At 51.1% G+C, this 72089-nt stretch overlaps 1 protein-coding gene across 1 annotated transcript; it reads right to left on the bottom strand.

The window, feature by feature from the left end:
• Window positions 1-40540: 40540 nt before the first annotated feature.
• Window positions 40541-48089, bottom strand: LOC143187689 (uncharacterized). Its single transcript, XM_076391926.1, has 4 exons — window positions 43188-48089; window positions 42843-42995; window positions 41937-42793; window positions 40541-40575 (listed from the first exon to the last, which is right to left on the bottom strand). Exons 1-4 carry the CDS (start codon window positions 48087-48089, stop codon window positions 40560-40562), a joined length of 5928 nt encoding a protein of 1975 aa, XP_076248041.1. The 3' UTR covers window positions 40541-40559.
• Between the last annotated feature and the right edge of the window lie 24000 nt (window positions 48090-72089).

Below are 72089 nucleotides of genomic sequence, written 5' to 3'. Positions count from 1 at the left end.
ATGCCATAGCAGACTTAGCCATAGCCATAGCATCCATAGCCATATCCATGGGAGCCGTAGCCATAGCCATAGCATTAGCAGCCATAGCCATAGCTATAGCAGCCATTGCTATAGCAGCCATAGGCATAGCCATAGCAGCCATAGCCATAGCCACACGAGCCATAGCCAATGCCATAGCCGCAGCAGCCATAGCCATAGCCACAGCCATATCAGCCATAGCCATAGCCACAGCCATAGCCATAGGAGCCATAGCTACACCCATAGCAGCAATTGCCACAGCCATAGCAGCCGTAGGCATAGCCATAGGGGCCATAGCCATAGCAATAGCACGCATAGCGATTGCCATAGCAGCCTAGCCATAGCCATAGCAGCCATAGCCATAGCCATATCAGCCATAGCCGTAACCATAGTCATAGCAGCCATAGCCATAGCCATAGCAGCCATAGCAGCCATAGCCATAGCCATAGCAGCCATAGCCATAGCAATAGCACGCATAGCATTAGCCATAGCAGCCATAGCCATAGCAATAGCACGCATAGCGATAGCCATAGCAGCCGCAGCCATATCCATAGCAGCCATAGCCATAGCCATAGCAGCCATAGCCATAGCCATAGCAGCCATAGCCATAGCCATAGCAGCCATAGCCGTAGCCATCGCAGCCATAGCCATAGCCATAGCCATAGCCATAGCAGCAACAGCCATAGCCATAGCAGCCATAGCAGCCATAGCCATAGCCATAGCATCCATAGCCATAGCCATAGCAGCCATAGCCATAGCCATAGCAGCTATCGCCATATCCATAGCCATAGCAGCCATAGCCATAGCCATATCAGTCATAGCAATAGCTATAGCAGCCATAGCCATAGCAGCCATAGTCATAGACATAGCAGCCATAGCCATATCCATGGGAGCCGTAGCCATAGCCATAGCATTAGCAGCCATAGCCATAGCAGTCGTAACCATAGCCATAGCAGACATAGCCATAGCCATAGCAGACATAGCCATAGCCATAGCAGCCGTAGCCGTAGCCATCGCAGCCATACCCATAGCCATAGCCATAGACATAGCCATAGCCATAGCCATAGCAGCCATAGCCATAACCATAGCAGCCATAGCCATATCCATAGGAGCCATTGCCATAGCCATAGCATTAGCAGCCATAGCCATAGCTATAGCAGCCATTGCCATAGCAGCCATAGGCATAGCCATAGCAGCCATAGCCATAGCCATACGAGCCATAGCCAATGCCATAGCAGACTTAGCCATAGCCATAGCATCCATAGCCATATCCATGGGAGCCATAGCCATAGCCATAGCATTAGCAGCCATAGCCATAGCTATAGCAGCCATTGCTATAGCAGCCATAGGCATAGCCATAGCAGCCTAGCCATAGCCATACCAGCCATAGCCATAGCCATATCAGCCATAGCCATAGCCATAGCCATAGCCATAACAGCCATAGCCATGGACATAGCAGCCATTGCCATAGCCATAGCCATAGCAGCCATAGCCATAGCAATAGCACGCATTGGATTAGCCATAGCAGCCGCAGCCATAGCCATAGCAGCCGTAGACATAGCCATAGCAGCCATACCCATAGCCATAGCAGCCATAGCCATAGCCATTGCACCCATACCCATAGCCATATCAGCCATAGCCACAGCCAAAGCATCCATAGCCATTGCCATAGCATCCATAGCCATAGCCATAGCAGCTATAGCCATAGCCATATCAACAATAGCCATAGCTATAGCTGCCATAGCCATAGCAGCCATAGCCATAGCTATTGCAGCCATTGCCATAGCCATAGCAGCCATAGCCATAGCATTAGCAGCCATAGCCATAGCAGTCGTAGCCATAGCCATAGCAGTCATAACCATAGCCATAGCAGACATAGCCATAGCCATAGCAGCCGTAGCCGTAGCCATCGCAGCCATAGCCATAGCCATAGCCATTGCCATAGCCATAGCAGCCATAGCCATAACCATAGCAGCCATAGCCATATCCATGGGAGCCGTAGCCATAGCCATAGCATTAGCAGCCATAGCCATAGCAGTCGTAGCCATAGCCATAGCAGTCATAGCCATGGCCATAGCAGCCATAGGCATAGCCATAGGAGCCATAGCCATAGCAATAGCACGCATAGCGGTTGCCATAGCAGCCTAGCCATAGCCATAGCAGCCATAGCCATAGCCATATCAGCCATAGCCGTAACCATAGTCATAGCAGCCATAGCCATGGCCATAGCAGACATAGCAGCCATAGCCATAGCCATAGCAGCCATAGCCATAGCAATAGCACGCATAGCATTAGCCATAGCCGCCATAGCCATAGCAATAGCACGCATAGCGATAGCCATAGCAGCCGCAGCCATATCCATAGCAGCCATAGCCATAGCCATAGCAGCCATAGCCATAGCCATACGAGCCATAGCCAATGCCATAGCAGCCATAGCCATAGCCATAGCATCCATAGCCATATCCATGGGAGCCATAGCCATAGCCATAGCATTAGCAGCCATAGCCATAGCTATAGCAGCCATTGCTATAGCAGCCATAGGCATAACCATAGCAGCCTAGCCATAGCCATACCAGCCATAGCCATAGCCATATCAGCCATAGCCATAGCCATAGCCATAACAGCCATAGCCATGGACATAGCAGCCATTGCCATAGCCATAGCCATAGCAGCCATAGCCATAGCCATAGCATCCATAGCCTTATCCATGGGAGCCATAGCCATAGCCATAGCATTAGCAGCCATAGCCATATCTATAGCAGCCATTGCTATAGCAGCCATAGGCATAGCCATAGCAGCCATAGCCATATGTATAGGAGCCATAGCCAATTGTATAGGAGCCATAGCCATAGCAGCCATAGCCATAGCAATGGCACGCATAGCATTAGCCATAGCAGCCGCAGCCATATCCATAGCAGCCGTAGCCATAGCCATAGCAGCCATAGCCATAGCCATAGCAGACATAGCCATAGCCATAGCAGCCGTAGCCGTAGCCATCGCAGCCATAGCCAGAGCCATACCCATAGCCATAGCAATAGCCATAGCCATAGCCATAGCCATAGCCATAGCCATAGCCATAGCCATAGCCATAGGACGCATAGCGACAGCCATAGCAGCCGTAGCCATAGCTATAGCAGCCATTGCCATAGCAGCCATAGGCATAGCCATAGCAGCCATAGCCATAGCCATAGGAGCCATAGCCGATGCCATAGCAGACTTAGCCATAGCCATAGCATCCATAGCCATATCCATGGGAGCCATAGCCATAGCCATAGCATTAGCAGCCATAGCCATAGCTATAGCAGCCATTGCTATAGCAGCAATAGGCATAGCCATAGCAGCCTAGCCATAGCCATACCAGCCATAGCCATAGCCATATCAGCCATAGCCATAGCCATAGCCATAACAGTCATAGCCATGGACATAGCAGCCATTGCCATAGCCATAGCCATAGCAGCCATAGCCATAGCAATAGCACGCATTGGATTAGCCATAGCAGCCGCAGCCATAGCCATAGCAGCCGTAGACATAGCCATAGCAGCCATACCCATAGCCATAGCAGCCATAGCCATAGCCATTGCACCCATAGCCATAGCCATATCAGCCATAGCCACAGCCAAAGCATCCATAGCCATTGCCATAGCATCCATAGCCATAGCCATAGCAGCTATAGCCATAGCTATATCAGCAATAGCCATAGCTATAGCTGCCATAGCCATAGCAGCCATAGCCATAGCTATAGCAGCCATTGCCATAGCCATAGCAGCCATAGCCATAGCCACAGCAGCCATAGCCATAACCATAGCATCCCTAGCCATATCCATGGGAGCCATAGCCATAGCCATAGCAATAGCACGCATTGGATTAGCCATAGCAGCCGCAGCCATAGCCATAGCAGCCGTAGACATAGCCATAGCAGCCATAGCCATAGCCATAGCAGCCATAGCCATATCCATAGGAGCCATTGCCATAGCCATAGCAGCCACAGCCATAGCCATTGCACCCATAGCCATAGCCATATCAGCAATAGCCATAGCTATAGCTGCCATAGCCATAGCAGCCATAGCCATAGCTATAGCAGCCATTGCCATAGCCATAGCAGCCATAGCCATAGCCATAGCAGCCATAGCCATAACCATAGCATCCCTAGCCATATCCATGGGAGCCATAGCCATAGCCATAGCATTAGCAGCCATAGCCATAGGTATAGCAGCCATTGCTATAGCAGACATAGGCATAGCCATAGCAGCCATAGCCATAGCCATACGAGCCATAGCCAATGCCATAGCAGCCATAGAAATAGCCATAGCATCCATAGCCATATCGATGGGAGCCATAGCCATAGCCATAGCATTAGCAGCCATAGCCATAGCTATAGCAGCCGTAGCCATAGCTATAGCAGCCATTGCCATAGCAGCCATAGCCATAGCCATAACAGCCATAGCCATGGACATAGCAGCCATTGCCATAGCCATAGCCATAGCAGCCATAGCCATAGCAATAGCACGCATAGCATTAGCCATAGCAGACGCAGCCATAGCCATAGCAGCCGCAGACATAGCCATAGCAGCCATAGCCATAGCCATAGCAGCCATAGCCATAGCCATAGCACATACAGCCATAGCCATATCAGCCATAGCCACAGCCAAAGCATCAATAGCCATTGCCATAGCATCCATAGCCATAGCCATAGCATTAGCAGCCATAGCCATATCTATAGCAGCCATTGCTATAGCAGCCATAGGCATAGCCATAGCAGCCTAGCCATAGCCATACCAGCCATAGCCATAGCCATATCAGCCATAGCCATAGCCATAGCCATAACAGCCATAGCCATGGACATAGCAGCCATTGCCATGGCCATAGCAGCCATAGCCATATGTATAGGAGCCATAGCCATATGTATAGGAGCCATAGCCATAGCAGCCATAGCCATAGCAATGGCACGCATAGCATTAGCCATAGCAGCCGCAGCCATATCCATAGCAGACGTAGCCATAGTCATAGCAGCCATAGCCATAGCCATAGCAGACATAGCCATAGCCATAGCAGCCGTAGCCGTAGCCATCGCAGCCATAGCCATAGCCATACCCATAGCCATAGCAATAGCCATAGCCATAGCCATAGCCATAGCCATAGCCATAGCCATAGCACACATAGCGACAGCCATAGCAGCCGTAGCCATAGCTATAGCAGGCATAGCCATAGCCATATCAGCCATAGCCATAGCCATAGCCATAGCCATAGCCATAGCAGCAACAGCTATAGCCATACCAACCATAGCAGCCATAGCCATAGCCATAGCAGCCATAGCCATAGCAGTAGCACGCATAGCAATAGCCATAACAGCCATAGCCATAGCAACAGCACGCATAGCGGCAGCCATAGCAGCCGCAGCCATAGCCATAGCAGCCATAGCCATAGCCATAGCAGCCGCAGCCATAGGCATAGCAGCCATAGCCATAGCCATAGCAGCCATAGCCGTAGCCATCGCAGCCATAGCCGTAGCCATCGCAGCCATAGCCATAGCCATAGCCATAGCCATAGCAGCAACAGCCATAGCCATAGCAGCCATAGCAGCCATATCCATATCCATAGCAGCCATAGCCATAGCCATAGCACGCATAGCGACAGCCATAGCAGCCGTAGCCATAGCTATAGCAGCCATAGCCTTAGCATTAGCAGCCATAGCCATAGCTATAGCTGTCATTGCTATAGCAGCCATAGGCATAGCCATAGCAGCCTAGCCATAGCCATATCAGCCATAGCCATAGCCATAGCAGCAATAGCCATAGCCATAGCAGCCATAGCAGCCATAGCCATAGCCATAGCACGCATAGCGACAGCCATAGCAGCCGTAGCCATAGCTATAGCAGCCGTAGCCATAGCCATAGCATTAGCAGCCATAGCCATAGCAGTCGTAGCCATAGCCATAGCAGACATAACCATAGCCATAGCAGACATAGCCATAGCCATAGCAACCGTAGCCGTAGCCATCGCAGCCATAGCCATAGCCATAGCCATAGCCATAGCCATAGCAGCCATAGCCATAACCATAGCAGCCATAGCCATATCCATGGGAGCCGTAGTCATAGCCATAGCATTAGCAGCCATAGCCATAGCAGTCGTAGCCATAGCCATAGCAGTCATAGCCATGGCCATAGCAGCCATAGGCATAGCCATAGGAGCCATAGCCATAGCAATAGCACGCATAGCGGTTGCCATAGCATCCTAGCCATAGCCATAGCAGCCATAGCCATAGCCATATCAGCCATAGCCGTAACCATAGTCATAGCAGCCATAGCCATAGCCATAGCAGACATAGCAGCCATAGCCATAGCCATAGCAGCCATAGCCATAGCAATAGCACGCATAGCATTAGCCATAGCCGCCATAGCCATAGCAATAGCACGCATAGCATTAGCCATAGCCGCCATAGCCATAGCAATAGCACGCATAGCGATAGCCATAGCAGCCGCAGCCATATCCATAGCAGCCATAGCCATAGCCATAGCAGCCATAGCCATAGCCATAGCTGCCATAGCCATAGCCATAGCAGCCATAGCCGTAGCCATCGCAGCCATAGCCATAGCCATAGCCATAGCCATAGCAGCAACAGGCATAGCCATAGCAGCCGTAGCAGCCATACACATAGCCATAGCAGCCATAGCCATAGCCATAGCAGCCATAGCCATATCCATAGGAGCCATTGCCATAGCCATAGCAGCCACAGCCATAGCCATTGCACACATAGCCATAGCCATATCAGCCATAGCCACAGCCAAAGCATCCATAGCCATTGCCATAGCATCCATAGCCATAGCCATAGCAGCTATAGCCATAGCCATATCAGCAATAGCCATAGCTATAGCTGCCATAGCCATAGCAGCCATAGCCATAGCTATAGCAGCCATTGCCATAGCCATAGCAGCCATAGCCATAGCCATAGCAGCCATAGCCATAACCATAGCATCCCTAGCCATATCCATGGGAGCCATAGCCATAGCCATAGCATTAGCAGCCATAGCCATAGGTATAGCAGCCATTGCTATAGCAGACATAGGCATAGCCATAGCAGCCATAGCCATAGCCATACGAGCCATAGCCATGGTCATAGCAGCAATAGCCATAGCCATAGCAGCCATAGCCATAGCAGTAGCACGAATAGCAATAGCCATAACAGCCATAGCCACAGCAATAGCACGCATAGCGGCAGCCATAGCAGCCGCAGCCATAGCCATAGCAGCCATAGCCATAGCCATAGCAGCCGCAGCCATAGGCATAGCAGCCATAGCCATAGCCATAGCAGCCATAGCCGTAGCCATCGCAGCCATAGCCGTAGCCATCGCAGCCATAGCCATAGCCATAGCCATAGCCATAGCAGCAACAGCCATAGCCATAGCAGCCATAGCAGCCATATCCATATCCATAGCAGCCATAGCCATAGCCATAGCACGCATAGGGACAGCCATAGCAGCCGTAGCCATAGCTATAGCAGCCATAGCCATAGCATTAGCAGCCATAGCCATAGCTATAGCTGTCATTGCTATAGCAGCCATAGGCATAGCCATAGCAGCCTAGCCATAGCCATACCAGCCATAGCCATAGCCATATCAGCCATAGCCATGGTCATAGCAGCAATAGCCATAGCCATAGCAGCCATACCAGCCATAGCCAAGCCATAGCACGCATAGCGACAGCCATAGCAGCCGTAGCCATAGCTATAGCAGCCATAGCCATAGCCATATCAGCCATAGCCATAGCCATAGCCATAGCAGCCACAGCCATAGCCATAGCAGTCATAGCCATAGCCATAGCAGCCATAGCCATCGCCATATCAGCCATAGCCATAGCCAAAGCATCCATAGCCATTGCCACAGCATCCATAGCCATAGCCACAGCAGCCATAGCCACAACCATAGCAGCCATATCCATAGCCATAGCCATAGCAGCCATAGATATATCCATAGCGGCCATAGCCATAGCCATAGCCATAGCAGCCATAGACATAGCCATAGCCATAGCAGCCATAGCCATAGCCATAGCAGCCATAGCCATAACCATAGCATCCATAGCCATATCCATGGGAGCCATAGCCATAGCCATGGCATTAGCAGCCATAGCCATAGCTATAGCAGCCATTGCTATAGCAGCCATAGGCATAGCCATAGCAGCCTAGCCATAGCCATACCAGCCATAGTTATAGCCATATCAGCCATAGCCATAGCCATAGCCATAACAGCCATAGCCATGGACATAGCAGCCATTGCCATGGCCATAGCAGCCATAGCCATATCCATAGGAGCCATAGCCATAGCCATAGCCTTAGCAGCCATAGCCATAGCCATAGCAGCCATAGCCATAGCTATACAGCCATGGCCATAGCAGCCGTAGCCATAGCTATAGCAGCAATAGCCATAGCAATAGCAGCCATAGCCATAGCCAAAGCAGCCATAGCCATAGCCATAGCAGCCATAGCCATCGCCATATCAGCCATAGCCATAGCCAAAGCATCCATAGCCATTGCCACAGCATCCATAGCCATAGCCACAGCAGCCATAGCCACAACCATAGCAGCCATATCCATAGCCATAGCCATAGCAGCCATAGATATATCCATAGCGGCCATAGCCATAGCCATAGCCATAGCAGCCATAGACATAGCCATAGCCATAGCAGCCAATGCCATAGCCACAGCAGTTATAGCCATAGCCGTAGCAGTCATAGGCGTAGCTATGCCAGCCATAGACATAGCAGACATAGCCATAGCCATAGCTGCCATAGTCATAGCCATAGCCATAGCAGTAGCCATAGCAGCAATAGCCATAGCCATAGCAGCCACAGCAGCCATAGCCATAGCCTTAGCAGCCATAGCCATTGCCATAGCATCCATAGCCATAGCCATAGCAGCCATAGCCATAGCCATAGCAGTCATCGCCATAGCCATAGCCATAGGAGTCATAGCCATAGCCATATCAGCCATAGCAATAGCTATAGCAGCCATAGCCATAGCAACCATAGCCATAGCCATAGCAGACATAGCCACAGCCATAGCAGTCATAGCCATAGCCATAGCAGCCGTAGCCATAACCATAGCAGCCATAGCCATATCCATAGGAGCCATTGCCATAGCCATTGCATTAGCAGCCATAGCCATAGCTATAGCAGCCTTTGCCATAGCAGCCATAGGCATAGCCATAGCAGCCATAGCTATAGCCATACGAGCCATAGCCAATGCCATAGCAGACTTAGCCATAGCCATAGCATCCATAGCCATATCCATGGGAGCCGTAGCCATAGCCATAGCATTAGCAGCCATAGCCATAGCTATAGCAGCCATTGCTATAGCAGCCATAGGCATAGCCATAGCAGCCATAGCCATAGCCACACGAGCCATAGCCAATGCCATAGCCGCAGCAGCCATAGCCATAGCCACAGCCATATCAGCCATAGCCATAGCCACAGCCATAGCCATAGGAGCCATAGCTACACCCATAGCAGCAATTGCCACAGCCATAGCAGCCGTAGGCATAGCCATAGGGGCCATAGCCATAGCAATAGCACGCATAGCGATTGCCATAGCAGCCTAGCCATAGCCATAGCAGCCATAGCCATAGCCATATCAGCCATAGCCGTAACCATAGTCATAGCAGCCATAGCCATAGCCATAGCAGCCATAGCAGCCATAGCCATAGCCATAGCAGCCATAGCCATAGCAATAGCACGCATAGCATTAGCCATAGCAGCCATAGCCATAGCAATAGCACGCATAGCGATAGCCATAGCAGCCGCAGCCATATCCATAGCAGCCATAGCCATAGCCATAGCAGCCATAGCCATAGCCATAGCAGCCATAGCCATAGCAGCCATAGGCATAGCCATAGCAGCCATAGCCATAGCCATACGAGCCATAGCCAATGCCATAGCAGACTTAGCCATAGCCATAGCATCCATAGCCATATCCATGGGAGCCATAGCCATAGCCATAGCATTAGCAGCCATAGCCATAGCTATAGCAGCCATTGCTATAGCAGCCATAGGCATAGCCATACGAGCCATAGCCAATGCCATAGCAGACTTAGCCATAGCCATAGCATCCATAGCCATATCCATGGGAGCCATAGCCATAGCCATAGCATTAGCAGCCATAGCCATAGCTATAGCAGCCATTGCTATAGCAGCCATAGGCATAGCCATAGCAGCCTAGCCATAGCCATACCAGCCATAGCCATAGCCATATCAGCCATAGCCATAGCCATAGCCATAGCCATAACAGCCATAGCCATGGACATAGCAGCCATTGCCATAGCCATAGCCATAGCAGCCATAGCCATAGCAATAGCACGCATTGGATTAGCCATAGCAGCCGCAGCCATAGCCATAGCAGCCGTAGACATAGCCATAGCAGCCATACCCATAGCCATAGCAGCCATAGCCATAGCCATTGCACCCATACCCATAGCCATATCAGCCATAGCCACAGCCAAAGCATCCATAGCCATTGCCATAGCATCCATAGCCATAGCCATAGCAGCTATAGCCATAGCCATATCAACAATAGCCATAGCTATAGCTGCCATAGCCATAGCAGCCATAGCCATAGCTATTGCAGCCATTGCCATAGCCATAGCAGCCATAGCCATAGCATTAGCAGCCATAGCCATAGCAGTCGTAGCCATAGCCATAGCAGTCATAACCATAGCCATAGCAGACATAGCCATAGCCATAGCAGCCGTAGCCGTAGCCATCGCAGCCATAGCCATAGCCATAGCCATAGCCATAGCCATAGCAGCCATAGCCATAACCATAGCAGCCATAGCCATATCCATGGGAGCCGTAGCCATAGCCATAGCATTAGCAGCCATAGCCATAGCAGTCGTAGCCATAGCCATAGCAGTCATAGCCATGGCCATAGCAGCCATAGGCATAGCCATAGGAGCCATAGCCATAGCAATAGCACGCATAGCGGTTGCCATAGCAGCCTAGCCATAGCCATAGCAGCCATAGCCATAGCCATATCAGCCATAGCCGTAACCATAGTCATAGCAGCCATAGCCATGGCCATAGCAGACATAGCAGCCATAGCCATAGCCATAGCAGCCATAGCCATAGCAATAGCACGCATAGCATTAGCCATAGCCGCCATAGCCATAGCAATAGCACGCATAGCGATAGCCATAGCAGCCGCAGCCATATCCATAGCAGCCATAGCCATAGCCATAGCAGCCATAGCCATAGCCATACGAGCCATAGCCAATGCCATAGCAGCCATAGCCATAGCCATAGCATCCATAGCCATATCCATGGGAGCCATAGCCATAGCCATAGCATTAGCAGCCATAGCCATAGCTATAGCAGCCATTGCTATAGCAGCCATAGGCATAACCATAGCAGCCTAGCCATAGCCATACCAGCCATAGCCATAGCCATATCAGCCATAGCCATAGCCATAGCCATAACAGCCATAGCCATGGACATAGCAGCCATTGCCATAGCCATAGCCATAGCAGCCATAGCCATAGCCATAGCATCCATAGCCTTATCCATGGGAGCCATAGCCATAGCCATAGCATTAGCAGCCATAGCCATATCTATAGCAGCCATTGCTATAGCAGCCATAGGCATAGCCATAGCAGCCATAGCCATATGTATAGGAGCCATAGCCAATTGTATAGGAGCCATAGCCATAGCAGCCATAGCCATAGCAATGGCACGCATAGCATTAGCCATAGCAGCCGCAGCCATATCCATAGCAGCCGTAGCCATAGCCATAGCAGCCATAGCCATAGCCATAGCAGACATAGCCATAGCCATAGCAGCCGTAGCCGTAGCCATCGCAGCCATAGCCAGAGCCATACCCATAGCCATAGCAATAGCCATAGCCATAGCCATAGCCATAGCCATAGCCATAGCCATAGCCATAGCCATAGGACGCATAGCGACAGCCATAGCAGCCGTAGCCATAGCTATAGCAGCCATTGCCATAGCAGCCATAGGCATAGCCATAGCAGCCATAGCCATAGCCATAGGAGCCATAGCCGATGCCATAGCAGACTTAGCCATAGCCATAGCATCCATAGCCATATCCATGGGAGCCATAGCCATAGCCATAGCATTAGCAGCCATAGCCATAGCTATAGCAGCCATTGCTATAGCAGCAATAGGCATAGCCATAGCAGCCTAGCCATAGCCATACCAGCCATAGCCATAGCCATATCAGCCATAGCCATAGCCATAGCCATAACAGCCATAGCCATGGACATAGCAGCCATTGCCATAGCCATAGCCATAGCAGCCATAGCCATAGCAATAGCACGCATTGGATTAGCCATAGCAGCCGCAGCCATAGCCATAGCAGCCGTAGACATAGCCATAGCAGCCATACCCATAGCCATAGCAGCCATAGCCATAGCCATTGCACCCATAGCCATAGCCATATCAGCCATAGCCACAGCCAAAGCATCCATAGCCATTGCCATAGCATCCATAGCCATAGCCATAGCAGCTATAGCCATAGCTATATCAGCAATAGCCATAGCTATAGCTGCCATAGCCATAGCAGCCATAGCCATAGCTATAGCAGCCATTGCCATAGCCATAGCAGCCATAGCCATAGCCACAGCAGCCATAGCCATAACCATAGCATCCCTAGCCATATCCATGGGAGCCATAGCCATAGCCATAGCAATAGCACGCATTGGATTAGCCATAGCAGCCGCAGCCATAGCCATAGCAGCCGTAGACATAGCCATAGCAGCCATAGCCATAGCCATAGCAGCCATAGCCATATCCATAGGAGCCATTGCCATAGCCATAGCAGCCACAGCCATAGCCATTGCACCCATAGCCATAGCCATATCAGCCATAGCCACAGCCAAAGCATCCATAGCCATTGCCATAGCATCCATAGCCATAGCCATAGCAGCTATAGCCATAGCCATATCAGCAATAGCCATAGCTATAGCTGCCATAGCCATAGCAGCCATAGCCATAGCTATAGCAGCCATTGCCATAGCCATAGCAGCCATAGCCATAGCCATAGCAGCCATAGCCATAACCATAGCATCCCTAGCCATATCCATGGGAGCCATAGCCATAGCCATAGCATTAGCAGCCATAGCCATAGGTATAGCAGCCATTGCTATAGCAGACATAGGCATAGCCATAGCAGCCATAGCCATAGCCATACGAGCCATAGCCAATGCCATAGCAGCCATAGAAATAGCCATAGCATCCATAGCCATATCGATGGGAGCCATAGCCATAGCCATAGCATTAGCAGCCATAGCCATAGCTATAGCAGCCGTAGCCATAGCTATAGCAGCCATTGCCATAGCAGCCATAGCCATAGCCATAACAGCCATAGCCATGGACATAGCAGCCATTGCCATAGCCATAGCCATAGCAGCCATAGCCATAGCAATAGCACGCATAGCATTAGCCATAGCAGACGCAGCCATAGCCATAGCAGCCGCAGACATAGCCATAGCAGCCATAGCCATAGCCATAGCAGCCATAGCCATAGCCATAGCACATACAGCCATAGCCATATCAGCCATAGCCACAGCCAAAGCATCAATAGCCATTGCCATAGCATCCATAGCCATAGCCATAGCATTAGCAGCCATAGCCATATCTATAGCAGCCATTGCTATAGCAGCCATAGGCATAGCCATAGCAGCCTAGCCATAGCCATACCAGCCATAGCCATAGCCATATCAGCCATAGCCATAGCCATAGCCATAACAGCCATAGCCATGGACATAGCAGCCATTGCCATGGCCATAGCAGCCATAGCCATATGTATAGGAGCCATAGCCATATGTATAGGAGCCATAGCCATAGCAGCCATAGCCATAGCAATGGCACGCATAGCATTAGCCATAGCAGCCGCAGCCATATCCATAGCAGACGTAGCCATAGTCATAGCAGCCATAGCCATAGCCATAGCAGACATAGCCATAGCCATAGCAGCCGTAGCCGTAGCCATCGCAGCCATAGCCATAGCCATACCCATAGCCATAGCAATAGCCATAGCCATAGCCATAGCCATAGCCATAGCCATAGCCATAGCACACATAGCGACAGCCATAGCAGCCGTAGCCATAGCTATAGCAGGCATAGCCATAGCCATATCAGCCATAGCCATAGCCATAGCCATAGCCATAGCCATAGCAGCAACAGCTATAGCCATACCAACCATAGCAGCCATAGCCATAGCCATAGCAGCCATAGCCATAGCAGTAGCACGCATAGCAATAGCCATAACAGCCATAGCCATAGCAACAGCACGCATAGCGGCAGCCATAGCAGCCGCAGCCATAGCCATAGCAGCCATAGCCATAGCCATAGCAGCCGCAGCCATAGGCATAGCAGCCATAGCCATAGCCATAGCAGCCATAGCCGTAGCCATCGCAGCCATAGCCGTAGCCATCGCAGCCATAGCCATAGCCATAGCCATAGCCATAGCAGCAACAGCCATAGCCATAGCAGCCATAGCAGCCATATCCATATCCATAGCAGCCATAGCCATAGCCATAGCACGCATAGCGACAGCCATAGCAGCCGTAGCCATAGCTATAGCAGCCATAGCCTTAGCATTAGCAGCCATAGCCATAGCTATAGCTGTCATTGCTATAGCAGCCATAGGCATAGCCATAGCAGCCTAGCCATAGCCATATCAGCCATAGCCATAGCCATAGCAGCAATAGCCATAGCCATAGCAGCCATAGCAGCCATAGCCATAGCCATAGCACGCATAGCGACAGCCATAGCAGCCGTAGCCATAGCTATAGCAGCCGTAGCCATAGCCATAGCATTAGCAGCCATAGCCATAGCAGTCGTAGCCATAGCCATAGCAGACATAACCATAGCCATAGCAGACATAGCCATAGCCATAGCAACCGTAGCCGTAGCCATCGCAGCCATAGCCATAGCCATAGCCATAGCCATAGCCATAGCAGCCATAGCCATAACCATAGCAGCCAAAGCCATATCCATGGGAGCCGTAGTCATAGCCATAGCATTAGCAGCCATAGCCATAGCAGTCGTAGCCATAGCCATAGCAGTCATAGCCATGGCCATAGCAGCCATAGGCATAGCCATAGGAGCCATAGCCATAGCAATAGCACGCATAGCGGTTGCCATAGCATCCTAGCCATAGCCATAGCAGCCATAGCCATAGCCATATCAGCCATAGCCGTAACCATAGTCATAGCAGCCATAGCCATAGCCATAGCAGACATAGCAGCCATAGCCATAGCCATAGCAGCCATAGCCATAGCAATAGCACGCATAGCATTAGCCATAGCCGCCATAGCCATAGCAATAGCACGCATAGCGATAGCCATAGCAGCCGCAGCCATATCCATAGCAGCCATAGCCATAGCCATAGCAGCCATAGCCATAGCCATAGCTGCCATAGCCATAGCCATAGCAGCCATAGCCGTAGCCATCGCAGCCATAGCCATAGCCATAGCCATAGCCATAGCAGCAACAGGCATAGCCATAGCAGCCGTAGCAGCCATACACATAGCCATAGCAGCCATAGCCATAGCCATAGCAGCCATAGCCATATCCATAGGAGCCATTGCCATAGCCATAGCAGCCACAGCCATAGCCATTGCACACATAGCCATAGCCATATCAGCCATAGCCACAGCCAAAGCATCCATAGCCATTGCCATAGCATCCATAGCCATAGCCATAGCAGCTATAGCCATAGCCATATCAGCAATAGCCATAGCTATAGCTGCCATAGCCATAGCAGCCATAGCCATAGCTATAGCAGCCATTGCCATAGCCATAGCAGCCATAGCCATAGCCATAGCAGCCATAGCCATAACCATAGCATCCCTAGCCATATCCATGGGAGCCATAGCCATAGCCATAGCATTAGCAGCCATAGCCATAGGTATAGCAGCCATTGCTATAGCAGACATAGGCATAGCCATAGCAGCCATAGCCATAGCCATACGAGCCATAGCCATGGTCATAGCAGCAATAGCCATAGCCATAGCAGCCATAGCCATAGCAGTAGCACGAATAGCAATAGCCATAACAGCCATAGCCACAGCAATAGCACGCATAGCGGCAGCCATAGCAGCCGCAGCCATAGCCATAGCAGCCATAGCCATAGCCATAGCAGCCGCAGCCATAGGCATAGCAGCCATAGCCATAGCCATAGCAGCCATAGCCGTAGCCATCGCAGCCATAGCCGTAGCCATCGCAGCCATAGCCATAGCCATAGCCATAGCCATAGCAGCAACAGCCATAGCCATAGCAGCCATAGCAGCCATATCCATATCCATAGCAGCCATAGCCATAGCCATAGCACGCATAGGGACAGCCATAGCAGCCGTAGCCATAGCTATAGCAGCCATAGCCATAGCATTAGCAGCCATAGCCATAGCTATAGCTGTCATTGCTATAGCAGCCATAGGCATAGCCATAGCAGCCTAGCCATAGCCATACCAGCCATAGCCATAGCCATATCAGCCATAGCCATGGTCATAGCAGCAATAGCCATAGCCATAGCAGCCATACCAGCCATAGCCAAGCCATAGCACGCATAGCGACAGCCATAGCAGCCGTAGCCATAGCTATAGCAGCCATAGCCATAGCCATATCAGCCATAGCCATAGCCATAGCCATAGCAGCCACAGCCATAGCCATAGCAGTCATAGCCATAGCCATAGCAGCCATAGCCGTAGCCATCGCAGCCATAGCCGTAGCCATCGCAGCCATTGCCATAGCCATAGCCATAGCCATAGCAGCTACAGCCATAGCCATAGCAGCCATAGCAGCCATATCCATATCCATAGCAGCCATAGCCATAGCCATAGCACGCATAGCGACAGCCATAGCAGCCGTAGCCATAGCTATAGCAGCCATAGCCATAGCATTAGCAGCCATAGCCATAGCTATAGCAGTCATTGCTATAGCAGCCATAGGCATAGCCATAGCAGCCTAGCCATAGCCATACCAGCCATAGCCATAGCCATATCAGCCATAGCCATAGCCATAGCAGCAATAGCCATAGCCATAGCAGCCATAGCAGCCATAGCCATAGCCATAGCACGCATAGCGACAGCCATAGCAGCCGTACACATAGCTATAGCAGCCATAGCCATAGCCATATCAGCCATAGCCATAGCCATAGCAGCCATAGCCATATCCATAGCAGCCATAGCCATAGCTATACAGCCATGGCCATAGCAGCCATAGCCGTTGCCATAGCAGCCATAGGCATAGACATAGCAGCCATAGCCATAGCCATACGAGCCACAGCCAATGCAATAGCCACAGCAGCCATAGCCATAGCCACAGCCATATCAGCCATAGCCATAGCCATAGCCATAGCCATAGCAGCCATAGCTACATCCATAGCAGCAATAGCCACAGCCATAGCAGCCATAGGCATAGCCATAGGAGCCATAGCCATAACAATAGCACGCATAGCGGTAGCCATAGCAGCCTAGCCATAGCCATAGCAGCCATAGCCATAGCCATATCAGCCATAGCCGTAACCATAGTCATAGCAGCTATAGCCATAGACAGAGCAGAAATAGCCATAGCCATAGCCACAGCAGCCAATACCATAGCCATAGCCGTTATAGCCATAGGCGTAGCAGCCATAGGCATAGCTATACCAGCCATAGACATAGCAGCCATTGCCATGGACATTGCAGCCATAGCCATAGCCATAGCAGCCGTAGCCATAGCTATAGCCATAGCAGCCGCAGCTATATCCATAGCAGCCAAAGCCATAGTCATAGCCATAGCAGCCATAGACATACCCACAGCCACAGCAGCCAATGCCATAGCAATAGCAGTTATAGCCATAGCCGTAGCAGCCATAGGCATAGCTATACCAGCCACAGACATAGCAGAGGTAGCCATAGCCATAGCAGCCATAGTCATAGCCATAGCCATAGCCATAGCAGCAATAGTCATAGCCATAGCAGCCATTGCTATAGCAGCCATAGGCATAGCCATAGCAGCCTAGCCATAGCCATACCAGCCATAGCCATAGCCATATCAGCCATAGCCATAGCCATAGCCATAACAGCCATAGCCATGGACATAGCAGCCATTGCCATGGCCATAGCAGCCATAGCCATATCCATAGGAGCCATAGCCATAGCCATAGCCTTAGCAGCCATAGCCATAGCCATAGCAGCCATAGCCATAGCTATACAGCCATGGCCATAGCAGCCATAGCCATAGCCATAGCAGCAATAGCCATAGCAATAGCAGCCATAGCCATAGCCAAAGCAGCCATAGCCATAGCCATAGCAGCCATAGCCATCGCCATATCAGCCATAGCCATAGCCAAAGCATCCATAGCCATTGCCACAGCATCCATAGCCATAGCCACAGCAGCCATAGCCACAACCATAGCAGCCATATCCATAGCCATAGCCATAGCAGCCATAGATATATCCATAGCGGCCATAGCCATAGCCATAGCCATAGCAGCCATAGACATAGCCATAGCCATAGCAGCCAATGCCATAGCCACAGCAGTTATAGCCATAGCCGTAGCAGTCATAGGCGTAGCTATGCCAGCCATAGACATAGCAGACATAGCCATAGCCATAGCTGCCATAGTCATAGCCATAGCCATAGCAGTAGCCATAGCAGCAATAGCCATAGCCATAGCAGCCACAGCAGCCATAGCCATAGCCTTAGCAGCCATAGCCATTGCCATAGCATCCATAGCCATAGCCATAGCAGCCATAGCCATAGCCATAGCAGTCATCGCCATAGCCATAGCCATAGGAGTCATAGCCATAGCCATATCAGCCATAGCAATAGCTATAGCAGCCATAGCCATAGCAACCATAGCCATAGCCATAGCAGACATAGCCACAGCCATAGCAGTCATAGCCATAGCCATAGCAGCCGTAGCCATAACCATGGCAGCCATAGCCATATCCATAGGAGCCATTGCCATAGCCATTGCATTAGCAGCCATAGCCATAGCTATAGCAGCCTTTGCCATAGCAGCCATAGGCATAGCCATAGCAGCCATAGCTATAGCCATACGAGCCATAGCCAATGCCATAGCAGACTTAGCCATAGCCATAGCATCCATAGCCATATCCATGGGAGCCGTAGCCATAGCCATAGCATTAGCAGCCATAGCCATAGCTATAGCAGCCATTGCTATAGCAGCCATAGGCATAGCCATATCAGCCATAGCCGTAACCATAGTCATAGCAGCCATAGCCATAGCCATAGCAGCCATAGCAGCCATAGCCATTGCCATAGCATCCAAAGCCATAGCCATAGCAGCCATAGTCATAGCCATAGCAGTCATCGCCATAGCCATAGCCATAGGAGTCATAGCCATAGCCATATCAGCCATAGCAATAGCTATAGCAGCCATAGCCATAGCAACCATAGCCATAGCCATAGCAGACATAGCCACAGCCATAGCAGTCATAGCCATAGCCATAGCAGCCGTAGCCATAACCATAGCAGCCATAGCCATAGCCATACGAGCCATAGCCAATACCATAGCCATATCCACAGCCATAACAGACATAGCAACAGCCATAGCCATAGCAGCCATAGCTATATCCATAGCAGCCATAGCCATAGCCATAGCCATAGCAGCCATAGACATAGCCATAGCCACAGTAGCCAACGCCGTAGCCACAGCAGTTATAGCCATAGCCGTAGCAGCCATATTCATAGCTATGCAAGCCATAGATATAGCAGCCATAGCCATAGACATAGCAGCCATAGCCATAGCCATAGCAGCCATAGGCATAGCCATAGCAGCCATAGCCATAGCCACACGAGCCATAGCCAATGCCATAGCCGCAGCAGCCATAGCCATAGCCACAGCCATATCAGCCATAGCCATAGCCACAGCCATAGCCATAGGAGCCATAGCTACACCCATAGCAGCAATTGCCACAGCCATAGCAGCCGTAGGCATAGCCATAGGAGCCATAGCCATAGCAATAGCACGCATAGCGATTGCCATAGCAGCCTAGCCATAGCCATAGCAGCCATAGCCATAGCCATATCAGCCATAGCCGTAACCATAGTCATAGCAGCCATAGCCATAGCCATAGCAGCCATAGCAGCCATAGCCATAGCCATAGCAGCCATAGCCATAGCAATAGCACGCATAGCATTAGCCATAGCAGCCATAGCCATAGCAATAGCACGCATAGCGATAGCCATAGCAGCCGCAGCCATATCCATAGCAACCATAGCCATAGCCATAGCAGCCATAGCCATAGCCATAGCAGCCATAGCCGTAGCCATCGCAGCCATAGCCATAGCCATAGCCATAGCCATAGCAGCAACAGCCATAGCCATAGCAGCCATAGCAGCCATAGCCATAGCCATAGCATCCATAGCCATAGCCATAGCAGCCATAGCCATAGCCATAGCAGCTATCGCCATATCCATAGCCATAGCAGCCATAGCCATAGCCATATCAGCCATAGCAATAGCTATAGCAGCCATAGCCATAGCAGCCATAGTCATAGACATAGCAGCCATAGCCATATCCATGGGAGCCGTAGCCATAGCCATAGCATTAGCAGCCATAGCCATAGCAGTCGTAGCCATAGCCATAGCAGACATAGCCATAGCCATAGCAGACATAGCCATAGCCATAGCAGCCGTAGCCGTAGCCATCGCAGCCATACCCATAGCCATAGCCATAGACATAGCCATAGCCATAGCCATAGCAGCCATAGCCATAACCATAGCAGCCATAGCCATATCCATAGGAGCCATTGCCATAGCCATAGCATTAGCAGCCATAGCCATAGCTATAGCAGCCATTGCCATAGCAGCCATAGGCATAGCCATAGCAGCCATAGCCATAGCCATACGAGCCATAGCCAATGCCATAGCAGACTTAGCCATAGCCATAGCATCCATAGCCATATCCATGGGAGCCATAGCCATAGCCATAGCATTAGCAGCCATAGCCATAGCTATAGCAGCCATTGCTATAGCAGCCATAGGCATAGCCATAGCAGCCTAGCCATAGCCATACCAGCCATAGCCATAGCCATATCAGCCATAGCCATAGCCATAGCCATAGCCATAACAGCCATAGCCATGGACATAGCAGCCATTGCCATAGCCATAGCCATAGCAGCCATAGCCATAGCAATAGCACGCATTGGATTAGCCATAGCAGCCGCAGCCATAGCCATAGCAGCCGTAGACATAGCCATAGCAGCCATACCCATAGCCATAGCAGCCATAGCCATAGCCATTGCACCCATACCCATAGCCATATCAGCCATAGCCACAGCCAAAGCATCCATAGCCATTGCCATAGCATCCATAGCCATAGCCATAGCAGCTATAGCCATAGCCATATCAACAATAGCCATAGCTATAGCTGCCATAGCCATAGCAGCCATAGCCATAGCTATTGCAGCCATTGCCATAGCCATAGCAGCCATAGCCATAGCCATAGCAGCCATAGCCATAACCATAGCATCCCTAGCCATATCCATGGGAGCCATAGCCATAGCCATAGCATTAGCAGCCATAGCCATAGATATAGCAGCCATTGCTATAGCAGACATAGGCATAGCCATAGCAGCCGTAGCCATAGCCATACGAGTCATAGCCAATGCCATAGCAGCCATAGCCATAGCCATAGCATCCATAGCCATATCCATGGGAGCCGTAGCCATAGCCATAGCATTAGCAGCCATAGCCATAGCAGTCGTAGCCATAGCCATAGCAGTCATAACCATAGCCATGGCAGACATAGCCATAGCCATAGCAGCCGTAGCCGTAGCCATCGCAGCCATAGCCATAGCCATAGCCATAGCCATAGCCATAGCAGCCATAGCCATAACCATAGCAGCCATAGCCATATCCATGGGAGCCGTAGCCATAGCCATAGCATTAGCAGCCATAGCCATAGCAGTCGTAGCCATAGCCATAGCAGTCATAGCCATGGCCATAGCAGCCATAGGCATAGCCATAGGAGCCATAGCCATAGCAATAGCACGCATAGCGGTTGCCATAGCAGCCTAGCCATAGCCATAGCAGCCATAGCCATAGCCATATCAGCCATAGCCGTAACCATAGTCATAGCAGCCATAGCCATGGCCATAGCAGACATAGCAGCCATAGCCATAGCCATAGCAGCCATAGCCATAGCAATAGCACGCATAGCATCAGCCATAGCCGCCACAGCCATAGCAATAGCACGCATAGCGATAGCCATAGCAGCCGCAGCCATATCCATAGCAGCCATAGCCATAGCCATAGCAGCCATAGCCATAGCCATAGCAGCCATAGCCATAGCCATAGCAGCCATAGCCGTAGCCATCGCAGCCATAGCCATAGCCATAGCCATAGCCATAGCAGCAACAGCCATAGCCATAGCAGCCATAGCAGCCATACACATATCCATAGCAGCCATAGCCATAGCCATAGCAGCCATAGCCATATCCATAGGAGCCATTGCCATAGCCATAGCAGCCACAGCCATAGCCATTGCACCCATAGCCATAGTCATATCAGCCATAGCCACAGCCAAAGCATCCATAGCCATTGCCATAGCATCCATAGCCATAGCCATAGCAGCTATAGTCATAGCCATATCAGCAATAGCCATAGCTATAGCTGCCATAGCCATAGCAGCCATAGCCATAGCTATAGCAGCCATTGCCATAGCCATAGCAGCCATAGCCATAGCCATAGCAGCCATAGCCATAACCATAGCATTCCTAGCCATATCCATGGGAGCCATAGCCATAGCCATAGCATTAGCAGGCATAGCCATAGATATAGCAGCCATTGCTATAGCAGACATAGGCATAGCGATAGCAGCCATAGCCATAGCCATACGAGCCATAGCCAATGCCATAGCAGCCATAGCCATAGCCATAGCATCCATAGCCATATCCATGGGAGCCATAGCCATAGCCATAGCATTAGCAGCCATAGCCATAGCTATAGCAGCCATTGCTATAGCAGCCATAGGCATAACCATAGCAGCCTAGCCATAGCCATACCAGCCATAGCCATAGCCATATCAGCCATAGCCATAGCCATAGCCATAACAGCCATAGCCATGGACATAGCAGCCATTGCCATAGCCATAGCCATAGCAGCCATAGCCATAGCCATAGCATCCATAGCCTTATCCATGGGAGCCATAGCCATAGCCATAGCATTAGCAGCCATAGCCATATCTATAGCAGCCATTGCTATAGCAGCCATAGGCATAGCCATAGCAGCCATAGCCATATGTATAGGAGCCATAGCCATATGTATAGGAGCCATAGCCATAGCAGCCATAGCCATAGCAATGGCACGCATAGCATTAGCCATAGCAGCCGCAGCCATATCCATAGCAGCCGTAGCCATAGCCATAGCAGCCATAGCCATAGCCATAGCAGACATAGCCATAGCCATAGCAGCCGTAGCCGTAGCCATCGCAGCCATAGCCAGAGCCATACCCATAGCCATAGCAATAGCCATAGCCATAGCCATAGCCATAGCCATAGCCATAGCCATAGCCATAGGACGCATAGCGACAGCCATAGCAGCCGTAGCCATAGCTATAGCAGCCATTGCCATAGCAGCCATAGGCATAGCCACAGCAGCCATAGCCATAGCCATAGGAGCCATAGCCAATGCCATAGCAGACTTAGCCATAGCCATAGCATCCATAGCCATATCCATGGGAGCCATAGCCATAGCCATAGCATTAGCAGCCATAGCCATAGCTATAGCAGCCATTGCTATAGCAGCAATAGGCATAGCCATAGCAGCCTAGCCATAGCCATACCAGCCATAGCCATAGCCATATCAGCCATAGCCATAGCCATAGCCATAACAGCCATAGCCATGGACATAGCAGCCATTGCCATAGCCATAGCCATAGCAGCCATAGCCATAGCAATAGCACGCATTGGATTAGCCATAGCAGCCGCATCCATTGCCGTAGCAGCCGTAGACATAGCCATAGCAGCCATACCCATAGCCATAGCAGCCATAGCCATAGCCATTGCACCCATAGCCATAGCCATATCAGCCATAGCCACAGCCAAAGCATCCATAGCCATTGCCATAGCATCCATAGCCATAGCCATAGCAGCTATAGCCATAGCTATATCAGCAATAGCCATAGCTATAGCTGCCATAGCCATAGCCATAGCAGCCATAGCCATAGCCATAGCAGCCATAGCCATAACCATAGCATCCCTAGCCATATCCATGGGAGCCATAGCCATAGCCATAGCAATAGCACGCATTGGATTAGCCATAGCAGCCGCAGCCATAGCCATAGCAGCCGTAGACATAGCCATAGCAGCCATAGCCATAGCCATAGCAGCCATAGCCATATCCATAGGAGCCATTGCCATAGCCATAGCAGCCACAGCCATAGCCATTGCACCCATAGCCATAGCCATATCAGCCATAGCCACAGCCAAAGCATCCATAGCCATTGCCATAGCATCCATAGCCATAGCCATAGCAGCTATAGCCATAGCCATATCAGCAATAGCCATAGCTATAGCTGCCATAGCCATAGCAGCCATAGCCATAGCTATAGCAGCCATTGCCATAGCCATAGCAGACATAGCCATAGCCATAGCAGCCATAGCCATAACCATAGCATCCCTAGCCATATCCATGGGAGCCATAGCCATAGCCATAGCATTAGCAGCCATAGCCATAGGTATAGCAGCCATTGCTATAGCAGACATAGGCATAGCCATAGCAGCCATAGCCATAGCCATACGAGCCATAGCCAATGCCATAGCAGCCATAGCCATAGCCATAGCATCCATAGCCATATCGATGGGAGCCATAGCCATAGCCATAGCATTAGCAGCCATAGCCATAGCTATAGCAGCCATTGCTATAGCAGCCATAGGCATAACCATAGCAGCCTAGCCATAGCCATACCAGCCATAGCCATAGCCATATCAGCCATAGCCATAGCCATAGCCATAACAGCCATAGCCATGGACATAGCAGCCATTGCCATAGCCATAGCCATAGCAGCCATAGCCATAGCAATAGCACGCATAGCATTAGCCATAGCAGACGCAGCCATAGCCATAGCAGCCGTAGACATAGCCATAGCAGCCATAGCCATAGCCATAGCAGCCATAGCCATAGCCATAGCACATACAGCCATAGCCATATCAGCCATAGCCACAGCCAAAGCATCAATAGCCATTGCCATAGCATCCATAGCCATAGCCATAGCATTAGCAGCCATAGCCATATCTATAGCAGCCATTGCTATAGCAGCCATAGGCATAGCCATAGCAGCCTAGCCATAGCCATACCAGCCATAGCCATAGCCATATCAGCCATAGCCATAGCCATAGCCATAACAGCCATAGCCATGGACATAGCAGCCATTGCCATGGCCATAGCAGCCATAGCCATATGTATAGGAGCCATAGCCATATGTATAGGAGCCATAGCCATAGCAGCCATAGCCATAGCAATGGCACGCATAGCATTAGCCATAGCAGCCGCAGCCATATCCATAGCAGACGTAGCCATAGCCATAGCAGCCATAGCCATAGCCATAGCAGACATAGCCATAGCCATAGCAGCCGTAGCCGTAGCCATCGCAGCCATAGCCATAGCCATACCCATAGCCATAGCAATAGCCATAGCCATAGCCATAGCCATAGCCATAGCCATAGCCATAGCACACATAGCGACAGCCATAGCAGCCGTAGCCATAGCTATAGCAGGCATAGCCATAGCCATATCAGCCATAGCCATAGCCATAGCCATAGCCATAGCCATAGCAGCAACAGCTATAGCCATACCAGCCATAGCAGCCATAGCCATAGCCATAGCAGCCATAGCCATAGCAGTAGCACGCATAGCAATAGCCATAACAGCCATAGCCATAGCAACAGCACGCATAGCGGCAGCCATAGCAGCCGCAGCCATAGCCATAGCAGCCATAGCCATAGCCATAGCAGCCGCAGCCATAGGCATAGCAGCCATAGCCATAGCCATAGCAGCCATAGCCGTAGCCATCGCAGCCATAGCCGTAGCCATCGCAGCCATAGCCATAGCCATAGCCATAGCCATAGCAGCAACAGCCATAGCCATAGCAGCCATAGCAGCCATATCCATATCCATAGCAGCCATAGCCATAGCCATAGCAGCCATAGCCGTAGCCATCGCAGCCATAGCCGTAGCCATAGCAGCCATAGCAGCCATATCCATATCCATAGCAGCCATAGCCATAGCCATAGCACGCATAGCGACAGCCATAGCAGCCGTAGCCATAGCTATAGCAGCCATAGCCATAGCATTAGCAGCCATAGCCATAGCTATAGCAGTCATTGCTATAGCAGCCATAGGCATAGCCATAGCAGCCTAGCCATAGCCATACCAGCCATAGCCATAGCCATATCAGCCATAGCCATAGCCATAGCAGCAATAGCCATAGCCATAGCAGCCATAGCAGCCATAGCCATAGCCATAGCACGCATAGCGACAGCCATAGCAGCCGTAGCCATAGCTATAGCAGCCGTAGCCATAGCCATAGCATTAGCAGCCATAGCCATAGCAGTCGTAGCCATAGCCATAGCAGACATAACCATAGCCATAGCAGACATAGCCATAGCCATAGCAACCGTAGCCGTAGCCATCGCAGCCATAGCCATAGCCATAGCCATAGCCATAGCCATAGCAGCCATAGCCATAACCATAGCAGCCATAGCCATATCCATGGGAGCCGTAGTCATAACCATAGCATTAGCAGCCATAGCCATAGCAGTCGTAGCCATAGCCATAGCAGTCATAGCCATGGCCATAGCAGCCATAGGCATAGCCATAAGAGCCATAGCCATAGCAATAGCACGCATAGCGGTTGCCATAGCATCCTAGCCATAGCCATAACAGCCATAGCCATAGCCATATCAGCCATAGCCGTAACCATAGTCATAGCAGCCATAGCCATAGCCATAGCAGACATAGCAGCCATAGCCATAGCCATAGCAGCCATAGCCATAGCAATAGCACGCATAGCATTAGCCATAGCCGCCATAGCCATAGCAATAGCACGCATAGCGATAGCCATAGCAGCCGCAGCCATATCCATAGCAGCCATAGCCATAGCCATAGCAGCCATAGCCATAGCCCTAGCAGCCATAGCCATAGCCATAGCAGCCATAGCCGTAGCCATCGCAGCCATAGCCATAGCCATAGCCATAGCCATAGCAGCAACAGCCATAGCCATAGCAGCCATAGCAGCCATACACATAGCCATAGCAGCCATAGCCATAGCCATAGCAGCCATAGCCATAACCATAGCATCCCTAGCCATATCCATGGGAGCCATAGCCATAGCCATAGCATTAGCAGCCATAGCCATAGGTATAGCAGCCATTGCTATAGCAGACATAGGCATAGCCATAGCAGCCATAGCCATAGCCATACGAGCCATAGCCATGGTCATAGCAGCAATAGCCATAGCCATAGCAGCCATAGCCATAGCAGTAGCACGCATAGCAATAGCCATAACAGCCATAGCCACAGCAATAGCACGCATAGCGGCAGCCATAGCAGCCGCAGCCATAGCCATAGCAGCCATAGCCATAGCCATAGCAGCCGCAGCCATAGGCATAGCAGCCATAGCCATAGCCATAGCAGCCATAGCCGTAGCCATCGCAGCCATAGCCGTAGCCATCGCAGCCATAGCCATAGCCATAGCCATAGCCATAGCAGCAACAGCCATAGCCATAGCAGCCATAGCAGCCATATCCATATCCATAGCAGCCATAGCCATAGCCATAGCACGCATAGGGACAGCCATAGCAGCCGTAGCCATAGCTATAGCAGCCATAGCCATAGCATTAGCAGCCATAGCCATAGCTATAGCTGTCATTGCTATAGCAGCCATAGGCATAGCCATAGCAGCCTAGCCATAGCCATACCAGCCATAGCCATAGCCATATCAGCCATAGCCATGGTCATAGCAGCAATAGCCATAGCCATAGCAGCCATACCAGCCATAGCCAAGCCATAGCACGCATAGCGACAGCCATAGCAGCCGTAGCCATAGCTATAGCAGCCATAGCCATAGCCATATCAGCCATAGCCATAGCCATAGCCATAGCAGCCACAGCCATAGCCATAGCAGCCATAGCCATAGCCATAGCAGCCATAGCCGTAGCCATCGCAGCCATAGCCGTAGCCATCGCAGCCATAGCCATAGCCATAGCCATAGCCATAGCAGCTACAGCCATAGCCATAGCAGCCATAGCAGCCATATCCATATCCATAGCAGCCATAGCCATAGCCATAGCACGCATAGCGACAGCCATAGCAGCCGTAGCCATAGCTATAGCAGCTATAGCCATAGCATTAGCAGCCATAGCCATAGCTATAGCAGTCATTGCTATAGCAGCCATAGGCATAGCCATAGCAGCCTAGCCATAGCCATACCAGCCATAGCCATAGCCATATCAGCCATAGCCATAGCCATAGCAGCAATAGCCATAGCCATAGCAGCCATAGCAGCCATAGCCATAGCCATAGCACGCATAGCGACAGCCATAGCAGCCGTACACATAGCTATAGCAGCCATAGCCATAGCCATATCAGCCATAGCCATAGCCATAGCCATAGCAGCAATAGCCATAGTCTTAGCAGCCATAGCCATAGCCATAGCAGCCATAGCCATAGCCATAGCAGCCGTAGCCGTAGCCATCGCAGCCATAGCCATAGCCATAGCCATAGCCATAGCCAAAGCAGCCATAGCCATAGCCATATCAGCCATAGCCGTAACCATAGTCATAGCAGCCATAGCCATGGCCATAGCAGACATAGCAGCCATAGCCATAGCCATAGCAGCCATAGCCATAGCAATAGCACGCATAGCATCAGCCATAGCCGCCATAGCCATAGCAATAGCACGCATAGCGATAGCCATAGCAGCCGCAGCCATATCCATAGCAGCCATAGCCATAGCCATAGCAGCCATAGCCATAGCCATAGCAGCCATAGCCATAGCCATAGCAGCCATAGCCGTAGCCATCGCAGCCATAGCCATAGCCATAGCCATAGCCATAGCAGCAACAGCCATAGCCATAGCAGCCATAGCAGCCATACACATATCCATAGCAGCCATTGCCATAGCCATAGCAGCCATAGCCATATCCATAGGAGCCATTGCCATAGCCATAGCAGCCACAGCCATAGCCATTGCACCCATAGCCATAGTCATATCAGCCATAGCCACAGCCAAAGCATCCATAGCCATTGCCATAGCATCCATAGCCATAGCCATAGCAGCTATAGTCATAGCCATATCAGCAATAGCCATAGCTATAGCTGCCATAGCCATAGCAGCCATAGCCATAGCTATAGCAGCCATTGCCATAGCCATAGCAGCCATAGCCATAGCCATAGCAGCCATAGCCATAACCATAGCATTCCTTGCCATATCCATGGGAGCCATAGCCATAGCCATAGCATTAGCAGGCATAGCCATAGATATAGCAGCCATTGCTATAGCAGACATAGGCATAGCGATAGCAGCCATAGCCATAGCCATACGAGCCATAGCCAATGCCATAGCAGCCATAGCCATAGCCATAGCATCCCTAGCCATATCCATGGGAGCCATAGCCATAGCCATAGCATTAGCAGCCATAGCCATAGCTATAGCAGCCATTGCTATAGCAGCCATAGGCATAGCCATAGCAGCCTAGCCATAGCCATACCAGCCATAGCCGTAGCCATATCAGCCACAGCCATAGCCATAGCCATAACAGCCATAGCCATGGACATAGCAGCCATTGCCATAGCCATAGCCATAGCAGCCATAGCCATAGCAATAGCACGCATAGCATTAGCCATAGCAGCCATAGCCATAGCCATAGCAGCCATAGCCGTAGCCATCGCAGCCATAGCCGTAGCCATCGCAGCCATAGCCATAGCCATAGCCATAGCCATAGCAGCAACAGCCATAGCCATAGCAGCCATAGCAGCCATATCCATATCCATAGCAGCCATAGCCATAGCCATAGCACGCATAGGGACAGCCATAGCAGCCGTAGCCATAGCTATAGCAGCCATAGCCATAGCATTAGCAGCCATAGCCATAGCTATAGCTGTCATTGCTATAGCAGCCATAGGCATAGCCATAGCAGCCTAGCCATAGCCATACCAGCCATAGCCATAGCCATATCAGCCATAGCCATGGTCATAGCAGCAATAGCCGTAGCCATAGCAGCCATACCAGCCATAGCCAAGCCATAGCACGCATAGCGACAGCCATAGCAGCCGTAGCCATAGCTATAGCAGCCATAGCCATAGCCATAGCCATAACAGCCATAGCCATGGACATAGCAGCCATTGCCATGGCCATAGCAGCCATAGCCATATCCATAGGAGCCATAGCCATAGCCATAGCCTTAGCAGCCATAGCCATAGCCATAGCAGCCATAGCCATAGCTATACAGCCATGGCCATAGCAGCCATAGCCATAGCCATAGCAGCAATAGCCATAGCAATAGCAGCCATAGCCATAGCCAAAGCAGCCATAGCCATAGCCATAGCAGCCATAGCCATCGCCATATCAGCCATAGCCATAGCCAAAGCATCCATAGCCATTGCCACAGCATCCATAGCCATAGTCACAGCAGCCATAGCCACAACCATAGCAGCCATATCCATAGCCATAGCCATAGCAGCCATAGATATATCCATAGCGGCCATAGCCATAGCCATAGCCATAGCAGCCATAGACATAGCCATAGCCATAGCAGCCAATGCCATAGCCACAGCAGTTATAGCCATAGCCGTAGCAGTCATAGGCGTAGCTATGCCAGCCATAGACATAGCAGACATAGCCATAGCCATAGCTGCCATAGTCATAGCCATAGCCATAGCAGTAGCCATAGCAGCAATAGCCATAGCCATAGCAGCCACAGCAGCCATAGCCATAGCCTTAGCAGCCATAGCCATTGCCATAGCATCCATAGCCATAGCCATAGCAGCCATAGCCATAGCCATAGCAGTCATCGCCATAGCCATAGCCATAGGAGTCATAGCCATAGCCATATCAGCCATAGCAATAGCTATAGCAGCCATAGCCATAGCAACCATAGCCATAGCCATAGCAGACATAGCCACAGCCATAGCAGTCATAGCCATAGCCATAGCAGCCGTAGCCATAACCATAGCAGCCATAGCCATATCCCTAGGAGCCATTGCCATAGCCATTGCATTAGCAGCCATAGCCATAGCTATAGCAGCCTTTGCCATAGCAGCCATAGGCATAGCCATAGCAGCCATAGCTATAGCCATACGAGCCATAGCCAATGCCATAGCAGACTTAGCCATAGCCATAGCATCCATAGCCATATCCATGGGAGCCGTAGCCATAGCCATAGCATTAACAGCCATAGCCATAGCTATAGCAGCCATTGCTATAGCAGCCATAGGCATAGCCATATCAGCCATAGCCGTAACCATAGTCATAGCAGCCATAGCCATAGCCATAGCAGCCATAGCAGCCATAGCCATTGCCATAGCATCCAAAGCCATAGCCATAGCAGCCATAGCCATAGCCATAGCAGTCATCGCCATAGCCATAGCCATAGGAGTCATAGCCATAGCCATATCAGCCATAGCAATAGCTATAGCAGCCATAGCCATAGCAACCATAGCCATAGCCATAGCAGACATAGCCACAGCCATAGCAGTCAAAGCCATAGCCATAGCAGCCGTAGCCATAACCATAGCAGCCATAGCCATAGCCATACGAGCCATAGCCAATACCATAGCCACAGCAGCCATAGCCATATCCACAGCCATAACAGACATAGCAACAGCCATAGCCATAGCAGCCATAGCTATATCCATAGCAGCCATAGCCATAGCCATAGCCATAGCAGCCATAGACATAGCCATAGCCACAGTAGCCAACGCCGTAGCCACAGCAGTTATAGCCATAGCCGTAGCAGCCATATTCATAGCTATGCAAGCCATAGATATAGCAGCCATAGCCATAGACATAGCAGCCATAGCCATAGCCATAGCAGCCATAGGCATAGCCATAGCAGCCATAGCCATAGCCACACGAGCCATAGCCAATGCCATAGCCGCAGCAGCCATAGCCATAGCCACAGCCATATCAGCCATAGCCATAGCCACAGCCATAGCCATAGGAGCCATAGCTACACCCATAGCAGCAATTGCCACAGCCATAGCAGCCGTAGGCATAGCCATAGGAGCCATAGCCATAGCAATAGCACGCATAGCGATTGCCATAGCAGCCTAGCCATAGCCATAGCAGCCATAGCCATAGCCATATCAGCCATAGCCGTAACCATAGTCATAGCAGCCATAGCCATAGCCATAGCAGCCATAGCAGCCATAGCCATAGCCATAGCAGCCATAGCCATAGCAACAGCACGCATAGCATTAGCCATAGCAGCCATAGCCATAGCAATAGCACGCATAGCGATAGCCATAGCAGCCGCAGCCATATCCATAGCACCCATAGCCATAGCCATAGCAGCCATAGCCATAGCCATAGCAGCCATAGCCATAGCCATAGCAGCCATAGCCGTAGCCATCGCAGCCATAGCCATAGCCATAGCCATAGCCATAGCAGCAACAGCCATAGCCATAGCAGCCATAGCAGCCATAGCCATAGCCATAGCATCCATAGCCATAGCCATAGCAGCCATAGCCATAGCCATAGCAGCTATCGCCATATCCATAGCCATAGCAGCCATAGCCATAGCCATATCAGCCATAGCAATAGCTATAGCAGCCATAGCCATAGCAGCCATAGTCATAGACATAGCAGCCATAGCCATATCCATAGGAGCCATTGCCATAGCCATAGCATTAGCAGCCATAGCCATAGCTATAGCAGCCATTGCCATAGCAGCCATAGGCATAGCCATAGCAGCCATAGCCATAGCCATACGAGCCATAGCCAATGCCATAGCAGACTTAGCCATAGCCATAGCATCCATAGCCATATCCATGGGAGCCATAGCCATAGCCATAGCATTAGCAGCCATAGCCATAGCTATAGCAGCCATTGCTATAGCAGCCATAGGCATAGCCATAGCAGCCTAGCCATAGCCATACCAGCCATAGCCATAGCCATATCAGCCATAGCCATAGCCATAGCCATAGCCATAACAGCCATAGCCATGGACATAGCAGCCATTGCCATAGCCATAGCCATAGCAGCCATAGCCATAGCAATAGCACGCATTGGATTAGCCATAGCAGCCGCAGCCATAGCCATAGCAGCCGTAGACATAGCCATAGCAGCCATACCCATAGCCATAGCAGCCATAGCCATAGCCATTGCACCCATACCCATAGCCATATCAGCCATAGCCACAGCCAAAGCATCCATAGCCATTGCCATAGCATCCATAGCCATAGCCATAGCAGCTATAGCCATAGCCATATCAACAATAGCCATAGCTATAGCTGCCATAGCCATAGCAGCCATAGCCATAGCTATTGCAGCCATTGCCATAGCCATAGCAGCCATAGCCATAGCCATAGCAGCCATAGCCATAACCATAGCATCCCTAGCCATATCCATGGGAGCCATAGCCATAGCCATAGCATTAGCAGCCATAGCCATAGATATAGCAGCCATTGCTATAGCAGACATAGGCATAGCCATAGCAGCCATAGCCATAGCCATAGCAGCCATAGCCATAGCCATATCAGCCATAGCCGTAACCATAGTCATAGCAGCCATAGCCATGGCCATAGCAGACATAGCAGCCATAGCCATAGCCATAGCAGCCATAGCCATAGCAATAGGACGCATAGCATTAGCCATAGCCGCCATAGCCATAGCAATAGCACGCATAGCGATAGCCATAGCAGCCGCAGCCATATCCATAGCAGCCATAGCCATAGCCATAGCAGCCATAGCCATAGCCATAGCAGCCATAGCCATAGCCATAGCAGCCATAGCCGTAGCCATTGCAGCCATAGCCATAGCCATAGCCATAGCCATAGCAGCAACAGCCATAGCCATAGCAGCCATAGCAGCCATACACATATCCATAGCAGCCATAGCCATAGCCATAGCAGCCATAGCCATATCCATAGGAGCCATTGCCATAGCCATAGCAGCCACAGCCATAGCCATTGCACCCATAGCCATAGTCATATCAGCCATAGCCACAGCCAAAGCATCCATAGCCATTGCCATAGCATCCATAGCCATAGCCATAGCAGCTATAGTCATAGCCATATCAGCAATAGCCATAGCTATAGCAGCCCTTGCTATAGCAGACATAGGCATAGCCATAGCAGCCATAGCCATAGCCATACGAGCCATAGCCAATGCCATAGCAGCCATAGCCATAGCCATAGCATCCATAGCCATATCCATGGGAGCCATAGCCATAGCCATAGCATTAGCAGCCATAGCCATAGCTATAGCAGCCATTGCTATAGCAGCCATAGGCATAACCATAGCAGCCTAGCCATAGCCATACCAGCCATAGCCATAGCCATATCAGCCATAGCCATAGCCATAGCCATAACAGCCATAGCCATGGACATAGCAGCCATTGCCATAGCCATAGCCATAGCAGCCATAGCCATAGCCATAGCATCCATAGCCTTATCCATGGGAGCCATAGCCATAGCCATAGCATTAGCAGCCATAGCCATATCTATAGCAGCCATTGCTATAGCAGCCATAGGCATAGCCATAGCAGCCATAGCCATATGTATAGGAGCCATAGCCATATGTATAGGAGCCATAGCCATAGCAGCCATAGCCATAGCAATGGCACGCATAGCATTAGCCATAGCAGCCGCAGCCATATCCATAGCAGCCGTAGCCATAGCCATAGCAGCCATAGCCATAGCCATAGCAGACATAGCCATAGCCATAGCAGCCGTAGCCGTAGCCATCGCAGCCATAGCCAGAGCCATACCCATAGCCATAGCAATAGCCATAGCCATAGCCATAGCCATAGCCATAGCCATAGCCATAGCCATAGGACGCATAGCGACAGCCATAGCAGCCGTAGCCATAGCTATAGCAGCCATTGCCATAGCAGCCATAGGCATAGCCATAGCAGCCATAGCCATAGCCATAGGAGCCATAGCCAATGCCATAGCAGACTTAGCCATAGCCATAGCATCCATAGCCATATCCATGGGAGCCATAGCCATAGCCATAGCATTAGCAGCCATAGCCATAGCTATAGCAGCCATTGCTATAGCAGCAATAGGCATAGCCATAGCAGCCTAGCCATAGCCATACCAGCCATAGCCATAGCCATATCAGCCATAGCCATAGCCATAGCCATAACAGCCATAGCCATGGACATAGCAGCCATTGCCATAGCCATAGCCATAGCAGCCATAGCCATAGCAATAGCACGCATTGGATTAGCCATAGCAGCCGCAGCCATAGCCATAGCAGCCGTAGACATAGCCATAGCAGCCATACCCATAGCCATAGCAGCCATAGCCATAGCCATTGCACCCATAGCCATAGCCATATCAGCCATAGCCACAGCCAAAGCATCCATAGCCATTGCCATAGCATCCATAGCCATAGCCATAGCAGCTATAGCCATAGCTATATCAGCAATAGCCATAGCTATAGCTGCCATAGCCATAGCAGCCATAGCCATAGCTATAGCAGCCATTGCCATAGCCATAGCAGCCATAGCCATAGCCATAGCAGCCATAGCCATAACCATAGCATCCCTAGCCATATCCATGGGAGCCATAGCCATAGCCATAGCAGCCACAGCCATAGCCATTGCACCCATAGCCATAGCCATATCAGCCATAGCCATAGCCATAGCAGCCATAGCCACAGCCAAAGCATCCATAGCCATTGCCATAGCATCCATAGCCATAGCCATAGCAGCTATAGCCATAGCCATATCAGCAATAGCCATAGCTATAGCTGCCATAGCCATAGCAGCCATAGCCATAGCTATAGCAGCCATTGCCATAGCCATAGCAGCCATAGCCATAGCCATAGCAGCCATAGCCATAACCATAGCATCCCTAGCCATATCCATGGGAGCCATAGCCATAGCCATAGCATTAGCAGCCATAGCCATAGGTATAGCAGCCATTGCTATAGCAGACATAGGCATAGCCATAGCAGCCATAGCCATAGCCATACGAGCCATAGCCAATGCCATAGCAGCCATAGCCATAGCCATAGCATCCATAGCCATATCGATGGGAGCCATAGCCATAGCCATAGCATTAGCAGCCATAGCCATAGCTATAGCAGCCATTGCTATAGCAGCCATAGGCATAACCATAGCAGCCTAGCCATAGCCATACCAGCCATAGCCATAGCCATATCAGCCATAGCCATAGCCATAGCCATAACAGCCATAGCCATGGACATAGCAGCCATTGCCATAGCCATAGCCATAGCAGCCATAGCCATAGCAATAGCACGCATAGCATTAGCCATAGCAGACGCAGCCATAGCCATAGCAGCCGTAGACATAGCCATAGCAGCCATAGCCATAGCCATAGCAGCCATAGCCATAGCCATAGCACATACAGCCATAGCCATATCAGCCATAGCCACAGCCAAAGCATCAATAGCCATTGCCATAGCATCCATAGCCATAGCCATAGCATTAGCAGCCATAGCCATATCTATAGCAGCCATTGCTATAGCAGCCATAGGCATAGCCATAGCAGCCTAGCCATAGCCATACCAGCCATAGCCATAGCCATATCAGCCATAGCCATAGCCATAGCCATAACAGCCATAGCCATGGACATACCAGCCATTGCCATGGCCATAGCAGCCATAGCCATATGTATAGGAGCCATAGCCATATGTATAGGAGCCATAGCCATAGCAGCCATAGCCATAGCAATGGCACGCATAGCATTAGCCATAGCAGCCGCAGCCATATCCATAGCAGACGTAGCCATAGCCATAGCAGCCATAGCCATAGCCATAGCAGACATAGCCATAGCCATAGCAGCCGTAGCCGTAGCCATCGCAGCCATAGCCATAGCCATACCCATAGCCATAGCAATAGCCATAGCCATAGCCATAGCCATAGCCATAGCCATAGCCATAGCACACATAGCGACAGCCATAGCAGCCGTAGCCATAGCTATAGCAGGCATAGCCATAGCCATATCAGCCATAGCCATAGCCATAGCCATAGCCATAGCCATAGCAGCAACAGCTATAGCCCTACCAGCCATAGCAGCCATAGCCATAGCCATAGCAGCCATAGCCATAGCAGTAGCACGCATAGCAATAGCCATAACAGCCATAGCCATAGCAACAGCACGCATAGCGGCAGCCATAGCAGCCGCAGCCATAGCCATAGCAGCCATAGCCATAGCCATAGCAGCCGCAGCCATAGGCATAGCAGCCATAGCCATAGCCATAGCAGCCATAGCCGTAGCCATCGCAGCCATAGCCGTAGCCATCGCAGCCATAGCCATAGCCATAGCCATAGCCATAGCAGCAACAGCCATAGCCATAGCAGCCATAGCAGCCATATCCATATCCATAGCAGCCATAGCCATAGCCATAGCACGCATAGCGACAGCCATAGCAGCCGTAGCCATAGCTATAGCAGCCATAGCCTTAGCATTAGCAGCCATAGCCATAGCTATAGCTGTCATTGCTATAGCAGCCATAGGCATAGCCACAGCAGCCTAGCCATAGCCATACCAGCCATAGCCATAGCCATATCAGCCATAGCCATGGTCATAGCAGCAATAGCCATAGCCATAGCAGCCATAGCAGCCATAGCCATAGCCATAGCACGCATAGCGACAGCCATAGCAGCCGTAGCCATAGCTATAGCAGCCATAGCCATAGCCATATCAGCCATAGCCATAGCCATAGCCATAGCAGCCACAGCCATAGCCATAGCAGCCATAGCCATAGCCATAGCAGCCATAGCCGTAGCCATCGCAGCCATAGCCGTAGCCATAGCAGCCATAGCAGCCATATCCATATCCATAGCAGCCATAGCCATAGCCATAGCACGCATAGCGACAGCCATAGCAGCCGTAGCCATAGCTATAGCAGCCATAGCCATAGCATTAGCAGCCATAGCCATAGCTATAGCAGTCATTGCTATAGCAGCCATAGGCATAGCCATAGCAGCCTAGCCATAGCCATACCAGCCATAGCCATAGCCATATCAGCCATAGCCATAGCCATAGCAGCAATAGCCATAGCCATAGCAGCCATAGCAGCCATAGCCATAGCCATAGCACGCATAGCGACAGCCATAGCAGCCGTAGCCATAGCTATAGCAGCCGTAGCTATAGCCATAGCATTAGCAGCCATAGCCATAGCAGTCGTAGCCATAGCCATAGCAGACATAACCATAGCCATAGCAGACATAGCCATAGCCATAGCAACCGTAGCCGTAGCCATCGCAGCCATAGCCATAGCCATAGCCATAGCCATAGCCATAGCAGCCATAGCCATAACCATAGCAGCCATAGCCATATCCATGGGAGCCGTAGTCATAGCCATAGCATTAGCAGCCATAGCCATAGCAGTCGTAGCCATAGCCATAGCAGTCATAGCCATGGCCATAGCAGCCATAGGCATAGCCATAGGAGCCATAGCCATAGCAATAGCACGCATAGCGGTTGCCATAGCATCCTAGCCATAGCCATAGCAGCCATAGCCATAGCCATATCAGCCATAGCCGTAACCATAGTCATAGCAGCCATAGCCATAGCCATAGCAGACATAGCAGCCATAGCCATAGCCATAGCAGCCATAGCCATAGCAATAGCACGCATAGCATTAGCCATAGCCGCCATAGCCATAGCAATAGCACGCATAGCGATAGCCATAGCAGCCGCAGCCATATCCATAGCAGCCATAGCCATAGCCATAGCAGCCATAGCCATAGCCATAGCAGCCATAGCCATAGCCATAGCAGCCATAGCCGTAGCCATCGCAGCCATAGCCATAGCCATAGCCATAGCCATAGCAGCAACAGCCATAGCCATAGCAGCCATAGCAGCCATACACATAGCCATAGCAGCCATAGCCATAGCCATAGCAGCCATAGCCATATCCATAGGAGCCATTGCCATAGCCATAGCAGCCACAGCCATAGCCATTGCACCCATAGCCATAGCCATATCAGCCATAGCCACAGCCAAAGCATCCATAGCCATTGCCATAGCATCCATAGCCATAGCCATAGCAGCTATAGCCATAGCCATATCAGCAATAGCCATAGCTATAGCTGCCATAGCCATAGCAGCCATAGCCATAGCTATAGCAGCCATTGCCATAGCCATAGCAGCCATAGCCATAGCCATAGCAGCCATAGCCATAACCATAGCATCCCTAGCCATATCCATGGGAGCCATAGCCATAGCCATAGCATTAGCAGCCATAGCCATAGGTATAGCAGCCATTGCTATAGCAGACATAGGCATAGCCATAGCAGCCATAGCCATAGCCATACGAGCCATAGCCATGGTCATAGCAGCAATAGCCATAGCCATAGCAGCCATAGCCATAGCAGTAGCACGCATAGCAATAGCCATAACAGCCACAGCCACAGCAATAGCACGCATAGCGGCAGCCATAGCAGCCGCAGCCATAGCCATAGCAGCCATAGCCATAGCCATAGCAGCCGCAGCCATAGGCATAGCAGCCATAGCCATAGCCATAGCAGCCATAGCCGTAGCCATCGCAGCCATAGCCGTAGCCATCGCAGCCATAGCCATAGCCATAGCCATAGCCATAGCAGCAACAGCCATAGCCATAGCAGCCATAGCAGCCATATCCATATCCATAGCAGCCATAGCCATAGCCATAGCACGCATAGGGACAGCCATAGCAGCCGTAGCCATAGCTATAGCAGCCATAGCCATAGCATTAGCAGCCATAGCCATAGCTATAGCTGTCATTGCTATAGCAGCCATAGGCATAGCCATAGCAGCCTAGCCATAGCCATACCAGCCATAGCCATAGCCATATCAGCCATAGCCATGGTCATAGCAGCAATAGCCATAGCCATAGCAGCCATACCAGCCATAGCCAAGCCATAGCACGCATAGCGACAGCCATAGCAGCCGTAGCCATAGCTATAGCAGCCATAGCCATAGCCATATCAGCCATAGCCATAGCCATAGCCATAGCAGCCACAGCCATAGCCATAGCAGCCATAGCCATAGCCATAGCAGCCATAGCCGTAGCCATCGCAGCCATAGCCGTAGCCATCGCAGCCATAGCCATAGCCATAGCCATAGCCATAGCAGCTACAGCCATAGCCATAGCAGCCATAGCAGCCATATTGTTGGAATCGCTTAAAATAAGGGATCCAACGGAGGTCCGGTTGAGGTGAGATGGAGGGAATGCGAAAGAAACGAAAACACAAGTTTTAATCTTTTGTCGGCCCTGAAAAGGGCTTGGAAACGACGTTTATTTAGCTTCTGTGTAGGGGGCTGGGCGCTGGCTCCGGTCCTCGTCGGCTGGAAAGGACGGCGGCGGATCGGAGGGCCTTGGCTGGTGGTGACGCCGGCTCCCCTTAGCGACGTTGACGTCTGAAAAAGAGAGATAGCGGCGGAACCGCGGCGGTAAGCAAGAGTGTAAATCTGGCTATACCAAAGATTCCCAACTCCAGGCTGCGCTCGCGAGCCTATTTGGAGGGGATAGCAAAACCTTGCCTGTAACGCAAAGGTAATGCAGTGGACTGTATTATCGACTCTTCTTCTGGCGCGAAGAAGAAGTCGATGAACGAGTGGCTTGAGAGGAGGAGGGACCTCTTCTCTTCGCCTTGCACCTTTTGGAAAGGTTCGTTCCGTACGAATCCAAGTAATTTAGGGATTCGTGAGCGGAGGGACACGCTATAACCAGCGAATTGCTGGTCCTGGAGGCTGAGGACGGCCAGAGGCTCGGCGACTCCGTTCACCTTACCGTGTGCTTCTATTCGTCACACGGGGGTTGCTACTAAACGGGGTGGCAGAGCACGAGTAACGCAGAGGTGATAGGCACGTACGTTATCTCTCTCTGTTGTAACCCGTCTCTCAGGGATCCAACAGGCAGCGGCCTTTGTTGCTCCGAGACGAAACGAGACTCAGAGAATCAGGGCAGGCCCCGATTCCAAGAGTGCAAATCTCGATCAATTGTCTCCTAAAACAAACCAGGTGCTCTTTCGTACGTATTATACGTACGAATCGAGCAGAGTTTCCTAGTCTGTCGGCGACAGAGGTTCAGCTTTTTAGAGCTAGTGAGATTTCAAGTGTCTGGTAACCAAACTACTTGAAATCTGAAAACTGGCGAGCTGAGAGGCGCTTGACGTACGGTCGCACTGACTGCGTCAAGCTTGATTGTCGAAAGACGACTGGGGCGAGAGCCGCGTGTGTCTCCGCAAAGCGGGAAACGTGCTAAATTTTACCACTACGCGGCGCTCACAAATTATCTTTTATTTCGTGCTAATGTAGTACGATGTACTCTCTCTCTCCTTCAGGCTCCGATGTCCCCACTCGACATCGAGCCTGGAGTTCAAAACCGTTGCTCGACAACGCTTACTTTGTTTGAACTTCAATTTTGACGACAAAAACAAGTCATACGACAGCTGATCGTGTTTTGCTGCTAGGACAACGTATGCTCCGACCGAAGGCCACCTTCGGTCGGTCACGTATACCAACAAATTACGAATCTCGCGGACGAGCCAAATGCCCGTTATATAACCGCTTTTTAAACATACCGCCCCCCTTGCACGGTCCGTGCAACGGAGAATCGGTAATGCTCTGTCGTATGCACATCGTAACGCGAGACTCGAAAGACTAATACTTTCTTCGCGAATGAGAGAGAGAGGTGCTGCAAGTGAAGTTCAATTGAAGTGAACTCACTCGCAGCGTTGTCGTATATTCAATCAAAATATAAATTCAATTGAACTTACTTATGCGCTGGTGGAGACGCGCTCTGCTGCGGGTGTAGCTGCTGCTGTTGCTGCAGCAGCCGCATCGAGGTTTCCACCGCGATGCCGACTGCTGCGCGCGTCAACTCCTCTAACGTCGGTCCTTGAGGCCGGGGTGGTCGCCGGGTGCGGCTGGCAATTGGGGAGGGCCTAGCCGCCACCAAGGCCCTGGAGGTCGTCGGTGCTTGTGCCTGTTGACGGTTATCCTCCCTCGCCTTTGGTCGGGGCCTGTTGGGCGTCCTCCCGCCCGCTTGGCTCGCTGCAGCCGCGGGGGCGGTACTCTTCTCTTGGCCTCTCGGCGTTGGGGGGTCCACCGCCGGCCGCCAAAGCAGTGACGTTAATCGCTGCTCCCGGTCCCATCTGAGGGCGTACCGCCCTCCTGGGACGGTGCAGCGATACCGCCGCGTGGTGCGCGGAATGTGCTCCGGCACCCTGAGCTGTACTGGGCCCATTCTTGGTGGGCCGATGGTTATTGTCCACTCCTCTTGAGTGGTTTCTTGTACTGCTTCCTGGTGCGACTTCTCCAGTGGCGAGGGTGTACGCGTCTCTTGCTGGAGAGCCTGCTCCCCAATCTTCAAACAGCGATCAAAGGTCGCCGAGATTTGGTTCTGCGTGTTTTGTGTGTCGCTTTCCATTGCTTGATTTCTACTGACTCGGCCGGCGCGACGCTCACAACCGATTTCGGTAGCGCCCGCGATTTCGCGGGGGCGCTTTTTCCCTTGGAGAGATAGAGACGGAAATACTTCGTCTCCCCTCCCAAGGGGATTGGGGGTCAAGGAAGAGGGGGTCCCGATCGTTCGATTTTCTTCTAGAACAATCGGTCTCACCTTGGTGTCTCCCTGGTTTTTTCCGAAAATTCTTTACAGGTGTTTATTTTGCCCGCTCGACCTCGGCGCCGGTCGTAGTAGCGGGCTCATCCACGGGTAACCTACACATCCTTGTGATGGGGCGTGTGTAAGTTGACTTTGCGGTACGTACTTTTACCACACGTACATTTCCGTCTTTCCCCGGGAACACCTCCTCAATTCTTCCCATCTCCCACTGGTTGGGGGGAAGAAGAGGATTCTGCACTAGCACCAGATCTCCTGGTTGCAGTTGCAGTTGGGTGGTGCGCCACTTGTAGCGATTTTGGAGGTGCGTGAGATAATCGCGCGTCCAATGCCTCCACAGTTGCTCGTGGAATTTTTGAATCGCTCTCCAACGCGACAATCGCGAGAGTTTTTCATTTTCCACGGACTGCAGCGGAATCGCATTTAGTGGTCCGCCTGTCAGGAAGTGACCGGGCGTAAGAGACGCATAGTCGTCTGGGTCGTCACTCAGGGGAGCGATCGGTCGCGAGTTAAGACTCGCTTCGATCTTGCAGAGCAGCGTCTGCATTTCCTCTCCCGTGGGTGTGAACTCTCCCAACGTGCGTTTCAAATGGTGTTTCACCGATTTCACGCCGGCCTCCTGCATTCCACCGAAGTGTGGGGCACTGGGTGGATTAAACCGCCACTGAATGCCCATAGCACCGCATTTATTATGCGTGTCCGTTGCAGAAAATACTGCACGACAGTGCTGTTGTAATTCTCGATCGGCACCGACGAAATTGGTTCCATTGTCACTGAAAATGCAGGACGGGATTCCTCGTCGTGCAACAAACCGATCGAGTGCGGCTAAGAACGCGCTCGTCGTGTAGTCATGGACGAGTTCGATATGGACAGCCCTCGTAGCGTAACAAACAAACACCGCGATGTACGCTTTGTGAGCTGTTTTGCCTCGGCCCGCGGAGTCGCGGACACGGTAAGGTCCCGCGTAATCCACTCCGCAATTGTCGAATGCTCTTGACGGGCGACAGCGCTCCGGGGTCAGATGCTGCATTATTTGCGTGGACGTGTTGCCTCGCCACCTTACGCATCGCATGCATTTGTTGACCACGGTTTTCGCTGCATTTCGACAACCGAGGATCCAATAATTTTGCCTGACAGTGTGCAAGGTCAACTGCAAGCCCCCATGCAACGTATCTACGTGGCACTGCCTAATTATTAATGTCGAAACATAATGCTTAGGCAGTATTATCGGGTGCTTGGTTTCCCATGCAAGCGTCGCATTCTCCAGTCTTCCACCGACTCGCAGGACGTCCTTATCGTCGAGGAACGGGTTGAGACTTTTTAAGGGAGATTTCACAGGGATACTGCGATGATTTTTTAAGCATCGGTATTCCTCTGCGAAATGCGAGCCCTGTATATGGCGTGCGAGGCGCTCAGCTGCGTTACGCATTTCTGCCGCCTCGATTACTTGACCGGCGTTTGACCTTTGATTGACGCGCGACGGTCTTCGCCAACGAAGACAGTACGCCGTTACACGTAACAGTTTTCTCCATGATTGAAAACGGAACAGAAAATCCCATTCCGGCTTCGGAGTTGCTACGTGTGCATGCGCTACGCGCTTGCTTTCATCGGTCTCAACGGAAGCGGGTATGGCGGGCCATTGCGCTTCCGCTTCGCTCAGCCATGTCGGTCCAAACGTCCATAGGTTCGACTGCAGAAATTCTGCCGCGTCGATCCCGCGCGAATTTAAATCCGCGGGGTTCGAACGGGTCGGCACGTAACGCCATTCCGCGTTCGGGAGGGCCGTTTGGATTTTCGACACTCGGTTGGCCACTATAACCTTCCAGGTCGATGGGTGTTTTTTCAGCCAAGCTAGAGCGATCGTTGAGTCTGTCCAGCAGACTACACGATCTATTTTCATTGCAAGTGAGTCTCTCACGTGCAAGATTAGCTCGGCTAGCAGTACGGCCCCGTTCAATTCAAGAACTGGGATCGACTGTGTTTTTATTGGAGCCACTCGCGTTTTTGCCATCAACAGCGATGTAAACACACCGTTGTCTATCGTCGTCACTCTTAAATAAGTGACGGCCGAATAGGCTGCGAGCGATGCGTCACAAAATCCGTGCAGTTCCACAGAAGTCGTGTCGGCTCCATAACGGATCCATCGGGGAAGTTTCCACTGGTTCAATCTGCTCCAATCCGCACAAAATGTGTTCCACATTTTGAGCGTTTCCGCGGAAACTTGCTCGTCCCACTGGATTTTCTCCAGCCATTGGGACTGCATTAAAGTTTTCGCGCGAATCACGACTGGCGAAAGCCAGCCGAGAGGGTCGTATAATTTTGCAATTTCCGAAAACAAAGTACGCTTTGTGATCGGTGTTGCAGACGGTTGGAAACGTTGCAGATTGAAGTAGAAAAAATCTCCTGATGGAATCCATCGCAGACCGAGTACCTTTAATTCGGAATTATCAAACAAATCAAGGTCGACTGCGTGGGAGTGCGAGCTATGTGGAATATTGCCTAATAAATCTGGCGAATTTCCAGCCCACTTACGAAGGTTAAATCCACCTTGCTGTAAGAGCTCGCACGTTTGTTTACGGATTTGCTCCAACAATAGTTTGTCCGGAGCTCCCATAAACACGTCGTCAACATAGACGTCCTTCTCGAGGATAGGAGCGGCGAGCGGGAAGCGGTCGCCGTCCTGTTTTTTCAGCTCGAGAAGCGTTCGCATCGATAAATATGGGGCACACGCCGTACCGTAGGTCACGGTTTTTAACTCGAACGCTATATTTCGTTCGGTTTCTGGCGTGCGCCACACGATGCATTGGAATCGACGATCCTCTGCAGCTACGAGAATTTGTCGAAACATTTTCTCTATATCTGCTACTAGCACGTATTGATACAGACGCCACCGCGTTAATACAGCGGTGATATCGTTCTGTAGCTTCGGTCCTACGTGGAGGATGTCGTTCAGCGAGCGTCCGCCCGCTGTTTTACTGGAAGCGTTAAACACGACGCGCAGCTTCGTCGTAGCGCTTTCCGTTCGAACAACCGCTCTATGTGGAATGTAGAGTCGTGTCTTGTCGAGGAACTCTAGGCGAGTCATATGACTCAACGACTCATATTCAGTGAGAAACTCACTGTATTCCCTCATGAGGGTTGGATCCAGGTCCAGTTTTTTCCTTAACCTAGTCAACGCGGAGAGAGCTATTGGAAGAGATTCTCCCAACAGCTCGTCCGGGTTTTCGTGGTTGAAGGGCAACCGAACGATGAATCGTCCCGTCGCGTCTCGCGCGACGGTTTTTGCGAAGTATTCTTCGCATTCGTCCTCGGCCTTGGTATTCACCAATTTCGAGGGAATCTCCTCTATCTCCCAGAACCTTCGTATCGCTTTGTCGAGCGATTCGAGGACGGTGCAATGCAGCGTCCTCACGGGGTTTGGGGAAGAGGTGGCTGCGTCGACCGGGCCTGACAGTATCCAGCCTAAAGCTGTTTCCTGCGCGATCGGCCCTCGCTTACCGAATCGCCGAAGCCCTGGTCGAATGATACTCGCATATGTCCCAGCTCCGATCAGCACCTCTATTGGGCGGTCTGAAGCGGGGTCAGGATCCGCGAGTGTCAGTTCACGCAACGCGGTGTATTCCGGCACGTGAACCGACGGCGGGGCATACGAGGTGATTCGGGACACCACGTATGCACTGGTGCGGAACGCCTCCTCAGTGCAACGTGTCGAACCGAACTCGATATCCACGCTATATTTTATATCCTGGGCTTTTCCGCCCCCCAAGCCCGTAACTGTGGCTGGGGTTTTCCTTCTCGCGAGTCGCAAGTCATTTGCGAGGTTCGCGGAAATGAAGGAGGCTTCCGAGCCCTGGTCTATGAGTGCACGCGCGATGCGCGTCGTGCCTCCCTTTCCTGTGACTCGCACATTTGCCGTCGCCAGAAACACAGCTGGTGTTCCGCTCTCCGTCGCACTACAGTGCGACGTCACGTCGGCGCTTGATGTAGAAGCACGAGATTTCGTGTTTACATTCGCGGGCTCACGTGCGGAGACGTTACTCCGTCCCGCTTCCCGCTGGCCCTGCTGTGGCTTTTTCGTCGACCGACGATTGCCTGTGCCGACTTGTGGTGCGTCAAAGTGCAGAATAGTGTGATGCTTCTTACTGCACTTTGTACACGCTGCGTTCTTAGGGCAACGCGCGACTGTGTGAGTCGAAGCGAGACAGTTTATACACGACTGATTCGCTTTAATATAATGGAAGCGCAATTCAGGCGTGAGCAGCTTGAACTTTTTGCACGTCGTAATTCCGTGCGTCAGTCCGCAGAATGTACACTCCAAGGTTGGACCGGGAGAGCTTTCGACTACGGCGTTATGTTGCCGTATGCGAGGTTTTGACGTGGGGTCAACCGCTTGTTTTTGTACCGGGTTGATCAGCACGTGCAGTCTGTGCTCTTGCTCCCTGAGAAAATCCAACATCTCATTAAATGAGGGGATTTCTTGGTTGAGCTTTTGCGTGCCCTCCCATTCCCATTCTAGGGATTGGTCCAACTTAGATTTTATCAGGATGACCAACACGTCGCTGTAATGCTCTACCTTGCGCCCCAGCTTCTGGAGCGCGGCGAGCGTTTGTTTCCAGCCGACGGTGACCTGTTGCAGGCTTTCTATGTCGCCCGTCCTGATCGGCTTCAGCTTCGTGAATGTTGCGAGAAGCTGAAGCACCATGCGACGTGGGTTCCCGAATTGTTCGGTCAGGGTATCCCACGCCGGCTTGAAATTGCGATCCGCAATTTCAAGCGTGGCAATCGATGCGAGTGCCTCTCCTTCCAAGCAGCCGTTCAGATATTGCAAACGTTGCGCATCTGACAACCGTTGATCTTTGATTATGCTGGCGGTGAACAGATCCGCAAAGTGACACCACTTTCGCGGATCTCCGCTAAATCTCGGTAAATTCTGCTTGGGAAGCTCAAGCGTACTAGGCTGGCCGGTTGCTCCGGCACCCGCGGTATTCCCGGGGTTGCCGAATCCAGCCGATTCCTTTTCCTGTATGAGGCTGTCCAATTCCGTCATCAGGAAGTTCTGAGCTTCATGGAACGCATCTTCTGCATCATCCATCGTGCTCTCGCCGAAGAAGGGTATGACCTTCCGTTTGCTGTCAGGGACCTCCTTTTTGAGCTGTTTAACTCGCTCTTGGATGTCCCTCCAAACGTCAGTTACATACTCCAACTTCTGTTTGAGGAGAGAGATGGTATAATTATTTCGCCCCTTTTTCTTCAGATTAGTCACGAGTCGGGTCATTCCCCGAATTCGTGACTGAATATCCTCCATCTCGACCTCCAGGGCAGGAAGAGTCAACTGCTCCTTTACGGGGTTCGACATGGTGATATACTTCGAGAGGTAAACACTGCTCGAAGGTCAACCTGAAGTGATCGTTTCTTTCACCCTTTCTCAACCTTTCAATCCGGCTCGAAGGACCTTATGTTGGAATCGCTTAAAATAAGGGATCCAACGGAGGTCCGGTTGAGGTGAGATGGAGGGAATGCGAAAGAAACGAAAACACAAGTTTTAATCTTTTGTCGGCCCTGAAAAGGGCTTGGAAACGACGTTTATTTAGCTTCTGTGTAGGGGGCTGGGCGCTGGCTCCGGTCCTCGTCGGCTGGAAAGGACGGCGGCGGATCGGAGGGCCTTGGCTGGTGGTGACGCCGGCTCCCCTTAGCGACGTTGACGTCTGAAAAAGAGAGATAGCGGCGGAACCGCGGCGGTAAGCAAGAGTGTAAATCTGGCTATACCAAAGATTCCCAACTCCAGGCTGCGCTCGCGAGCCTATTTGGAGGGGATAGCAAAACCTTGCCTGTAACGCAAAGGTAATGCAGTGGACTGTATTATCGACTCTTCTTCTGGCGCGAAGAAGAAGTCGATGAACGAGTGGCTTGAGAGGAGGAGGGACCTCTTCTCTTCGCCTTGCACCTTTTGGAAAGGTTCGTTCCGTACGAATCCAAGTAATTTAGGGATTCGTGAGCGGAGGGACACGCTATAACCAGCGAATTGCTGGTCCTGGAGGCTGAGGACGGCCAGAGGCTCGGCGACTCCGTTCACCTTACCGTGTGCTTCTATTCGTCACACGGGGGTTGCTACTAAACGGGGTGGCAGAGCACGAGTAACGCAGAGGTGATAGGCACGTACGTTATCTCTCTCTGTTGTAACCCGTCTCTCAGGGATCCAACAGGCAGCGGCCTTTGTTGCTCCGAGACGAAACGAGACTCAGAGAATCAGGGCAGGCCCCGATTCCAAGAGTGCAAATCTCGATCAATTGTCTCCTAAAACAAACCAGGTGCTCTTTCGTACGTATTATACGTACGAATCGAGCAGAGTTTCCTAGTCTGTCGGCGACAGAGGTTCAGCTTTTTAGAGCTAGTGAGATTTCAAGTGTCTGGTAACCAAACTACTTGAAATCTGAAAACTGGCGAGCTGAGAGGCGCTTGACGTACGGTCGCACTGACTGCGTCAAGCTTGATTGTCGAAAGACGACTGGGGCGAGAGCCGCGTGTGTCTCCGCAAAGCGGGAAACGTGCTAAATTTTACCACTACGCGGCGCTCACAAATTATCTTTTATTTCGTGCTAATGTAATACGATGTACTCTCTCTCTCCTTCAGGCTCCGATGTCCCCACTCGACATCGAGCCTGGAGTTCAAAACCGTTGCTCGACAACGCTTACTTTGTTTGAACTTCAATTTTGACGACAAAAACAAGTCATACGACAGCTGATCGTGTTTTGCTGCTAGGACAACGTATGCTCCGACCGAAGGCCACCTTCGGTCGGTCACGTATACCAACAAATTACGAATCTCGCGGACGAGCCAAATGCCCGTTATATAACCGCTTTTTAAACACATATCCATATCCATAGCAGCCATAGCAGCTATAGTCATAGCCATATCAGCAATAGCCATAGCTATAGCAGCCATTGCTATAGCAGACATAGGCATAGCCATAGCAGCCATAGCCATAGCCATACGAGCCATAGCCATAGCATCCATAGCCATATCCATGGGAGCCATAGCCATAGCCATAGCATTAGCAGCCATAGCCATAGCTATAGCAGCCATTGCTATAGCAGCCATAGGCATAACCATAGCAGCCTAGCCATAGCCATACCAGCCATAGCCATAGCCATATCAGCCATAGCCATAGCCATAGCCATAACAGCCATAGCCATGGACATAGCAGCCATTGCCATAGCCATAGCCATAGCAGCCATAGCCATAGCCATAGCATCCATAGCCATATCCATGGGAGCCATAGCCATAGCCATAGCATTAGCAGCCATAGCCATATCTATAGCAGCCATTGCTATAGCAGCCATAGGCATAGCCATAGCAGCCATAGCCATATGTATAGGAGCCATAGCCATATGTATAGGAGCCATAGCCATAGCAGCCATAGCCATAGCAATGGCACGCATAGCATTAGCCATAGCAGCCGCAGCCATATCCATAGCAGCCGTAGCCATAGCCATAGCAGCCATAGCCATAGCCATAGCAGACATAGCCATAGCCATAGCAGCCGTAGCCGTAGCCATCGCAGCCATAGCCAGAGCCATACCCATAGCCATAGCAATAGCCATAGCCATAGACATAGCCATAGCCATAGCCATAGCCATAGCCATAGGACGCATAGCGACAGCCATAGCAGCCGTAGCCATAGCTATAGCAGCCATTGCCATAGCAGCCATAGGCATAGCCATAGCAGCCATAGCCATAGCCATAGGAGCCATAGCCAATGCCATAGCAGACTTAGCCATAGCCATAGCATCCATAGCCATATCCATGGGAGCCATAGCCATAGCCATAGCATTAGCAGCCATAGCCATAGCTATAGCAGCCATTGCTATAGCAGCAATAGGCATAGCCATAGCAGCCTAGCCATAGCCATACCAGCCATAGCCATAGCCATATCAGCCATAGCCATAGCCATAGCCATAACAGCCATAGCCATGGACATAGCAGCCATTGCCATAGCCATAGCCATAGCAGCCATAGCCATAGCAATAGCACGCATTGGATTAGCCATAGCAGCCGCAGCCATAGCCATAGCAGCCGTAGACATTGCCATAGCAGCCATACCCATAGCCATAGCAGCCATAGCCATAGCCATTGCACCCATAGCCATAGCCATATCAGCCATAGCCACAGCCAAAGCATCCATAGCCATTGCCATAGCATCCATAGCCATAGCCATAGCAGCTATAGCCATAGCTATATCAGCAATAGCCATAGCTATAGCTGCCATAGCCATAGCAGCCATAGCCATAGCTATAGCAGCCATTGCCATAGCCATAGCAGCCATAGCCATAGCCATAGCAGCCATAGCCATAACCATAGCATCCCTAGCCATATCCATGGGAGCCATAGCCATAGCCATAGCAATAGCACGCATTGGATTAGCCATAGCAGCCGCAGCCATAGCCATAGCAGCCGTAGACATAGCCATAGCAGCCATAGCCATAGCCATAGCAGCCATAGCCATATCCATAGGAGCCATTGCCATAGCCATAGCACGCATAGCGACAGCCATAGCAGCCGTAGCCATAGCTATAGCAGCCATAGCCATAGCATTAGCAGCCATAGCCATAGCTATAGCAGTCATTGCTATAGCAGCCATAGGCATAGCCATAGCAGCCTAGCCATAGCCATACCAGCCATAGCCATAGCCATATCAGCCATAGCCATAGCCATAGCAGCCATAGCCATAGCCATAGCAGCCGCAGCCATAGGCATAGCAGCCATAGCCATAGCCATAGCAGCCATAGCCGTAGCCATCGCAGCCATAGCCGTAGCCATCGCAGCCATAGCCATAGCCATAGCCATAGCCATAGCAGCAACAGCCATAGCCATAGCAGCCATAGCAGCCATATCCATATCCATAGCAGCCATAGCCATAGCCATAGCACGCATAGCGACAGCCATAGCAGCCGTAGCCATAGCTATAGCAGCCATAGCCTTAGCATTAGCAGCCATAGCCATAGCTATAGCTGTCATTGCTATAGCAGCCATAGGCATAGCCATAGCAGCCTAGCCATAGCCATACCAGCCATAGCCATAGCCATATCAGCCATAGCCATGGTCATAGCAGCAATAGCCATAGCCATAGCAGCCATAGCAGCCATAGCCATAGCCATAGCACGCATAGCGACAGCCATAGCAGCCGTAGCCATAGCTATAGCAGCCATAGCCATAGCCATATCAGCCATAGCCATAGCCATAGCCATAGCAGCCACAGCCATAGCCATAGCAGCCATAGCCATAGCCATAGCATCCATAGCCGTAGCCATCGCAGCCATAGCCGTAGCCATAGCAGCCATAGCAGCCATATCCATATCCATAGCAGCCATAGCCATAGCCATAGCACGCATAGCGACAGCCATAGCAGCCGTAGCCATAGCTATAGCAGCCATAGCCATAGCATTAGCAGCCATAGCCATAGCTATAGCAGTCATTGCTATAGCAGCCATAGGCATAGCCATAGCAGCCTAGCCATAGCCATAGCACGCATAGCGACAGCCATAGCAGCCGTAGCCATAGCTATAGCAGCCATAGCCATAGCATTAGCAGCCATAGCCATAGCTATAGCAGTCATTGCTATAGCAGCCATAGGCATAGCCATAGCAGCCTAGCCATAGCCATACCAGCCATAGCCATAGCCATATCAGCCATAGCCATAGCCATAGCAGCAATAGCCATAGCCATAGCAGCCATAGCAGCCATAGCCATAGCCATAGCACGCATAGCGACAGCCATAGCAGCCGTACACATAGCTATAGCAGCCATAGCCATAGCCATATCAGCCATAGCCATAGCCATAGCAGCCATAGCCATATCCATAGCAGCCATAGCCATAGCTATACAGCCATGGCCATAGCAGCCATAGCCGTTGCCATAGCAGCCATAGGCATAGACATAGCAGCCATAGCCATAGCCATACGAGCCACAGCCAATGCAATAGCCACAGCAGCCATAGCCATAGCCACAGCCATATCAGCCATAGCCATAGCCATAGCCATAGCCATAGCAGCCATAGCTACATCCATAGCAGCAATAGCCACAGCCATAGCAGCCATAGGCATAGCCATAGGAGCCATAGCCATAACAATAGCACGCATAGCGGTAGCCATAGCAGCCTAGCCATAGCCATAGCAGCCATAGCCATAGCCATATCAGCCATAGCCGTCACCATAGTCATAGCAGCTATAGCCATAGACAGAGCAGAAATAGCCATAGCCATAGCCACAGCAGCCAATACCATAGCCATAGCAGTTATAGCCATAGGCGTAGCAGCCATAGGCATAGCTATACCAGCCATAGACATAGCAGCCATTGCCATGGACATTGCAGCCATAGCCATAGCCATAGCAGCCGTAGCCATAGCCATAGCCATAGCAGCCGCAGCTATATCCATAGCAGCCAAAGCCATAGTCATAGCCATAGCAGCCATAGACATACCCACAGCCACAGCAGCCAATGCCATAGCAATAGCAGTTATAGCCATAGCCGTAGCAGCCATAGGCATAGCTATACCAGCCACAGACATAGCAGAGGTAGCCATAGCCATAGCAGCCATAGTCATAGCCATAGCCATAGCCATAGCAGCAATAGTCATAGCCATAGCAGCCATTGCTATAGCAGCCATAGGCATAGCCATAGCAGCCTAGCCATAGCCATACCAGCCATAGCCATAGCCATATCAGCCATAGCCATAGCCATAGCCATAACAGCCATAGCCATGGACATAGCAGCCATTGCCATGGCCATAGCAGCCATAGCCATATGTATAGGAGCCATAGCCATATGTATAGGAGCCATAGCCATAGCAGCCATAGCCATAGCAGCCGCAGCCATATCCATAGCAGACGTAGCCATAGCCATAGCAGCCATAGCCATAGCCATAGCAGACATAGCCATAGCCATAGCAGCCGTAGCCGTAGCCATCGCAGCCATAGCCATAGCCATACCCATAGCCATAGCAATAGCCATAGCCATAGCCATAGCCATAGCCATAGCCATAGCCATAGCACACATAGCGACAGCCATAGCAGCCGTAGCCATAGCTATAGCAGGCATAGCCATAGCCATATCAGCCATAGCCATAGCCATAGCCATAGCCATAGCCATAGCAGCAACAGCTATAGCCATACCAGCCATAGCAGCCATAGCCATAGCCATAGCAGCCATAGCAGCCATATCCATATCCATAGCAGCCATAGCCATAGCCATAGCACGCATAGCGACAGCCATAGCAGCCGTAGCCATAGCTATAGCAGCCATAGCCTTAGCATTAGCAGCCATAGCCATAGCCATATCAGCCATAGCCATGGTCATAGCAGCAATAGCCATAGCCATAGCAGCCATAGCAGCCATAGCCATAGCCATAGCACGCATAGCGACAGCCATAGCAGCCGTAGCCATAGCTATAGCAGCCATAGCCATAGCCATATCAGCCATAGCCATAGCCATAGCCATAGCAGCCACAGCCATAGCCATAGCAGCCATAGCCATAGCCATAGCAGCCATAGCCGTAGCCATCGCAGCCATAGCCGTAGCCATAGCAGCCATAGCAGCCATATCCATATCCATAGCAGCCATAGCCATAGCCATAGCACGCATAGCGACAGCCATAGCAGCCGTAGCCATAGCTATAGCAGCCATAGGCATAGCCATAGCAGCCTAGCCATAGCCATACCAGCCATAGCCATAGCCATATCAGCCATAGCCATAGCCATAGCAGCAATAGCCATAGCCATAGCAGCCATAGCAGCCATAGCCATAGCCATAGCACGCATAGCGACAGCCATAGCAGCCGTAGCCATAGCTATAGCAGCCGTAGCCATAGCCATAGCATTAGCAGCCATAGCCATAGCAGTCGTAGCCATAGCCATAGCAGACATAACCATAGCCATAGCAGACATAGCCATAGCCATAGCAACCGTAGCCGTAGCCATCGCAGCCATAGCCATAGCCATAGCCATAGCCATAGCCATAGCAGCCATAGCCATAACCATAGCAGCCATAGCCATATCCATGGGAGCCGTAGTCATAGCCATAGCATTAGCAGCCATAGCCATAGCAGTCGTAGCCATAGCCATAGCAGTCATAGCCATGGCCGTAGCAGCCATAGGCATAGCCATAGGAGCCATAGCCATAGCAATAGCACGCATAGCGGTTGCCATAGCATCCTAGCCATAGCCATAGCAGCCATAGCCATAGCCATATCAGCCATAGCCGTAACCATAGTCATAGCAGCCATAGCCATAGCCATAGCAGACATAGCAGCCATAGCCATAGCCATAGCAGCCATAGCCATAGCAATAGCACGCATAGCATTAGCCATAGCCGCCATAGCCATAGCAATAGCACGCATAGCGATAGCCATAGCAGCCGCAGCCATATCCATAGCAGCCATAGCCATAGCCATAGCAGCCATAGCCATAGCCATAGCAGCCATAGCCATAGCCATAGCAGCAATAGCCGTAGCCATCGCAGCCATAGCCATAGCCATAGCCATAGCCATAGCAGCAACAGCCATAGCCATAGCAGCCATAGCAGCCATACACATAGCCATAGCAGCCATAGCCATAGCCATAGCAGCCATAGCCATATCCATAGGAGCCATTGCCATAGCCATAGCAGCCACAGCCATAGCCATTGCACCCATAGCCATAGCCATATCAGCCATAGCCACAGCCAAAGCATCCATAGCCATTGCCATAGCATCCATAGCCATAGCCATAGCAGCTATAGCCATAGCCATATCAGCAATAGCCATAGCTATAGCTGCCATAGCCATAGCACCCATAGCCATAGCCATATCAGCCATAGCCACAGCCAAAGCATCCATAGCCATTGCCATTGCACCCATAGCCATAGCCATATCAGCCATAGCCACAGCCAAAGCATCCATAGCCATTGCCATAGCATCCATAGCCATAGCCATAGCAGCTATAGCCATAGCCATATCAGCAATAGCCGTAGCTATAGCTGCCATAGCCATAGCAGCCATAGCCATAGCTATAGCAGCCATTGCCATAGCCATAGCAGCCATAGCCATAGCCATAGCAGCCATAGCCATAGCCATAGCAGCCATAGCCGTAGCAATCGCAGCCATAGCCATAGCCATAGCCATAGCCATAGCAGCAACAGCCATAGCCATAGCAGCCATAGCAGCCATACACATAGCCATAGCAGCCATAGCCATAGCCATATTAGCCATAGCCATATCCATAGGAGCCATAGCCATAGCCATAGCATTAGCAGCCATAGCCATAGATATAGCAGCCATTGCTATAGCAGACATAGGCATAGCCATAGCAGCCATAGCCATAGCCATACGAGCCATAGCCAATGCCATAGCAGCCATAGCCATAGCCATAGCATCCATAGCCATATCCATGGGAGCCATAGCCATAGCCATAGCATTAGCAGCCATAGCCATAGCTATAGCAGCCATTGCTATAGCAGCCATAGGCATAGCCATAGCAGCCTAGCCATAGCCATAGCCATAGCAGCCACAGCCATAGCCATAGCAGCCATAGCAGCCATATCCATATCCATAGCAGCCATAGCAGCTATAGTCATAGCCATATGAGCAATAGCCATAGCTATAGCAGCCATTGCTATAGCAGACATAGGCATAGCCATAGCAGCCATAGCCATAGCCATACGAGCCATAGCCAATGCCATAGCAGCCATAGCCATAGCCATAGCATCCATAGCCATATCCATGGGAGCCATAGCCATAGCCATAGCATTAGCAGCCATAGCCATAGCTATAGCAGCCATTGCTATAGCAGCCATAGGCATAACCATAGCAGCCTAGCCATAGCCATACCAGCCATAGCCATAGCCATATCAGCCATAGCCATAGCCATAGCCATAACAGCCATAGCCATGGACATAGCAGCCATTGCCATAGCCATAGCCATAGCAGCCATAGCCATAGCCATAGCATCCATAGCCATATCCATGGGAGCCATAGCCATAGCCATAGCATTAGCAGCCATAGCCATATCTATAGCAGCCATTGCTATAGCAGCCATAGGCATAGCCATAGCAGCCATAGCCATATGTATAGGAGCCATAGCCATATGTATAGGAGCCATAGCCATAGCAGCCATAGCCATAGCAATGGCACGCATAGCATTAGCCATAGCAGCCGCAGCCATATCCATAGCAGCCGTAGCCATAGCCATAGCAGCCATAGCCATAGCCATAGCAGACATAGCCATAGCCATAGCAGCCGTAGCCGTAGCCATCGCAGCCATAGCCAGAGCCATACCCATAGCCATAGCAATAGCCATAGCCATAGACATAGCCATAGCCATAGCCATAGCCATAGCCATAGGACGCATAGCGACAGCCATAGCAGCCGTAGCCATAGCTATAGCAGCCATTGCCATAGCAGCCATAGGCATAGCCATAGCAGCCATAGCCATAGCCATAGGAGCCATAGCCAATGCCATAGCAGACTTAGCCATAGCCATAGCATCCATAGCCATATCCATGGGAGCCATAGCCATAGCCATAGCATTAGCAGCCGTAGCCATAGCTATAGCAGCCATTGCTATAGCAGCAATAGGCATAGCCATAGCAGCCTAGCCATAGCCATACCAGCCATAGCCATAGCCATATCAGCCATAGCCATAGCCATAGCCATAACAGCCATAGCCATGGACATAGCAGCCATTGCCATAGCCATAGCCATAGCAGCCATAGCCATAGCAATAGCACGCATTGGATTAGCCATAGCAGCCGCAGCCATAGCCATAGCAGCCGTAGACATAGCCATAGCAGCCATACCCATAGCCATAGCAGCCATAGCCATAGCCATTGCACCCATAGCCATAGCCATATCAGCCATAGCCAAAGCCAAAGCATCCATAGCCATTGCCATAGCATCCATAGCCATAGCCATAGCAGCTATAGCCATAGCTATATCAGCAATAGCCATAGCTATAGCTGCCATAGCCATAGCAGCCATAGCCATAGCTATAGCAGCCATTGCCATAGCCATAGCAGCCATAGCCATAGCCATAGCAGCCATAGCCATAACCATAGCATCCCTAGCCATATCCATGGGAGCCATAGCCATAGCCATAGCAATAGCACGCATTGGATTAGCCATAGCAGCCGCAGCCATAGCCATAGCAGCCGTAGACATAGCCATAGCAGCCATAGCCATAGCCATAGCAGCCATAGCCATATCCATAGGAGCCATTGCCATAGCCATAGCAGCCACAGCCATAGCCATTGCACCCATAGCCATAGCCATATCAGCCATAGCCACAGCCAAAGCATCCATAGCCATTGCCATAGCATCCATAGCCATAGCCATAGCAGCTATAGCCATAGCCATATCAGCAATAGCCATAGCTATAGCTGCCATAGCCATAGCAGCCATAGCCATAGCTATAGCAGCCATTGCCATAGCCATAGCAGCCATAGCCATAGCCATAGCAGCCATAGCCATAACCATAGCATCCCTAGCCATATCCATGGGAGCCATAGCCATAGCCATAGCATTAGCAGCCATAGCCATAGGTATAGCAGCCATTGCTATAGAAGACATAGGCATAGCCATAGCAGCCATAGCCATAGCCATACGAGCCATAGCCAATGCCATAGCAGCCATAGCCATAGCCATAGCATCCATAGCCATATCGATGGGAGCCATAGCCATAGCCATAGCATTAGCAGCCATAGCCATAGCTATAGCAGCCATTGCTATAGCAGCCATAGGCATAACCATAGCAGCCTAGCCATAGCCATACCAGCCATAGCCATAGCCATATCAGCCATAGCCATAGCCATAGCCATAACAGCCATAGCCATGGACATAGCAGCCATTGCCATAGCCATAGCCATAGCAGCCATAGCCATAGCAATAGCACGCATAGCATTAGCCATAGCAGACGCAGCCATAGCCATAGCAGCCGTAGACATAGCCATAGCAGCCATAGCCATAGCCATAGCAGCCATAGCCATAGCCATAGCACATACAGCCATAGCCATATCAGCCATAGCCACAGCCAAAGCATCAATAGCCATTGCCATAGCATCCATAGCCATAGCCATAGCATTAGCAGCCATAGCCATATCTATAGCAGCCATTGCTATAGCAGCCATAGGCATAGCCATAGCAGCCTAGCCATAGCCATAACAGCCATAGCCATAGCCATATCAGCCATAGCCATAGCCATAGCCATAACAGCCATAGCCATGGACATAGCAGCCATTGCCATGGCCATAGCAGCCATAGCCATATGTATAGGAGCCATAGCCATATGTATAGGAGCCATAGCCATATGTATAGGAGCCATAGCCATATGTATAGGAGCCATAGCCATAGCAGCCATAGCCATAGCAATGGCACGCATAGCATTAGCCATAGCAGCCGCAGCCATATCCATAGCAGACGTAGCCATAGCCATAGCAGCCATAGCCATAGCCATAGCAGATATAGCCATAGCCATAGCAGCCGTAGCCGTAGCCATCGCAGCCATAGCCATAGCCATACCCATAGCCATAGCAATAGCCATAGCCATAGCCATAGCCATAGCCATAGCCATAGCCATAGCACACATAGCGACAGCCATAGCAGCCGTAGCCATAGCTATAGCAGGCATAGCCATAGCCATATCAGCCATAGCCATAGCCATAGCCATAGCCATAGCCATAGCAGCAACAGCTATAGCCATACCAGCCATAGCAGCCATAGCCATAGCCATAGCAGCCATAGCCATAGCAGTAGCACGCATAGCAATAGCCATAACAGCCATAGCCATAGCAACAGCACGCATAGCGGCAGCCATAGCAGCCGCAGCCATAGCCATAGCAGCCATAGCCATAGCCATAGCAGCCGCAGCCATAGGCATAGCAGCCATAGCCATAGCCATAGCAGCCATAGCCGTAGCCATCGCAGCCATAGCCGTAGCCATCGCAGCCATAGCCATAGCCATAGCCATAGCCATAGCAGCAACAGCCATAGCCATAGCAGCCATAGCAGCCATATCCATATCCATAGCAGCCATAGCCATAGCCATAGCACGCATAGCGACAGCCATAGCAGCCGTAGCCATAGCTATAGCAGCCATAGCCTTAGCATTAGCAGCCATAGCCATAGCTATAGCTGTCATTGCTATAGCAGCCATAGGCATAGCCATAGCAGCCTAGCCATAGCCATACCAGCCATAGCCATAGCCATATCAGCCATAGCCATGGTCATAGCAGCAATAGCCATAGCCATAGCAGCCATAGCAGCCATAGCCATAGCCATAGCACGCATAGCGACAGCCATAGCAGCCGTAGCCATAGCTATAGCAGCCATAGCCATAGCCATATCAGCCATAGCCATAGCCATAGCCATAGCAGCCACAGCCATAGCCATAGCAGCCATAGCCATAGCCATAGCATCCATAGCCGTAGCCATCGCAGCCATAGCCGTAGCCATAGCAGCCATAGCAGCCATATCCATATCCATAGCAGCCATAGCCATAGCCATAGCACGCATAGCGACAGCCATAGCAGCCGTAGCCATAGCTATAGCAGCCATAGCCATAGCATTAGCAGCCATAGCCATAGCTATAGCAGTCATTGCTATAGCAGCCATATGCATAGCCATAGCAGCCTAGCCATAGCCATAGCACGCATAGCGACAGCCATAGCAGCCGTAGCCATAGCTATAGCAGCCATAGCCATAGCATTAGCAGCCATAGCCATAGCTATAGCAGTCATTGCTATAGCAGCCATAGGCATAGCCATAGCAGCCTAGCCATAGCCATACCAGCCATAGCCATAGCCATATCAGCCATAGCCATAGCCATAGCAGCAATAGCCATAGCCATAGCAGCCATAGCAGCCATAGCCATAGCCATAGCACGCATAGCGACAGCCATAGCAGCCGTACACATAGCTATAGCAGCCATAGCCATAGCCATATCAGCCATAGCCATAGCCATAGCAGCCATAGCCATATCCATAGCAGCCATAGCCATAGCTATACAGCCATGGCCATAGCAGCCATAGCCGTTGCCATAGCAGCCATAGGCATAGACATAGCAGCCATAGCCATAGCCATACGAGCCACAGCCAATGCAATAGCCACAGCAGCCATAGCCATAGCCACAGCCATATCAGCCATAGCCATAGCCATAGCCATAGCCATAGCAGCCATAGCTACATCCATAGCAGCAATAGCCACAGCCATAGCAGCCATAGGCATAGCCATAGGAGCCATAGCCATAACAATAGCACGCATAGCGGTAGCCATAGCAGCCTAGCCATAGCCATAGCAGCCATAGCCATAGCCATATCAGCCATAGCCGTAACCATAGTCATAGCAGCTATAGCCATAGACAGAGCAGAAATAGCCATAGCCATAGCCACAGCAGCCAATACCATAGCCATAGCAGTTATAGCCATAGGCGTAGCAGCCATAGGCATAGCTATACTAGCCATAGACATAGCAGCCATTGCCATGGACATTGCAGCCATAGCCATAGCCATAGCAGCCGTAGCCATAGCCATAGCCATAGCAGCCGCAGCTATATCCATAGCAGCCAAAGCCATAGTCATAGCCATAGCAGCCATAGACATACCCACAGCCACAGCAGCCAATGCCATAGCAATAGCAGTTATAGCCATAGCCGTAGCAGCCATAGGCATAGCTATACCAGCCACAGACATAGCAGAGGTAGCCATAGCCATAGCAGCCATAGTCATAGCCATAGCCATAGCCATAGCAGCAATAGTCATAGCCATAGCAGCCATTGCTATAGCAGCCATAGGCATAGCCATAGCAGCCTAGCCATAGCCATACCAGCCATAGCCATAGCCATATCAGCCATAGCCATAGCCATAGCCATAACAGCCATAGCCATGGACATAGCAGCCATTGCCATGGCCATAGCAGCCATAGCCATATGTATAGGAGCCATAGCCATATGTATAGGAGCCATAGCCATAGCAGCCATAGCCATAGCAATGGCACGCATAGCATTAGCCATAGCAGCCGCAGCCATATCCATAGCAGACGTAGCCATAGCCATAGCAGCCATAGCCATAGCCATAGCAGACATAGCCATAGCCATAGCAGCCGTAGCCGTAGCCATCGCAGCCATAGCCATAGCCATACCCATAGCCATAGCAATAGCCATAGCCATAGCCATAGCCATAGCCATAGCCATAGCCATAGCACACATAGCGACAGCCATAGCAGCCGTAGCCATAGCTATAGCAGGCATAGCCATAGCCATATCAGCCATAGCCATAGCCATAGCCATAGCCATAGCCATAGCAGCAACAGCTATAGCCATACCAGCCATAGCAGCCATAGCCATAGCCATAGCAGCCATAGCCATAGCAGTAGCACGCATAGCAATAGCCATAACAGCCATAGCCATAGCAACAGCACGCATAGCGGCAGCCATAGCAACCGCAGCCATAGCCATAGCAGCCATAGCCATAGCCATAGCAGCCGCAGCCATAGGCATAGCAGCCATAGCCATAGCAGCCGCAGCCATAGGCATAGCAGCCATAGCCGTAGCCATCGCAGCCATAGCCATAGCCATAGCCATAGCCATAGCAGCAACAGCCATAGCCATAGCAGCCATAGCAGCCATATCCATATCCATAGCAGCCATAGCCATAGCCATAGCACGCATAGCGACAGCCATAGCAGCCGTAGCCATAGCTATCGCAGCCATAGCCTTAGCATTAGCAGCCATAGCCATAGCTATAGCTGTCATTGCTATAGCAGCCATAGGCATAGCCATAGCAGCCTAGCCATAGCCATACCAGCCATAGCCATAGCCATATCAGCCATAGCCATGGTCATAGCAGCAATAGCCATAGCCATAGCAGCCATAGCAGCCATAGCCATAGCCATAGCACGCATAGCGACAGCCATAGCAGCCGTAGCCATAGCTATAGCAGCCATAGCCATAGCCATAGCAGCCACAGCCATAGCCATAGCAGCCATAGCCATAGCCATAGCAGCCATAGCCGTAGCCATCGCAGCCATAGCCGTAGCCATAGCAGCCATAGCAGCCATATCCATATCCATAGCAGCCATAGCCATAGCCATAGCACGCATAGCGACAGCCATAGCAGCCGTAGCCATAGCTATAGCAGCCATAGCCATAGCATTAGCAGCCATAGCCATAGCTATAGCAGTCATTGCTATAGCAGCCATAGGCATAGCCATAGCAGCCTAGCCATAGCCATACCAGCCATAGCCATAGCCATATCAGCCATAGCCATAGCCATAGCAGCAATAGCCATAGCCATAGCAGCCATAGCAGCCATAGCCATAGCCATAGCACGCATAGCGACAGCCATAGCAGCCGTAGCCATATCTATAGCAGCCGTAGCCATAGCCATAGCATTAGCAGCCATAGCCATAGCAGTCGTAGCCATAGCCATAGCAGACATAACCATAGCCATAGCAGACATAGCCATAGCCATAGCAACCGTAGCCGTAGCCATCGCAGCCATAGCCATAGCCATAGCCATAGCCATAGCCATAGCAGCCATAGCCATAACCATAGCAGCCATAGCCATATCCATGGGAGCCGTAGTCATAGCCATAGCATTAGCAGCCATAGCCATAGCAGTCGTAGCCATAGCCATAGCAGTCATAGCCATGGCCGTAGCAGCCATAGGCATAGCCATAGGAGCCATAGCCATAGCAATAGCACGCATAGCGGTTGCCATAGCATCCTAGCCATAGCCATAGCAGCCATAGCCATAGCCATATCAGCCATAGCCGTAACCATAGTCATAGCAGCCATAGCCATAGCCATAGCAGACATAGCAGCCATAGCCATAGCCATAGCAGCCATAGCCATAGCAATAGCACGCATAGCATTAGCCATAGCCGCCATAGCCATAGCAATAGCACGCATAGCGATAGCCATAGCAGCCGCAGCCATATCCATAGCAGCCATAGCCATAGCCATAGCAGCCATAGCCATAGCCATAGCAGCCATAGCCATAGCCATAGCAGCCATAGCCGTAGCCATCGCAGCCATAGCCATAGCCATAGCCATAGCCATAGCAGCAACAGCCATAGCCATAGCAGCCATAGCAGCCATACACATAGCCATAGCAGCCATAGCCATAGCCATAGCAGCCATAGCCATATCCATAGGAGCCATTGCCATAGCCATAGCAGCCACAGCCATAGCCATTGCACCCATAGCCATAGCCATATCAGCCATAGCCACAGCCAAAGCATCCATAGCCATTGCCATAGCATCCATAGCCATAGCCATAGCAGCTATAGCCATAGCCATATCAGCAATAGCCATAGCTATAGCTGCCATAGCCATAGCAGCCATAGCCATAGCTATAGCAGCCATTGCCATAGCCATAGCAGCCATAGCCATAGCCATAGCAGCCATAGCCATAACCATAGCATCCCTAGCCATATCCATGGGAGCCATAGCCATAGCCATAGCATTAGCAGCCATAGCCATAGGTATAGCAGCCATTGCTATAGCAGACATAGGCATAGCCATAGCAGCCATAGCCATAGCCATACGAGCCATAGCCATGGTCATAGCAGCAATAGCCATAGCCATAGCAGCCATAGCCATAGCAGTAGCACGCATAGCAATAGCCATAACAGCCATAGCCACAGCAATAGCACGCATAGCGGCAGCCATAGCAGCCGCAGCCATAGCCATAGCAGCCATAGCCATAGCCATAGCAGCCGCAGCCATAGGCATAGCAGCCATAGCCATAGCCATAGCAGCCATAGCCGTAGCCATCGCAGCCATAGCCGTAGCCATCGCAGCCATAGCTATAGCCATAGCCATAGCCATAGCAGCAACAGCCATAGCCATAGCAGCCATAGCAGCCATATCCATATCCATAGCAGCCATAGCCATAGCCATAGCACGCATAGGGACAGCCATAGCAGCCGTAGCCATAGCTATAGCAGCCATAGCCATAGCATTAGCAGCCATAGCCATAGCTATAGCTGTCATTGCTATAGCAGCCATAGGCATAGCCATAGCAGCCTAGCCATAGCCATACCAGCCATAGCCATAGCCATATCAGCCATATCCATGGTCATAGCAGCAATAGCCATAGCCATAGCAGCCATAACAGCCATAGCCATAGCCATAGCACGCATAGCGACAGCCATAGCATCCGTAGCCATAGCTATAGCAGCCATAGCCATAGCCATATCAGCCATAGCCATAGCCATAGCCATAGCAGCCACAGCCATAGCCATAGCAGCCATAGCCATAGCCATAGCAGCCATAGCCGTAGCCATCGCAGCCATAGCCGTAGCCATCGCAGCCATAGCCATAGCCATAGCCATAGCCATAGCAGCTACAGCCATAGCCATAGCAGCCATAGCAGCCATATCCATATCCATAGCAGCCATAGCCATAGCCATAGCACGCATAGCGACAGCCATAGCAGCCGTAGCCATAGCTATAGCAGCCATAGCCATAGCATTAGCAGCCATAGCCATAGCTATAGCAGTCATTGCTATAGCAGCCATAGGCATAGCCATAGCAGCCTAGCCATAGCCATACCAGCCATAGCCATAGCCATATCAGCCATAGCCATAGCCATAGCAGCAATAGCCATAGCCATAGCAGCCATAGCAGCCATAGCCATAGCCATAGCACGCATAGCGACAGCCATAGCAGCCGTACACATAGCTATAGCAGCCATAGCCATAGCCATATCAGCCATAGCCATAGCCATAGCCATAGCAGCAATAGCCATAGTCTTAGCAGCCATAGCCATAGCCATAGCAGCCATAGCCATATCCATAGCAGCCATAGCCATAGCTATACAGCCATGGCCATAGCAGCAACAGCCATAGCCATAGCAGCCATAGCAGCCATACACATAGCCATAGCAGCCATAGCCATAGCCATAGCAGCCATAGCCATATCCATAGGAGCCATTGCCATAGCCATAGCAGCCACAGCCATAGCCGTTGCACCCATAGCCATAGCCATATCAGCCATAGCCACAGCCAAAGCATCCATAGCCATTGCCATAGCATCCATAGCCATAGCCATAGCAGCTATAGCCATAGCCATATCAGCAATAGCCATAGCTATAGCTGCCATAGCCATAGCTGCCATAGCCATAGCTATAGCAGCCATTGCCATAGCCATAGCAGCCATAGCCATAGCCATAGCAGCCATAGCCATAACCATAGCATCCCTAGCCATATCCATGGGAGCCATAGACATAGCCATAGCATTAGCAGCCATAGCCATAGGTATAGCAGCCATTGCTATAGCAGACATAGGCATAGCCATAGCAGCCATAGCCATAGCCATACGAGCCATAGCCATGGTCATAGCAGCAATAGCCATAGCCATAGCAGCCATAGCAGCCATAGCCATAGCCATAGCACGCATAGCGACAGCCATAGCAGCCGTAGCCATAGCTATAGCAGCCATAGCCATAGCCATATCAGCCATAGCCATAGCCATAGCCATAGCAGCCACAGCCATAGCCATAGCAGCCATAGCCATAGCCATAGCAGCCATAGCCGTAGCCATCGCAGCCATAGCCGTAGCCATCGCAGCCATAGCCATAGCCATAGCCATAGCCATAGCAGCTACAGCCATAGCCATAGCAGCCATAGCAGCCATATCCATATCCATAGCAGCCATAGCCATAGCCATAGCACGCATAGCGACAGCCATAGCAGCCGTAGCCATAGCTATAGCAGGGATAGCCATAGCATTAGCAGCCATAGCCATAGCTATAGCAGTCATTGCTATAGCAGCCATAGGCATAGCCATAGCAGCCTAGCCATAGCCATACCAGCCATAGCCATAGCCATATCAGCCATAGCCATAGCCATAGCAGCAATAGCCATAGCCATAGCAGCCATAGCAGCCATAGCCATAGCCATAGCACGCATAGCGACAGCCATAGCAGCCGTACACATAGCTATAGCAGCCATAGCCATAGCCATATCAGCCATAGCCATAGCCATAGCCATAGCAGCAATAGCCATAGTCATAGCAGCCATAGCCATAGCCATAGCAGCCATAGCCATATCCATAGCAGCCATAGCCATAGCTATAAAGCCATGGCCATAGCAGCCATAGCCGTTGCCATAGCAGCCATAGGCATAGACATAGCAGCCATAGCCATAGCCATACGAGCCACAGCCAATGCAATAGCCACAGCAGCCATAGCCATAGCCACAGCCATATCAGCCATAGCCATAGCCATAGCCATAGCCATAGCAGCCATAGCTACATCCATAGCAGCAATAGCCACAGCCATAGCAGCCATAGGCATAGCCATAGGAGCCATAGCCATAACAATAGCACGCATAGCGGTAGCCATAGCAGCCTAGCCATAGCCATAGCAGCCATAGCCATAGCCATATCAGCCATAGCCGTAACCATAGTCATAGCAGCTATAGCCATAGACAGAGCAGAAATAGCCATAGCCATAGCCACAGCAGCCAATACCATAGCCATAGCAGTTATAGCCATAGGCGTAGCAGCCATAGGCATAGCTATACCAGCCATAGACATAGCAGCCATTGCCATGGACATTGCAGCCATAGCCATAGCCATAGCAGCCGTAGCCATAGCCATAGCCATAGCAGCCGCAGCTATATCCATAGCAGCCAAAGCCATAGTCATAGCCATAGCAGCCATAGACATACCCACAGCCACAGCAGCCAATGCCATAGCAATAGCAGTTATAGCCATAGCCGTAGCAGCCATAGGCATAGCTATACCAGCCACAGACATAGCAGAGGTAGCCATAGCCATAGCAGCCATAGTCATAGCCATAGCCATAGCCATAGCAGCAATAGTCATAGCCATAGCAGCCCTAGCAGCCATAGCGATAGCCATAGCAGCCATAGCTATAGCCATAGCAGTAGCCATAGCAGCAATAGCCATAGCCGTAGCAGCCATAGCAGCCATAGCAGCCATAGCCACAGCCATAGCACATAGACGCAATAGCTACAGCAACCATAGACATGGCCATCGCAGCCATAGCCATAGCCATAGCCACAGTAGGCATAGCCACAGCCAGAGCAGCAGTAGCCATAGCCATAGCCATACCCATAGCAGCAATAGTCATAGCCAGAGCAGCCATAGCAGCCATAGCCATAGCCATAGTAGCCATAGCTATCCATAGCAGCCATAGCCATAGCCATAGCCATAGCAGCCATAGACAAGGCCATATCCACAGCAGCCAATGCCATAGCCATAGCAGCCGAAGCCATAGTCATAGCCATAGCAGCCATAGACATACCCACAGCCACAGCAGCCAATGCCATAGCAATAGCAGTTATAGCCATCGCCGTTGCAGCCATAGGCATAGCTATACCAGCCACAGACATAGCAGAGATAGCCATAGCCATAGCAGCCATAGTCATAGCCATAGCCACAGCCATAGCAGCAATAGTCATAGCCATAGCAGCCCTAGCAGCCATAGCGATAGCCATAGCAGCCATAGCTATAGCCATAGCAGTAGCCATAGCAGCAATAGCCATAGCCGTAGCAGCCATAGCAGCCATAGCCATAGCCATAGCAGACATAGCCATAGCAATAGCACGCATAGCATTAGCCATAGCAGCCATAGCCATAGCAATAGCACGCATAGCGATAGCCATAGCAGCCGCAGCCATATCCATAGCAGCCATAGCCATAGCCATAGCAGCCATAGCCATAGCCATAGCAGCCATAGCCATAGCCATAGCAGCCATAGCCGTAGCAATCGCAGCCATAGCCATAGCCATAGCCATAGCCATAGCAGCAACAGCCATAGCCATAGCAGCCATAGCAGCCATACACATAGCCATAGCAGCCATAGCCATAGCCATAGCAGCCATAGCCATATCCATAGGAGCCATTGCCATAGCCATAGCATTAGCAGCCATAGCCATAGCTATAGCAGCCTTTGCCATAGCAGCCATAGGCATAGCCATAGCAGCCATAGCTATAGCCATACGAGCCATAGCCAATGCCATAGCAGACTTAGCCATAGCCATAGCATCCATAGCCATATCCATGGGAGCCATAGCCATAGCCATAGCATTAGCAGCCATAGCCATAGCTATAGCAGCCATTGCTATAGCAGCCATAGGCATAGCCATATCAGCCATAGCCGTAACCATAGTCATAGCAGCCATAGCCATAGCCATAGCAGCCATAGCAGCCATAGCCATAGCCATAGCAGCCATAGCCATAGCAATAGCACGCATAGCATTAGCCATAGCAGACGCAGCCATAGCCATAGCAGCCGTAGACATAGCCATACCAGCCATAGCCATAGCCATATCAGCCACAGCCATAGCCATAGCCATAACAGCCATAGCCATGGACATAGCAGCCATTGCCATAGCCATAGCCATAGCAGCCATATCCATAGCAATAGCACGCATAGCATTAGCCATAGCAGACGCAGCCATAGCCATAGCAGCCGTAGACATAGCCATAGCAGCCATAGCCATAGCCATAGCAGCCATAGCCATAGCCATAGCACATATAGCCATAGCCATATCAGCCATAGCCACAGCCAAAGCATCAATAGCCATTGCCATAGCATCCATAGCCATAGCCATAGCATTAGCAGCCATAGCCATATCTATAGCAGTCATTGCTATAGCAGCCATAGGCATAGCCATAGCAGCCATAGCCATAGCCATAGCAGACATAGCCATAGCCATAGCAGCCGTAGCCGTAGCCATCGCAGCCATAGCCATAGCCATAGACATAGCCATAGCCATAGCAGCAATAGCAATAGCCATAGCAGCCACAGCAGCCATAGCCATAGCCATAGCAGCAATAGCCATAGCAATATCAGCCATAGCCATAGCCAAACCATCCATAGCCATTGCCATAGCATCCATAACCATAGCCATAGCAGCCATAGCCATAGCCATAGCAGCTATCGCCATATCCATAGCCATAGCAGCCATAGCCATACCCATAGCAGCCATAGCCATAACCATAGCAGCCATAGCCATATCCATAGGAGCCATTGCCATAGCCGTAGCCATATCAGCCATAGCCATAGCTATAGCAGCCATAGCCATAGCAGCCATAGCCATAGCTATAGCAGCCATTGCCATAGCCATAGCAGCCATAGCCATAGCCATAGCAGCCATAGCCATAGCCATAGCATCCATACCCATATCCATGGGAGCCATAGCCATAGCCATGGCATTAGCAGCCATAGCCATAGCTATAGCAGCCATTGCTATAGCAGCCATAGGTATAGCCATAGCAGTCTAGCCATAGCCGTACCAGCCATAGTTATAGCCATATCAGCCATAGCCATAGCCATAGCCATAACAGCCATAGCCATGGACATAGCAGCCATTGCCATGGCCATAGCAGCCATAGCCATATCCATAGGAGCCATAGCCATAGCCATAGCCTTAGCAGCCATAGCCATAGCCATAGCAGCCATAGCCATAGCTATACATCCATGGCCATAGCAGCCATAGCCATAGCCATAGCAACCATAGCCATAGCAATAGCAGCCATAGCCATAGCCAAAGCAGCCATAGCCATAGCCATAGCAGCCATAGCCATCGCCATATCAGCCATAGCCATAGCCAAAGCATTCATAGCCATTGCCACAGCATCCATAGCCATAGCCACAGCAGCCATAGTCACAACCATAGCAGCCATATCCATAGCCATAGCCATAGCAGCCATAGATATATCCATAGCGGCCATAGCCATAGCCATAGCCATAGCAGCCATAGACATAGCCATAGCCACAGCAGCCAATGCCATAGCCACAGCAGTTATAGCCATAGCCGCAGCAGTCATAGGCGTAGCTATGCCAGCCATAGACATAGCAGACATAGCCATAGCCATAGCTGCCATAGTCATAGCCATAGCCATAGCAGTAGCCATAGCAGCAATAGCCATAGCCATAGCAGCCATAGCAGCCATAGCCATAGCCATAGCAGCCATAGCCATTGCCATAGCATCCATAGCCATAGCCATAGCAGCCATAGCCATAGCCATAGCAGTCATCGCCATAGCCATAGCCATAGGAGTCATAGCCATAGCCATATCAGCCATAGCAATAGCTATAGCAGCCATAGCCATAGCAACCATAGCCATAGCCATAGCAGACATAGCCATAGCCATACGAGCCATAGCCAATGCCATAGCCGCAGCAGCCATAGCCATAGCCACAGCCATAGCCATAGCCATATCAGCCATAGCCATAGCTATAGCAGCCATTGCCATAGCCATAGCAGCCATAGCCATAGCCATAGCAGCCATAGCCATAACCATAGCATCCCTAGCCATATCCATGGGAGCCATAGCCATAGCCATAGCATTAGCAGCCATAGCCATAGATATAGCAGCCATTGCTATAGCAGAAATAGGCATAGCCATAGCAGCCATAGCCATAGCCATACGAGTCATAGCCAATGCCATAGCAGCCATAGCCATAGCCATAGCATCCATAGCCATATCCATGGGAGCCGTAGCCATAGCCATAGCATTAGCAGCCATAGCCATAGCAGTCGTAGCCATAGCCATAGCAGTCATAACCATAGCCATAGCAGACATAGCCATAGCCATAGCAGCCGTAGCCGTAGCCATCGCGGCCATAGCCATAGCCATAGCCATAGCCATAGCCATAGCAGCCATAGCCATAACCATAGCAGCCATGGCCATATCCATGGGAGCCGTAGCCATAGCCATAGCATTAGCAGCCATAGCCATAGCAGCCGTAGCCATAGCCATAGCAGTCATAGCCATAGCCATAGCAGCCATAGGCATAGCCATAGGAGCCATAGCCGTAGCAATAGCACGCATAGCGGTTGCCATAGCAGCCTAGCCATAGCCATAGCAGCCATAGCCATAGCCATATCAGCCATAGCCGTAACCATAGTCATAGCAGCCATAGCCATAGCCATAGCAGACATAGCAGCCATAGCCATAGCCATAGCAGCCATAGCCATAGCAATAGCACGCATAGCATTAGCCATAGCAGCCATAGCCATAGCAATAGCACGCATAGCGATAGCCATAGCAGCCGCAGCCATATCCATAGCAGCCATAGCCATAGCCATAGCAGCCATAGCCATAGCCATAGCAGCCATAGCCATAGCCATAGCAGCCATAGCCGTAGCCATCGCAGCCATAGCCATAGCCATAGCCATAGCCATAGCAGCAACAGCCATAGCCATAGCAGCCATAGCAGCCATACACATAGCCATAGCAGCCATAGCCATAGCCATAGCAGCCATAGCCATATCCATAGGAGCCATTGCCATAGCCATAG

This window comes from Calliopsis andreniformis, unplaced genomic scaffold (genome assembly GCF_051401765.1).
Source record: "Calliopsis andreniformis isolate RMS-2024a unplaced genomic scaffold, iyCalAndr_principal scaffold0149, whole genome shotgun sequence".
Classification (NCBI taxonomy): Eukaryota; Metazoa; Arthropoda; class Insecta; order Hymenoptera; family Andrenidae; genus Calliopsis; species Calliopsis andreniformis.
Note: the sequence above shows the minus strand (reverse complement) of the source record. Positions and strands in the feature narration are given on the sequence as shown.

Excerpts from the sequence above, each read along its gene's own strand:
- LOC143187689 (XM_076391926.1), bottom strand. The coding sequence starts at position 48,089 with ATGGAGGATATTCAGTCACGAATTCGGGGAATGACCCGACTCGTGACT. Across the intron at positions 42,996-43,187 it reads ATGCGATTCCGCTGCAGTCC|TGGGAGATGGGAAGAATTGA; the intron begins GTGGAAAATGAA and ends CCCCCCAACCAG. Across the intron at positions 42,794-42,842 it reads CTACTACGACCGGCGCCGAG|GGAGACACCAAGGTGAGACC; the intron begins GTCGAGCGGGCA and ends GGAAAAAACCAG.